At 38.2% G+C, this 60,948-nt stretch overlaps 1 protein-coding gene across 2 annotated transcripts; it reads right to left on the reverse strand.

Moving 5' to 3' along the window:
- Positions 1 to 12,848: 12,848 nt before the first annotated feature.
- Positions 12,849 to 60,341, reverse strand: GUCY1B1 (guanylate cyclase 1 soluble subunit beta 1). Of its 2 annotated transcripts, none has more exons than XM_045464766.1 (14): positions 60,194 to 60,339; positions 59,439 to 59,512; positions 42,409 to 42,509; positions 40,807 to 40,925; positions 28,328 to 28,525; positions 24,904 to 25,134; positions 24,377 to 24,493; positions 23,252 to 23,385; positions 19,790 to 19,987; positions 17,790 to 18,027; positions 16,619 to 16,759; positions 15,660 to 15,814; positions 15,191 to 15,317; positions 12,849 to 14,048 (listed from the first exon to the last, which is right to left on the reverse strand). In XM_045464766.1, exons 1-14 carry the CDS (start codon positions 60,194 to 60,196, stop codon positions 14,025 to 14,027), a joined length of 1,860 nt encoding a protein of 619 aa, XP_045320722.1. In that variant the 5' UTR covers positions 60,197 to 60,339; the 3' UTR covers positions 12,849 to 14,024. The 2 variants fall into 2 exon arrangements, with proteins under 2 accessions (XP_045320722.1, XP_045320711.1); XM_045464755.1 differs by lacking the exon at positions 12,849 to 14,048 and adding an exon at positions 14,088 to 14,295 and having other exon boundaries at positions 60,194 to 60,341.
- Between the last annotated feature and the right edge of the window lie 607 nt (positions 60,342 to 60,948).

Genomic DNA, 60,948 nt, shown 5'->3' on the forward strand with positions numbered 1-60,948 from the left:
GGCCACACGGGGAAAAGCGGTTCCACTGCTGTAAGGACATTCGGTAGAGACTGTTGAAGCCACATGGTCCCAGCAGACCCCAGAAAACGGCCACATTCGCTGGTGCCGGAACAAGGTCATTAAGGGTGAAGCCCGGTGCCAGATGTGTGTGGTGATTTTCCATAATCTCTGAAAAGCTGCCGCTATACTATCTCGCAAACTTTTTCTAGGGCGGGCTAGCAACTGGCCGAAGTCTTGGGGCACTGGAAGAAGCAGGGTCTGGCAAGCGGTCCTGGGTGAAGCCGACATTCAGCCATTGCTCATTCGGCCATTGCTCGGTGAGACCCTCCCGCAGAGGGGCGGAGCGGGCCAAAGCCACAGTCCTTCAGAAGTAAGGGGCCGGGGAAAATAGCCACATCTGAGACAAAGCTCGAGAGAGAGGTACTGCCTGGGGCTTGGTCATGGACAGTGAAGAAGCGGGGAGTGAACAAAAGCTGAAGACAGAGGACGGGTGCATGATTGCTGATCATTAAGAGTTCCCATACTAGGGGCGCCTGGGTGGCTCAGTCGGTTAAGCGGCCGACTTCGGCTCAGGTCATGATCTTGCGGTCCGTGAGTTCGAGCCCCGCGTCGGGCTCTGTGCTGACAGCTCGGAGCCTGGAGCCTGCTTCCGATTCTGTGTCTCCCTCTCTCTGACCCTCCCCCGTTCATGCTCTGTCTCTCTCTGTCTCAAAAATAAATAAACGTTAAAAAAAAAAAAAATTAAAAAAAAAAAAAAAAGAGTTCCCATACTAGAGATTGGGTATCTAGGTGACTCCATGGAAACCTCTCCCGCGCATGCGCATACGCACCTACAGGCTCTGCAACAATCCAACCCAGTAGGCTAGCATCGCCATCTAGTGGAGAACGGAGCCATTACACCGAGCCCTGCCCAACTGGGCCAACCTTGCTCTTGAAGAACACAAGTCTCACCACCTGCTTAGTTTATGGACTATAAAGCGTTTCCTACTCGGACTTCTAGGGAAAAATGAAGTAATTTCAGCCATATTTCAATCAGTTAGCGGGTCCATCTATTCAATTTTCTTTTTTTATCTCTTTTTCACTTCTTTTTCTTGAATACAGAAAAGGAAAAATTTCAGTTTTATTTCATTTTTATTAAAAAAATTTCCTTCAATTTTTTTACTATATTTTTTACTTTTATGTATATTTTTTCAAATTCTATTTTACTTCCATCATTTTATTTTACTCTACTACAGTGTATTCACTTTTTCAAAATTTCAAATGATTTTCCCTATTTTGTCTCTTTTTTGTTTCTTTTTTGTTTTTCTTTTTTTGTTTCTTTTCTTTTCCTTAAATACAGAAAGAGAAAAAATTCATTTTTATTTTTAATTTTTATTAAAAATATTTTTCTTTAATTTTTTCACTATATTCTTTACTTTTGTGTAATTTTCTTCAAATTCTATTTTACTTCCATAATTTCATTTTAGTCTACATCAGTGTATTCATTTTTTTCAAATTCTCAAACGATTTCCTTTTCTTTTTTTTCCCCTTTTCCCTCTAATCAATCAAACCACTTTCAACACCCAGAACCAAAACACACCTAGGATCCAGCATCATTTATTCAATTTTTTGTGTGTGTGTTTTTAATTTTTTAATTTTCAAATGTTTTTAATTTTAAGTTTTATAATTTTAATTTTTCTACCCCATTAATTCCTTTTCTCCCTTCAAAATGATGAAACGAAGGAATTCACCCCAAAAGAAAGAGCATGAAGAAACGACAGCCAGGGATTTAACCAACACAGATACAAGCAAGATGTCTGAACCAGAATTTAGAATCATGACAATAAGAATACTAGCTGGAGTCAAAAATAGACCAGAATCCCTTTCTGCAGAGATAAAAGAAGTAAAAACTAGTCAGGATGAAATTAAAAGTGCTATAACTGAGCTGCAATCATGGACGGATGCCGCAGCAACAAGCATAGATGAGGCAGAACAGAAAATCAGCGATACAGAGGACAAACTTATGGAGAATAATGAAGCAGAAAAAAAGAGGGAGATTAAGGCAAAAGAGCATGGTTTAAGAATTAGAGAAATCAGTGACTCATTAAAAAGGAACAACATCAGAATCACAGGGGGTCCCAGAAGAGGAAGAGAGAGAAATAGGGAAGGGTTATGTGAGCAAATCATAGCAGAAAAATTTCCTAACCTGGGGAAAGACAGGGACATCAAAATTCAGGAAGCATAGAGGACTCCCATTAGATTCAACAAAAACCGACCATGAACAAGGCATATCATAGTCAAACTCACAAAATACTCAGGCAAGAAGAGAATCATGAAAGCAGCAAGGGAAAAAAAGTCCTTAACCTACAAAAGAAGACAGATCAGGTATGCAGCAGACCTATTCACAGAAACTTGGCAGGCCAGAAAGGAGTGGCAGGATATATTTAATGTGCCAAATCAGAAAAATATGCAGCCAAGAATTCTTTATCCAGCAAGGCTGTCATTCAAAATAGAAGGAGAGATAAAAAGTTTCCCAGACAAGCAAAAAGGAGTTTGTGACCACTAAACCAGCCCTGCAAGAAATTTTAAGGGGTTCTCTCTTAGGGGAGAAAAGATGAAAATATAAATAAATAAATACATACATACATACATACATACATAACAAAAGCAACAAAGATTAGAAAGGACCAGAGAACACAACCAGAAACTCCAACTCTACAGGCATCATAATGGCAATAAATTCATATCTTTCAGTACTCACTCTAAATGTCAATGGACTCAATGCTCCAATTAAAAGACATGGGGCGGGGCGCCTGGGTGGCTCAGTCAGTTGAGCGGCTGACTTCAGCTCAGGTCATGATCTCGCAGTCCGTGAGTTCGAGCCCCGCATTGGACTCTGTGCTGACAGCTCAGGGCCTGGAGCCTGTTTCAGATTCTGTGTCTCCCTCTCTCTGACCCTCCCCTGTTCATGCTCTGTCTCTCCCTGTCTCAAAAATAAATAAAACGTCAAGAAAAAAAATTTTTTTAAAAAGACATGGGGTAACAGAATGGATAAGAAAACAAGATCCATCTATATGCTGTTTACAAGAGACCCACTTTACACCTAAAGACACCTTCAGATTGAAAGTAAGGGGATGGAGAACCCTCTATCATGCTAATGGTCAACAAAAGAAAGCTGGAGTAGCCATACTTATATCAGACAATCTAGACGTTAAAATAAAGACTGTATCAAGAGATGCAGAAGGGCATTATATCATAATCAAGGGGTCTATCCACCAAGAAGACCTAACAGTTGTAACCATTTATATGCCAAATGTGAAAGCACACAAATATATAAATCAATGAATCACAAACATAAAGAAACTCATCAGTAGTAATACCATAATCGTAGGGGACTTCAACACCCCACTCACAGCAATGGAAAAATCATCTCATCAAAAAATCAACAAGGAAACAATGGCTTTGAATGACACACTGGGCCAGATGGACCTAACAGAGATATATTCAGAACATTTCCTCCTAAAGCAGCAGAATATACATTCTTCTCCAGTGCACATGGAACATTCTCCAAAATAGACCCTATACTGGGACACAAATCAGCCCTAAGTAAGTACAAAAAGATCAAGATCATACCGTGCATATTTTCAGACCACAACGCTATGAAACTCAAAATCAACCACAAGAAAAAAATTGGAAAGGTAATAAATACTTGGAGACTGAAGAACATCCTACTAAAGAATGAATGGGCTAACCAAGAAGTTAAAGAGGAAATTAAAAAGTATATGGAAGCCAATGAAAATGATCACACCACAACCCAAAACCTCTGGGATACAACAAAGGAGGTTATAAGAGGAAAGTATATAGCAATCCAGGCCTTCCTACAGAAGGAAGAAGATCTCAGATACACAACCTAACCTCATGCCTTAAAGAGCTGGAAAAAGAACAGCAAATAAAACCCAAAATGAGCAGAAGACAGGAAATAATAAAGATTAGAGCAGAAATTAATGCTATCGAAACCAAAAAACTATAGAAGAGATCAATGAAACCAAAAGATGGTTCTTTGAAAGAATTAACAAAATTGATAAATCACTAGCCAATTTGATCAAAAAGAAAAAGGAAAGGACCCAGATACATAAAATCAAGAATGAAAGAGGAGAGATCACAACCAACACAGAAGAAATAAAAACAATAATAAGAGAATATTGTGGGCAATTATATGCCAATAAAATGGGCAATCTGGAAGAAATGGACAAATTCCTAGAAACATAAACTATCAAAACTGAACAAGAAGAAATAGAAAATTTGAACAGGCCCATAACCAGTAAAGAAATAGAATTAGTAATCAAAAGTTTCCCAAAAAACAAGAGTCCAGAGCCATATGGCTTTCCAGGGGAAATCTACCAAACATTTAAGGAAGAGTTAACACCCATTCTCTTGAAGCTATTCCAAAAAATAGAAATGGAAGTAAATCTTCCAAAGCCTTTCTATGAAGCCGGCATTATCTTGATTACAAAACCAGACAAAGACCCCACTAAAAAGCAGAACTATAGACCAATTTCCCTGATAAACATGGATGCAAAAATCCTCAACAAGATATTAGCCAACCGGATCCAAAAATACATTAAAAAAATTTATTCACCACAACCAAGCGGGATTTATACCTGGGATGCAGGGCTGTTTCAATATCCGCAAAAACAATTAATGTGATTCATCACATCAATAAAAGAAAGGACAAGAACCATATGATCCTCTCAATAGATGCAGAGAAAGCATGTGACAAAATACAGCATCCTTTCTTGATAAAAACCCTCAAGAAAGTAGGGATAGAAGGAGCATACCTCAAGATCACAAATGCCATATATGAACAACCCAATGCTAATATCACCCTTAATGGGGAAAAACTGACAGCTTTCCCCCTAAGATCAGGGGTATCCATTCTCACCACTGTTATTCAACATAGTATTGGAAGTTTTAGCCTCTACAATAAGACAACACAAAGAAATAAAAGGCATCCAAATCGGCCAGGAGGAGGTCAAACTTTCACTCTTCGCAGTTGACATGATATTCTATATGGAAAAACCAAAAGATTCCACCAAAAAACTGCTAGAATTGATTCATGAATTCAGCGAAGTTGCAGGATATAAAATCAACACACAGAAATCGGTTGCATTCCTATACACCAACAATGAAGCAACAGAAAGAGAAATCAAGGAATTGACCCCATTTACAGTTGCACAAAAAACCATAAAATACCTAGGAATAAATCTAACCAAAGAGGTGAAAAATCTATACACTGAAAACTATAGAAAGCTTATGAAATAAATTGAAGAAGACACAAAAAAATGGAAAAAGATTCCCCGCTCCTGTATATGAAGAACAAATATTGTTAAAATGTCGATACTACCCAAGGCAATCTACATAGTCAATGCAATCCCTATCAAAGCAACACCAGCATTCTTCAAAGAGCTAGAACAAATAATCCTAAAATTTATATGGAAGGAGAAAAGGCCCCAAATAGCCAAAGCAATCTTGAAAAAGAAAACCAAAGCATTAGGCATCACAATCCCAGACTTCAAGCTATCCTACAAGGCTGTAATCATCCAGATAGTATGGTAATGGCACAAGAACAGACACTCAGATCAATGGAACAGAATAGAGAACCCAGAAATGGACCCACAAACGTATGGCCAACTAATCTTTGACAAAGCAGGAAAGAATATCCAATGGAATAAAGACAGTCTCTTCAGCAAGTGTGCTGGAAAAACTGGACAGCCACATGCAGAAGAATGAACCTGGACCACTTTCTTACACCATCCACAAAAATAAACTCAAAATGGATGAAAGACCTCAATGTAAGATAGGAAGCCATCAAAATCCTCGAGGAGAAAGCAGGCAAAAATCTCTTTGATCTTAGCTGCAGCAATTTCTTAACACGTCTCCAGAGGCAAGGGAAACAAAAGCAAAAATAAACTACTGGGACCCCATCAAAATAAAAAGCTTCTGCACAGTGAAGGAAACCATCTGCAAAACTAAAAGGCAACCGACAGAATGGGAGAAGATATTTGCAAATGATATATCAGATAAAGGGATAGTGTCCAAAATCTACAAAGAACTTATCAAACTCAACACCCAAAAAACAAATCATCCAGTGAAGAAATGGGCAAAAGACATGAATAGACACTTCTCCAAAGAAGACATCCAGATGGCCAACTGACACATGAAAAAATGCTCAACATCACTCATCATCAGGGAAATACAAATCAAAACTACAATGAGATACCACCTTACACCTGTCAGAATGGCTAACATGAACAACTCAGGCAACAACAGATGTTGGCGAGGATGTGGAGAAAGAGGATCTCTTTTGCATTGTTGGTGGGAATGGAAGCTGGTGCAGCCACTCTGGAAACCAGTACAGAGTTTCCTCAGAAAACTAAAAATAGAACTACCCTACAACCCAGCAATCGCACTACTAGGTATTTATCCACGGGATACAGGTGTGCTGTTTCGAAGGGACACATGCACCCCAATGTTTATAGCAGGATTATCAACAATAGCCAAAGTATGGAAAGAGCCAAATGTCCATAGATGGATGAATGGATAAAGAAGATGTGGTACATATATACAATGGAGTATTACTCGACAATCAAAAAGAATGAAATCTTACCATTTGCAACTATGCAGATGGAATTGGAGGGTATTATGCTAAGTGAAATTAGTCAGTCCGAGAAAGACAAATATCATATGACTTCACTCATATGAGGACTTTAAGAGAGAAAACAGATGAACATAAGGGAAGGGAAACAAAAATAATATAAAAAAAAGGGAGGGGGACAAAACAGAAGAGACTCATAAATATGGAGAACAAACTGAGGGTTACTGGAGGGGTTGTGGGAGGGGGGATGGGCTAAATGGGTAAGGGGCACTAAGGAATCTACTCCTGAAATCATTGTTGCACTATATGCTAAACTAATTTGGATGTAAATTATATATACAAAAAAAAGTTAAAATAATAGAAAAAATAAAAGAAAAAAAACTTAAAGCCTAAGACAGAAACGGACATATAAACAAACAATATGCTAACTATGGTAAATATTGTGGAACAGGAAGATAAGGAAGGACTAAATTTGCCTAGGAAATAGGAGTTTGCCAGCAGAGTATGAGGACAGAGCATTCCAGAAAGAGTATAGTGGAAAATTACAAAGGTAGGGACTAACATAGAAGGCAGGTAAATTTTGTATGTTTTGCTGGGGGTGTAGAGACAATGAATAGCTATTAAGTGATTGTAGGCAGGAGAGTAATTTGGATTTGAGAGAGACCACTCTGGCAGCAATTTGGGAGTGTGGAATGCAGAGGGAGAATGATGGGAAGTAGAAAAACTTATAAAGAAGATCTTGTAACTGTTCCGATTAGAGATGATGACTGCCTGAAGTAGGATAATGTAGGCAGAATAAAGAAGACTTTAAAAAATATTCAAGATGCAAAAACTGGAATTTAAGTGGTTCAAACACAGAGATGTTTGTTCACTGATGCATTCCAAACATCATACCTAGAAGAGTGCCTGCCACAATTAGATGTTCAATAAATATATGTTGGATTCTGGGAAGATGGCAGTGCCACGGTAGTTTTTGAGTCTTCCTGAATCTTCCTTACAAACAGGCATAGCAATTAAAATTGCACAGCCAAAAACCCACAGGTTCCTAAGCCAAAACAAAAGCACTTACTTGCAACCCAAATGTACCCAAAACCTATGGATTGGGAAACACTGATAACTAAAATCATCAGATGGTGTTATTATCTAGGAAATAGGAGGAAGAACTGGGTGCTAAAAATCAGAGAATCCAGATATCTCAAATACATACTAGAAAGCTCAGTCAACTAATCTGAGACTTTAGCAACCAAAATGGGGAAGATCAATCGACAGAAACCAATCACTGAGTAAGCATAAGGAGCCCAAGGGAAGGTCTGATGAGGATGGGATGGGATGGGATCTATGATATCTGAAAATAATCAACAAACTCTCCTTGCCAGAACAAACACCTGTACAGAGAAGAAGGAGCTAGGAATAAAACGCATACTGAACAGGACAGCAGAGTTGGGACAAAGAAAAGTGGAGATACGGGGGGAAAAAGGGAAAATTAAGAACACATGATTAAACAAGTCCTGGAACAAAAGAATACCACGTAAAACTGGAGAATTCAAAAATAATAATGATAGCAAAACATGATGTATCAGAATACTTGGTTCAAATGTTTTTATCAGAAGAAATCGTACAGCATTCAATTCTTTGTTTTTGTTTCGTTTTTTTTAAGTTTATTTTGAGACAGGGAAGAGGCAGGGAGAGGGAGAGAGAGAATCCTAAGCAGGCTCCACGCTGTCAGTGCAAAGCCTGACACAGGGCTCGACTCCATCAACCAAACAGTGAGATCATGAGCTGAGCCAAAATCAACATGAGTTGCACACTTAACTGACTGAGTCATGCAGGTGCCCCATATAGCGTTCAATTCTTAAGACAAACATATAACTCGAAATCGTGGGACAAAGAAAAACTGAATTAAATAAATAGAAGGAAGAAATTAATGATTAAAGCAGAAATTTAAAAGTTGGAAAACAGAAAAATAGTAAAACTAACCAATCCAAAACCCAGTTCTCTGAAAATGGAAAAAAGTCGCTAATTAACAGGATTAAGAGATAAATGAAGAAAACAAACACTATTTCAGGCAAAATAATCTTCAAAAGTGGGAAAAAAATTAAGTATCAAAAGGTTTATTTTGTGTGCCTATTAAAACACTTTTAAAAATCTGAATGAAATGGATAGTTTTCTTTTAAAAAACTAATATTGTTAAGTCTAATAAATTGAAAAGGTAAAGAGATCAGTTCCCAGAGAAGCAACAAAGAATACAATTAGAGAGCTATTCCACAAACAAAACAAAACAAAGGCACTAAATCCGGACAACTTCACTGGAATTTTTTTCCAAACTGTTAACTATCCCCCCAAAATATTAGGCAAACTTTCACATCTGTTATGAGGAAATGTGTGATTAATTCCCCAAACCTGACAAAACATACACAACTACAAACCATTCCTTTTTTATAAAAATGGACATAACCAACAGAGTGAAATGTTAGCAAACAAAATACAGTAACATATTAAAAGATAACACATACTTATTTAGGTTGTTAGGATGTGGATACAATAAGCCATCTAAAGTGGCAAGGAGAAAACCTTGCACAAAGTAGATGTGCAACTCCTGTTAGTCAAGATTATTGGTAGTCACAGATTTGACAAGTGAGATTATTCAAGGATATGAGGAAGAAATCTTGAGAAACATCAGTGCCTAAAGTTGCTATTGGGGAACAAAGTTAGAGGATTCATATTTCCCAATCTCAAAACTCACCGCAAAGCTACAGTAAACAGGACTGAGTGGTACTGGCACTGGGATAGACATAAATCTAGGGAGAGAACTGAGAGTCCAAAAATACACCCTTACATTTACGGTCAATTTACTTTCAAGAAGAGTGCCCAGATAATTCAATGAGGAAAGAATAGGCTTTTCAACAGAGGCTGCTGGGATAAGTGGACTGCCACAAGCAGAAGAATGAATTTGGACTCCCAGGGTCATCGTATACCAAAGCTAACTCAAGATGCACCAAACACCTAATGTAAGAGCTAAAACTATGAACAAAACTATGAAGCTCTTGGTAGAAAATACATGTGTAAATCTTTGTGACCTTGGATTAGGCAATGGCTTCTTAGGTATGTTATCTAAAGCATAAGCAACCTAAGAAAAATGTGCACAAATTTAACCATATCAAAATTTAAACCTTTTGAGCCTCAAAGTGCACTACAAAGAAAGTGAAAAAACCGACATATTAGGTGAAAAAAAAAAGTATTTCTAAATCATGATCTTATTAAGTCTAGTGTCCAGAATATAAGAACTCCTAAAACTCAACAATTAAAAACCAAATAACTCAGGGCGCCTGGGTGGCTCAGTTGGTTAAGCCTCCAACTCAGCTGAGGTCATGATTTCTTTTTTCTTTTTTTTTTTTTTTTTAATGTTTACTTATTTTTGAGAGAGAGACAGAGTGTGAGTGGGGAAGGATTCAGAGAAAGGGAGACACAGAATTCAAAGGAGGCTCCAGGCTCTGAGCTGTCAGCACAGAGCCTGACACAGGGCTTGAATTCATAAGAGATCATGACCAGAGCCACAGTCCAACGCTTAACTGACTGAGCCACCCAGGCATCCCATAGCTGAGGTCATTATTTCATCAGGTCATGATTTCACAGTTGGTGAGATCCAGCCCCCTTCGGCTCTGCGCTGACATGGCTCCTGCTTGGAATTTTCTCTCTCCTCTCTCTCTGCCCCTCCCCCACTGTGCTCGCTCTCAAAATAAATAAACATTCTAAAAAAAGCGAATAACTCCATTTACAAAGGGGCAAATAATTTGTGTGTTTTTCAACTTTTCAGTACCTAAATGTCTTTTATGGATAATGTTATCAATAACATTTTGCAGAATAAACGCAGGGATAGGAAAAATGTCCACAAAATGGTGAGAGAAAACAAAATACCGGGAGTCTCCCAACGAATCCCTCCCATGAGGAGAAAATGATCATTCCTGTATTACAGATAATGATACCCCGAGGTTCAGAAATGTTAACAGGCCTTCTGACTAGCCCCTGCCAAGTTCCTCCCCCTCTTGATGTAGTAATCATCCACATTTTCCTGCCTCAACAGTCAAAGATAAATTGTCACACCTCACCAAAGCCCAGCGCAGCTCAGCACGGCTTCCCACACCATCACCACGGCCCCTGGGCCTCTGTGGGACCTCATGGGGTCTCCAGTCCCCAGCTCCAGAGAGCTGCCTGGGTTCCTTTCCGGAGCTGTGAGAGGCCGACCCTGGGCGCCAGCGCCCAAAGAAAAGCTCAGGGGGGGAGAGGGCGCTGGGAGTGCAGGGATGGAGGGGGCGGGAGGGAGGGAGGAAGGTTGGGGGGACGTTGCAGATCCCCTGGACCCTCCACAGTGCTGCCGGGTGGCTCCTTCTCCAGCTCCTTCTCCAGCTCCGGTGCAACACCTCCACTCACACCTTCAAGACAGAGCCCAGCCTGAGGGCAGAGGCCAGCCGGCAGGCGGCCAATGGAGACCCCAAGGCCAGGCTGGTGCCGCCCGCCCACCCACCCAAAGAGCAGATAATTTGAATAGGAATTTCTCAAAAGAAGACATACAAATGACTAACCAGCACTTGAAAAGATGTTCAACATAAGCAGTCATGAGGGAAATACAAATCAAAACCGCAGTGCGATGGCACTTCACGCCCACTGGAATGGCTTGGATCAGAGAAATGGACAATAGCAAGTGTTGTCAAGGATGTAGAGAAATTGCAACTTTCATACACTGCCAGTGGGAAAGAAAACTGGTGCAGCCACCTTGGAAAACAGTTTGGCAGCTTGCCACAGTTAAACCTAGAGTTCCATATGACCTAGAAATGAAACTCCTACGTTTAATACCAGAGAACTGGGAATATATACGGACACAAAAGCTTGTAGAGATGATCCTAAGTGTGATTCATATTAACCAAAAGTGGAAACAACTCAAATGTCCATGGTTTATGAAGGAATAAACAAAATGTGGCGAATCCATACAACAGAATATTACTGAACCATGAACAAGTAACGGAATACTGATTTATGTTACCACATGGACAAACCTTGAAAACTGTGTGCTAAGCGCCGGATACAAAATGCCACATACTGTACAATTCTGCTATATGGAATGCTCAGAATGGGTAAATCTTTAGAAACAGGAAATAGATTAGTGTTGCCAGGGGCTGGGGGAAGGGGTTAATTGGGATTTACTGCTAATGATTACAGGATTTGGGGGGGCGGTCATGAAAATATTTTGGAATTAGTTGGTTGTCCAACCTTGTGAATACACTTCTAAAAAGTGAACTGTACACTTCTAAAAAGTGAATTTTATAGTATGTGGGTGAGCGCTCAACAAAAGAAATAAAACCCAGCAGACTACAAAAAGCCAGAATATGAATTAAAAGGGAGTCGCCAAAAATTTAGTAAATTTTTAAGAAGTGTAGAATCCAGGTGCTTGGTGAATGGTTGTGCCTTATAGGAGTCCTTTAACCTTTTCTTCATGTTTTAAAACTCTTACCAAAAAAAATGTTTGTGAAATAACTGAACAGAAACAATAAAAAGAGGATGAAAACAAACAAACGTGAAGGGGTCATCAGGGTCAGTGGAACACAGACACGTCGAGGAATTGTAGAAATTCGGAAGATATGAAGAGCAAAGCGAATGCACAGAACGCGTGCTGTGCAGGAGGGTTAGGCAGGAGAGAATCTGGAGACACTTCCTGAGCATCTGCTGCTGGAAGAGGTCTAGAGTCTCGCTCCCATGGCATTGATCCATCTTTAAGTGAGACCCTCATAAAACCCTGCCTGGTCTCCCTGCTGCCCCCTGTCCCCGTCTTACCTTGGTCCCCTCCTTTCTCATTCTCTACGTATTCTCTCAGTTCCTTAAATTGGATGAACGCTACAAATATCACATATTGTAATTATTTGTACATGTGTCTTTCACTCCTGAAAGACTGAGATCCTCAAGGAATGATGTCATTTCCTATCGATCCATGGATCTGTCCCCCCAGGTCTCGTCTTGCTTCTGCATTTAGTTGGTACTGAAGAAAAGGAGCATCTGAGACTAAGCCTATCTAAGAGGAGCCATTCAACTTCATAACAACACTGAATCAAAATTAAAGTGCAAAATAGGGAAAATTATAAAATGTATGTATAAAAATGGCATTAATAACATGGCCAATAATGACATTAATATCATTTTTGGTGAAATAAAAACTGTCTAGAGACAAGTGGAAAAAATAATTTATTGCAGATTTTCTTACACAGGAACATGGAACATTTATACATGTATCGTTGTGCTGATACGAAATACTAAATTTAAAGACAAACACTCTTACACAAATGCAGTTGCACTATATTTTATAAAGGTAGATATTAATAAATTATTTAAGAACAACAGGCCAATTATTCCAATAGGGATGCATTCTATGTCAAAATTAAAGTTAACTTTTCTGAACCTGATGGCCTGGATATAACCACATTCTTCCAAGCTAAGAAAAAGAAGCTCATTTCTGGAAATAAATGGCCAGAAATGGCTCTTACAGGAGTATCCCAGTAGTACTCCCAATTTTATTCTCAGATGTGGTTAGAGACCTGACATTTATCTCAAGCTAATGTAATAGCTCACTGTGAAACAGTGCAACTTTTTATAACATGTTGTTAAAGGGATTTAATACAAGGGATATAGTACAAACTACAGAATTTTAGAGGAATTATAATGCCACATGATTTGGGTGAGCAACCAAATATTTTAAGAAAAGAAATGCGCATCCTGAAATGCGCATCCTATATTTTTGAAGAAAAATTAGCACAGTTCAAAATACTCATTATTTTCTTAGCATGGTATATTAATTCTTATTTTGGGAATCTGAAAATAAATTGCATTTTTTCCCCTAAAAGTTAGAATTCACTCTTTTAGAAAATGGTTTCTATGATGATGTACACCAACACGATATAAACTTTGTTATATGTTATTATAGTCATTAAAATATACATATACATATACATGGAACACTAAACAGATTTGGCAAACCATGATATGATATGTACACATGACCAAATACTGTTCAGTGTCATTTAATTAAATTCAACAACTACTTATTGGGTGCCTACCACTTGCAAATTACCATGTTAAGTAATGCTTGTAGTAGATCTTAAGACACATGAAATTCACATTATCCACATCTAAAGCCAAACTTTAGGTAATATACTAAACCTTGAAAATTACCAAAAGCAGAGCAAAGGTTGAATAACGAATAATGAAAGCTATGCCTAAGAGAAAGGCTTGGGGTCATTGCAAAGGACAAAGCGAAATCTGTATCCACAGGGAATTAATTGCTTGGTGTGTGACAGGGGACAACTGGAGCCCATTCTGCGGTCCCCGTCATCCCACAGTCTGAAATTCAGTTATCATCCTGTGCTGGTTCCTTTAAAGAGTGGAATAAATAAGGGTTCATTTTCAGTGATAATAAAGCTTGTAGTATCCCCCAAAGATTTTCTTTTCTTTTCTTTTTTTTTTTTTTTAATATATGCATGCACATCTGTTTTTCTAAGTCTTCCCATCATAATTCTGGGTGAAACAAGGACCACCCACCTAAAACGAGCAACACTTGAGGTAGGGCTTAATTTATCAGAAGAGCCTCAGTAAGCATGCCAAAACCACAAGTAAATTATCTAAAGTAAAAACAGCAGAAAGAAGATAAAGATAAATATTTTAAAACTTGGCATTCCATTCCTTTTAGGACTTATGCTCTACCAGCATTTTTAGGGGATATATACGTTCGGAAAAGGAAATATAATCAAGTAGCCTCACCCTCTCTAAAGAACCTCTACATCAACAGGGAACAAAGTATCAACCTTACTTCTGATATAGCGGCCTGTGTGTGGGAACAAGGTGGGCATGGCTTTGGTGTGTAGGAGCCCAGCGTGAATCAGGATTCCAGTTTGGAGGGCTAGTGTCTAAAGTCAACTCTAGCACGTAGTAGTACAGCCAGAATATAACCACAGCACTAGCACGAACCTGAGGTTCCCCTATGCAATCATTTAGATTCTGGAAAAGTATAAATCGCTCTCCTTTCTAGGAAAAACGCACGAGGGCCTAGGATGTCTAAAGATCCCCAAACATTCCACAGGGAGACAGACTGGCCCTTAGAAGGATCTGAAGCTTCGTGATTAAGAAACCTCCCATAACTTGCAGTCCTGACTCTGGCCAGATGGTGATATCAGAACCCCTTATGGAGCTGAGCAAAGAGGCCAGGGAGTCCCTCATTGTCCTCTCACCTCAGCCAGATTATGGAGGAAGAACCAAAAACTGGTCTTCCCCGTCTGGTGCTTTTAAGTTTAATTTCATTAGAGGTAAAAAGCCGGCAACAATAAAGTATCCCCTAAGAAGTTTTTATTGTTCTAACTGGCTCATTAATGTTTCAGTACTGACAGTGCTTTACCTGAGAGTTCATTTCAGCAAGTAAGAATTCTTTTCAAAGGAGACATATTTTCAGTGATTATAATTTAGCTCCTTGTATTTATATTCTGTCTTTAAAAAACGTAACTGCATGCTGATTAGTCATACCTCTGTTCCTGTATTTTTTCTGGATAGAAACCAAACTTGCATTGGCTCTTTTTTACCCTTCATGGACACTGGGCCTCTGTGCTCCAAATGGAATTGTGGATCTGAGTTTTCTGGTGTCATAAGACATCTAAAAGATAGGGGACAGGGAATAGGAAAAGATGTCTTGACTATGGTTGTATGGAGAAAGGGACATGAAGCAAAGTTCGAAATCGAGACAGTAATGACACATGTTAAAATTGTATTTAAAAGTAACACAGGATTTTAGTAATGGCGGTCATGCGAGGAATTCCTAAGGTGGTGTAGATTCACTGAGAGTGGGAGTGATGATCCGTTCTCAAATAAAAAATAAACAATCCTAAGAGCATAAGTGATGACTGTTTAAAAGTAACAAAATCATGCAGAGAGTTAAACCACATGCGAAGAGACATTTTTCTTGCAAATCAGTAAATACTAAGACCTGTTCTCTTACCTGTATGTGTATTCAGACACATTTATTTTTCCCTTTTCTCCAGTGGTTTCTGTTCTGCTTGTGAGGTTAACAGTATTTCCAAAAAGACAATATCGAGGCATCCTCTGCCCTATGACACCAGTAACTACTTCTCCAGTGTGTATCCCTATGGTTATCTGCAGAAATCAAAGCTTTGTTTCAATAAGCTCGATCACCAAAACACTAATTTTTGGTTACTTTACGTCACAGAATAACGTAAAGTCATCATAAAGAAATCATAAGAATGCTCTGGCAGAACCCCAAGTGTATTACAGACAAAATAAAAAACTCTCGGGGCGCCTGGGTGGCTCAGTCCGTTGAGCGACCGACTTCGGCTCAGGTCATGATCTCACAGTTTGTGAGTTCAAGCCCCACGTCGGGCTCTTTGCTGACAGCTCAGAGCCTGGAGTCTGCTTCAGATTCTATGTCTCATTCTCTCTCTGCCCCTCCCCCACCTGTGCTGTGTCTCTCTCTCTCTGTCTCTCAAAAATAAATAAATGAAAAAAAATCTTTAAAAAAAGAGATTAAAGGAAAGGTAAAAAAAAAAAATCAAGCATTAATATTAAAAAAAAAAAAAACTCTCACAAAATCTGTCTTCCAAGAGAAATATTCTTTTTCTAAAGTCAGAAGATTCCAAAGATATGAATCTGGCAACTTATATGAGATGCAGGAAAGAGATTTTTAAAAAATAAACCAGAAAGGATAGGAAGTTTGGTCTCATCCTCTTGATTTCAGTACATGGAACAGACTAGGTAGTTTCAAAAAGGTGGACAGATTTCCCATCTCTGTGAAAAAATGTAATACAATGGGTTCAAAAATATTATAGTCTGTTGTCATGATGATATCTTCCTTTATACGTAATGACTGCCTGCCAAAGAATGTGAGTCAGTTGACCACAAAGGTCTGCTACTGCTATTATAGTATCTATTTTATTTACTAACCTGAACAGATTCTCCATCTACTTGAACCTGGCCAGCAATTTCCATCATATCCAAGGCCAGGTGGCAAATGGATCGTGCATGGTGGATGCATGGCTCTGGTAAACCACTCACTGTCATATACTTATCACCAACTGTCTCCACCTAACACAGCACATATATTTACATGGTCATTGGTTAGAATAAACATTACTGTTTCATTTGCTACCCTTCTATATAAACAACATTTCCCCAAGGCTACCAGTAACTTTAAACTTTCCTCCCATGAATTCGTTTAAAATTATAATACATCCAATTCCAACAAGATGAAACCTTGTAATTATTTGAAACTTGCACACAGCACTTGAGGGCTTTGATTACAGCCAGGCATGGACACAGCATTATTTCCCCCCTAGTAATTCCTGGTTTCTCATCTCAGATACGCTTATAATTCACTAGAACAACTTATTACCAGTATCTCCCTAAAATAATGATGGTTTATGACCCAAGAGCCACTGCCCAACGTCCAATGGTTTATCATGTTCAATAACCATTTACATTTATGATGTGCTCACAAAATGTCACACTGTACCTCAGAAAACCACTATAAAATAAATAGTCCTTGTGGCACTCCTATTACTCCAGATGCCTGGAGATGGTCTGGTTAACATTCTTGCTTTTATGAAGCAATAATCCCCTGAGTTCATTTTTTCCAATATTATATTTGTTTTTAATTGAAACAAAGCGCATAAATGCCTTATAAATGTTTATCTTCAGGTCGGTGTAATCTAAAAGCAAACCCGAGTCCTCAGTCCCCTTCTCATGCTCTAAGACTTCTTTACTATGCAAAGCATTTATGTATTTCAGTAAAAATGTCTCCGACAGAGCACTAAAACAAATGCTATGTTTACATGATGGGTGAGAAACAACCTGTGCAGATTCATTAATGTAAGTGCAAAAGCTGCTGAACATTTCATTTGAACCAGGGAACCATCAGCTCTATTCATTTTGGTTACAGGGAGGAGAAAGGTTTACAACAAGAGGTAAATTATTTAAGAAAATGGTAAACAGTGGATACATGGAGGCCTACCGCACCAAGGCTGTAGGGCTATAGTCAGAGAATGGTGCTTCGGAACGTAGGGTCTCAAAATTCAGACTCTGAAGGGCACTGCATTAGGATGTGGTCTGGACTTGCCTTATAAACAAATGGATTTTTCCGGGAGTCAGTCAGTGTGTCAAATCTGGTGTAGAGGTCATTGAGCAGGTTTACAATCTTCATGGCCCCTTCTCCAGATGCATGCTTGCTACAGAAGGCATTGAAGCCCACAATGCCACTGAAGAGAATGGTCACGTTGTCATATCTCTTGGCAGGCACTGGACGCTTGTGTCTCAGTTCATTGGCAACGGATGGAGGGAGGACAGAATACAACAGCCTATTCAGCGGGATGGGGAAAAAGCCGCAGGAAGAAATGCTGGGAATCACAGAGTTTTGATGTCGTTTGTACTGTAAAAACCTGGAGTCTTATAAGACACCCATTATTAGCCATCTATGTAAGTTTTCAAAAATACCATAATTCATTTGTTTTAATCACATGCAACACCTCCAAATCCAAACCAATTCAAACTAAATGGAAATAAGGCAACCAAATAGGCGAAGCAGGACCCTGGCAATAGGAAGTCAGAGTTTTCATCCGTGGTACTGAATTCTGACCTGTTATTACAGCATTCACAGTAGGAAAGTTGTCATTACCAGCACTTAGAACACTGTCTGAGTAGTATAATACCAGGACCGTGTTTATCTCTCAGGAATAAGAAGTTTACCTGAATTTGTGTAAATACCATTAAACCAAGTAGATCTCCTCCCAGTCTCATCCATGCCTCCTTCTTCCGTGGAAGAAACGGAAAAAACAGGTGGAGCCTGGGCTCGGCAAGAAAAGACTGTACTTCTATAGGCAATCCTGCGATTTTTCGATGGCATCAGGTACCACGCAGAGGGACAAGTGTGGTAAGCACAACGGGAGGAGGGTGAGAGCTGAGGGACTGATAGGACAGAAGCACAAACTGGGGTAACCGATGGCTCTTGGCATGAGGACCCAGAGGAAGAAATGATGCCTCTCTACCTTTTTCTCCCCTAAAGCCAGAGGACGTACTGTGCTAAGTTGAATCTTACAAGCCTCATACAATGTGTTATTTTCAAGGATGAAGTTGTACCACATACCAATAAAACCTACAGTTTGAATTTTTTTTTTTTTTTTTTTTTTTTAAGCAGTGGGAGGAATTTGAGCCGCCTGTCCCATATCCTTTTTGAAATCTGCAAAATATCTGGAGGGATTCAGGGATCTGTTGAGGGCCACAAGGAAAGTAAAGAGACATCAAAGAAACCAGATATAGCTTTCAGCTTCTCTATACAAAGGTCAAGACAAGTGAATTAAGAAGCTATGTATAGACAGACATTAAATGTCGTTCTCTATTTCATCCATTTATTAATAAATAGTTAACTGGCGTGTTTATGTGTGGGCACAGCATTCATTTCAGGGCAACCACACACATATCAACGCAAAGAAAAGTACAGAAAGTGATGCTGTTATCAATATTCTGGGTGTTCAAGTAGAATGAAATAGTTCTTAGGAGAAGTCAGACAGATCACTTCAATTCTCCAACAAGCCATCAAAAATGAATACCCAAAACCCTGGGTAAAATCTCTCATCAATGTCCAGTGATTTAGTGCCTTTAACGAATACATACAAGCAAGGCCAAGTAGTATGCACAGTGCATATCTGAATGAATTTTTTGAAAATGAAGGCCAATTCTAAGTACAGTGTTCACTGCAACCCCAAGAACCCAGCCAGCCCTTGGCACACAGAGGATGCTTCGAACATATCTCTCATATGAAGGAAGGAATGAATGAATACTTCACCTTTAAATACACACTTGGATTATTGTATTGATTTTCAGGGAGGTATTATGGCATTTATTCTTTCAACTTAGTTTCTAAAACTAGAAGACACATTTCCACTACCATTAAGACTGATGTATTTCTGTATGCATAATTTCTTTCTAAGTGATATGGAAGATTCTTACCTACTACTCCAGAGTACAACAGGTTCCATGCCTTTCTAGTTTGGTTACCAAACTTAACCAAAGTAGGGTCACAATACACAACGCCCTTCCTTACCCACAAGGTTACATTCTTACGTGTCTGTCTTTTTCTTTTCATCTTCCAAGGCTCTTAACGTGAGCTGCAGCCTATCTGTGAGGATTTCCAGTTCTTGGGTCAGTTTGTATTCCTCTCTGAATTGTTCTCCCAAAAGAACGAGATCGCGCGTGGCATCATGCAGAGGGATGTCACTTAGGTACAGACCTCTCCTTGTCAGATCATCTAGGTTCATCACACTGGTAGATAGGGAAATGAGGAGAAGTCAGTGCCAACTTGTGTACATGCTAACATCAAGCCTGACTACTGTCAAGGAGTAAAATCTGGTCATCTCCTACCATTCAATAGGTCAGGCTAAAGACAGAAAAAAAAAAAAAAATGGAAAGTTGTATGAAGACTATAACTTCATTCTTTCATATATTTAAAAATCTATCAAGGAGCAGGGGCGCCTGGGTGGCTCAGTCGGTTGGGCGTCCGACATCGGCTCAGGTCATGGTCTTGGGGTCGCGAGTTCGAGCCCCGCGTCAGGCTCTGTGCTGACTGCTCAGAGCCTGGAGCTTGTTTCGGATTCTGTGTCTCCCTCTCTCTGACCCTCCCCCCGTTCATGCTCTGTTTCTCTCTGTCTGAAAAATAAATAAACATTAAAAAAAAATCTATCAAGGAGCAGTGAACTTGACATACATTTTTGCCAAATCTCACTTTTTGATTCCATCAGCCTAAACTGAAAGATAAAGGAGAAAACTATCCTGTGAAAATTAATCTGGTATTTAACACGTGGCCGTTATGGACTGCAATCACATTTTCCCCTCATTATAAAGAGATGAAGAAAACTTTCTTTTTGCCCTCTGTAACAGGGATGATAATGCTTCTTTTGAGAAACCAGTTCATTGTTGCCTTATGCAACCATTGACTGTTGTAACTGGCTGCTTTTCTCTTTTAGATGCAGTCATAAAAAGTTTACAATCAGATTTATGACCTATCTTCCACATGTATTTTATGTGCTTATAACTTTATGACATGTATTTTATGTGCTACTCTTACTTCTGATTCTAATTTCTTCTACTGCTTTTGTTTGCTTTGAAAATTTTTCTCATTTTTGAAACATTATATAATCTTACTAAAGTGTATGCATATTTGTAACCTGTTTTTTTTTTTTTACCGAAGTTATTTTTAGATTAGCATAATAGCGGCACCTGGGTGGCTCAGTTGGTTGATCATCCAACTTCAGCTCAGGTCATGATCTCATGGTTCATGGGTTAGAGCACTGTGTCGGCCTCTGTGCTGACAGCTCAGAGCCTGAAGCCTGCTTCAAATTCTGTGTCTCCCTCTCTCTCTGCCCCTCCTCTGTCTCTCTCTCTCAAAAATAAACAAACATTAAAAAAAAGAATAGCATAATTGTATTGATTCAGTGATGATCTGATAAGTGACTGCTTTTTAAAAATTTATTTTTTGGTTAAAATATCTTAAGGTTATATTATTGGTTTGAATTCTTTAAATATAAAGTAATAACTTCTGGGCATTCACAATAAGAATTTCTCTAAAATGACATAAGGAGTTGTGGCTTTACTGAAGAATTTTGGATTAATAAAATGTCTCCTTGTTATACATTCTCAGCAAAAATGTCCACAAATCAAAGCCAACATAAGCATGCCAATATAGAAAAATAAAATGATCAAAGACTTTAGTAATGAATCATATGGTTTCTTTAGATTTTGTTAAAATGCATATGTATGTTAACCTTGAACAACTCGGCTCAATGGCAGAATAGACTCATCTGAAAAGAGGACAGATCACCTGCTAGCTGATATACAAGAACTGCCCGTGAACAGAGAAAAAAAAAAAAAAAAGATTATAAGCTTAAAATAAAAATGGCTAAAAATTCTTGTATGGAGTTTAAAAACAATAAAATTATATCTCACTTTGTGTGTGTGTGTGTGTGTGTGTGTGTGTGTGTGTGTGTGTGTGAAAGAGTACCTGTGTGCACAAGAGGGAGTGGGGGAGGGGCAGAGGGAGACAATCTTAAGCAGGTTCCATACTCAGCAGAGCCCCACACAGGGCTCAATCCCATGACCCTGGGATCATGACCTGAGCCGAAAAGAGAGTCAGATGCTTAACTGACTGAGTCACCAAAGTGCCTCTATGTCTCATTTTTCAAAAAATTCACTCATTATCTTAATGAACTAGTAACATTTTTCCCCTAAATTTAAACTAATCATCTTAGAATTATTTATAAGTAAAACTGCTTTTAGTGGATCTCATTTAACACAAGTACAAATCTTTCTAAATACACGGACAGGTACCATATGACAAATTGTGAATGTGTCAATATGTGACCAATTTCTTCATATGGTAATTAACAAAGAGCCTCCAAATCTTCTGCTTCTGTTTCCAAAGAGACCTTTATCTCCATGAATAGAAATTGTCCCTATTGAACAGCTGTCATTCTACTAAAGCTCAACGTGAAAAGGGCAAAAGAAAAAAAAACCCACATTGATAGCAGATAAAAATATAGTTAGAACAATGAAAGTGACTAATAAAAAGATATAAAGGGTTGATATTCTCTAAGTTTGTCTCTTTTATTTTCATGATGCATATTCTCAGGAAAAAATAATCATTAGTCTTATGTAGTCGTTAATAGTGTATTAATAATATTAAAGGAAGTTATAAAGTTCATTAGATGTTTCAGAAATTTTCAGGCAGTATCTTTAAATGAAGAGTGATCATGGTGGACTTTAAATTAAATTTTTAGCCAGTAGCTCAGCAAAACATGCTGTAGTGAATGTGTTACTAAATAATGTGCATAGGTTTCTGTCATACAAAGTTATAAATACACAAAATACCACCTAAAAAGTTCCAGTTAGCTTTTTCTATTTTTCTAAGTAAATTTAGGTATGTTTTTCTTATTCTGAGTTGCCAAGCATCTTTTGGTAAAATGTTTTTTCAAATTGGAAAAATATCATCCTACAGTTTTACTTCCTTCTGATGTTCATTACAAAAAACATAACTTACATAAATTTCAACGTAATAATATATTTTGAATAGTATATCCTGATTAGAGTAGCTAAATATTTTCAATATAGGGTAGTTATATTTTAAATCTAGAAATAATTGTACAAAGTAATTTTTCGGTGCCAAATATCCCCATGTATTTATGTCATCATATTAAATGCTTTATGAAATTTCTTTTCTACGTGGTGCCTCTTTGGAAGGTACAAAGCTAAGCATTAGCTACCAGCAGATTAGATTTTTCCATGATCTGATGGCACATACACTTGGCACATTGATTAAGACAGGACAAATTAAAAAAAAAAAAAAAGAATACAGGATTTCTTCTGAGCTTGTTAAATGAAATTATCCTTGTACTAGAGTGCTGTATGAACAGGGGTTGTAATACCTAATTATACGTGAAACATGTAGACATCATTAAATAAGATGCTTTTGAATTTCTCTGTTAGCTAAAAACGGGTATTTCTATCCATTATAATTGATCTAAAAATGATTACCTTGGTGAACACAGAAAAAGGATGCTATCGGCTTCAGGTAAGTAGATCATCTGCCCCTTGAGACGTAAGCAGCTGCTCTCAGTCCCAGTCAGCTCATCCTCACATTCTAATTTCTCTACATCCAACAGTCCTTCCTTGAAAAAGCAAGACACAGCTATTAAACTAGTACCTTTCTCCCTACACAACAAGTCAGCAAAAAGAAGGACATGTATACCTCATTTCCCACCAAAGTGTCCAGGGGGAATAAGGACACCAAGTAGATCAGGAAGGGCATTTCACAGAAATACTGCCAGGTAATAAGCAAAGTGATTACCTTGCGAACACTGCAGAAAAACGAATTGACTATCTCCTTTGGACCCAAAAAGATAATAGTCTTACTATGCTTGCATATTGTTTTAAAGCTACTGTGAATCTTATTTCTGATTTTCCAGTATGGCTCCAACATATAATACTAACTTCTATGAAAAAAAAAAAAAAAAAGAAACCAAGTGTCTCTATTCCCCATACCTGCATCACAGAGAGGCTGGGAGTAGTTCCAAATACATAAAGTATGTGTGGGTAAGACCTTTCCAAGGGCTTCAGGAAGGACAAAATATATATTCTAGGACACGTTTGCTGTATCACTCCCAAGAACAGAAACTATGAGATCTGGGTATTCCTTAAACATTCAACCAAAAGAATATTTTAACACTTTTAAATTCCCACAAAAATGGCACCAAGAATAATAGACAATTTAAGGAAGAATAAAATCAGTGGCTTTGGGTGAAGTTAAAAAAGTGTATTTTTTTTTTTTTATCAGTTCTTCTGATGTCTAAAATAGTACATGGTAGCTGTACAGGGAGTAAAAGATATTTGTTTTATTATGTGAAATTGCATTGTCCCAACAATACAGTCTCAAAGTTTACTTTTGTTAATTTTGATCAGTTAGTAAGAGTTCCAGTGCTGCTCAGGCAAACCAAAAATCAATAATACTGCCTTTGAAACAGGACTCCCTTTGAGGTTTGGTTTGAATTTTTCTATACCTTCTCCATATGATAGAATAGTATAGTAGGTAACTTTCCTTCAGGGACACTTCTAAGATATAACATCCCTTACTCACATTGAAAGAAATAATATTTTGATTACCTTGCTTCTCAATACAAAAACTGTATTGATGTGCGAAAGGATCCCATGGAAACTAATGTCAATATGAGGACGAACCAGAGAGAAGACAGACAACAGACTGCAGTTCCCAGGTTGGAGCTACAATGTGGATGAAAAGAAAGGATCATGTGATCAGTAGAAATAATTCTTATGATTTGAGATTAGATTAAGCCAGCTCAGTAAGACTTTAAAGTAGAAAATCATAATCATTTGGTAGGGGAGTTGCTTATGACTAGAAAGTTACCCATTTTCTCATTAAAACAATAGTATCCCCATGTAATTTTCCCATTGTCCCTGTGAGTGATTAAAACAGAAAAAGAATAAATAGCTGTCCTAGGGAAAGTTGCAGTATGCTCAAATACACTTAGCTCAGTTTAAAAAACTTACGTAATATACAACGTACTGCACATTACATGATATATAATCAATGCATTAAGTGAATAAATGGCCATATATAACAACTCTAGAGCCTTTGCCTCAGACCTCAAGGAAGTGTGATGTCATTTTACCTGGGGAAGCACTCTGTATATGGCATTGCCACACTGAGTAACCACCAGGTCCCGGTCAAATATTATGTGGAAAGGAAAAGCTTTGCAGAAGGTATACGGGCTGATGCGTGATTCCTGGGTACCGTTTTCTTCAAATCTATCAAGATCTTCATAAAAATCTTCTTCTTTTGACTCTTTTTCCTCAATTAAAAATTGAGTATGATCACATTCTTCATTTCTTTGCTGAATAACCTGGATTTTTCAGAGGGGGAGATGAGTTAATTGCCTGCATTTCAGTTTACTTAAAATCCTAAATGCCTAAGAAACTGGTTATGAGAATTGCATTTAGAGAGTTAATTTTAAAATATGCATAAATGCAAATACTATGCATGTCTTAAATAGGAAACTATTTCTGGACATTGACTTATGCAATTTGAAGACTGAAAAATTACTTACAATAAAATTGCAAATCTGGTATGAATCCTTCAGCAGCCCAGATGGCTTCTTTGGTAGAATTGGGAGAAAATCACCCCCTTGTCCTGGTAGGCTCAGCCCGCTCAGCCAGGTACAATTGTACAGTGAATACCCCACAAACCATACAAAGTGGTTTTATTTAATATGATGAAAAATGATATGTGCAAAAAGAAGGAAATGAAATAATAGAGCTACATATTTAAAAATACATGCAATGTCACTTTTTATCAGTCAAATAGCAATTATACAACATACCAAATTGGGTAAGATACAGAAAAAGAGTTATCTCGAATACCACAAGTGGGAGGGGATCTTGATTAAATTTTCTGAAGGGTAGATTGATAATATACAAGTAATCCCTAAAAAGTTGTGCATTCTTCAATCTAATTACAAGTCTAGGAACTCATTCTAGGGAAGCAATCATAATAGTGAGTAAAGCTCTATAATTTACAGAAATAGTGACATTTCTGAAATATTATGCATAGGCAAAGACATTATTAAGGTATAGAAAAGATGTTTATTCTTTTGAGTTTAAGAAACCAGAAACAACACATCCTCTTCCAAAAGGAAAAACTGTATCTCAACTGTGGCCAGATCCAAATGGGAAGTAGTGGGCACAATAGTTCTTCAGTTATAAGCTCAATGAAGGCAGAATGTTGCTCTTTTTGGCTTTTTTTGCTCATGCATTCCCAGCAGCACACTCTCAGACTTAAGAACAAATCACAATTAACGTGACGCCCTTGTACATATTCTTTCAAATCGTTTCATGATGAAATTAGGATATTACTCCCGGGAGTCACACTCACCTACTACACTGGCTAAATATTAGTATTTTTATCGATGATTTAAACAGTCTGCTTCACTAAGGTTGTTTTCTCTAAAGTTTCATGAACAAAATAAGAGTCAGTCTTCAAATTCAAGCCCAATTTTGATGGTCTGCTCTGGTTCCAATTTAGCTAAAGGAACTGAATTATGTGCAACCTAAATTCACTAATTAATTCCTCAATCTTGTTCCTTTGCTTTGATTAAATTGTCAAAATGAACTGCTTTCTTCAAAAAAAAATGTTTTAATGTTTATTTATTTTTGAGAGAGAGAGAGAGAGAGCAGGGGACGGGCAGAGAGAGACAGAGACACAGAATCCGAAGCAGGCTCCAGGCTCTGAGCTGTCAGCATGGAGTCCTATGTGGGGCTCGAACTCATGAACCACTAGATCGTGACCTGCGCCAAAGTCAGACACTTAACCAACTGAGGCACCCAGGTGCCCCTAAATGAACTGCTTTCTGATCATATTTTTAAGCTCTCGTTGGCATATCACTTCTTGACACGGTATAATATTCCTTAAGTAGTTAAATTATCTGGTAACCCTGGACTTGTTAAGCTTACGGATTCAACATAAGAATACTTCAGGAAATTAAAGGTATTTCTGACAAAAATTAAATATACCAAATATAACTAAAACTGAAAATATTCCGGAAGGTCTGTGTGGGAGCACTTAAATACATGAAGGTCACAAGGCAACAAAATATTGTATAAAGGAAACCGTGCAATTAAGTAAAATCTTGAATTTTATATAGAATGTGCTCACGGCTGCCAATCTCCCATGCCAAATACACTGATAACCATAGCAACTGCAATCTCCAAGTGCGCCCTGATTTGTGTTTTTTTCTTGAAGTTTCTACGTACTTGTCTTTTGCTCAACCTGCCTAAATAAAAACCAAACACAAGAGTAGACACAGTATGCTAAAAGCCCCTGACAAAGGCTCACTAGGCATTAAGTGTAGCGTTAGTTTGGGGTCAGGATCGAAAATAAGAAATGAAAGGCATAGAATATTTTGGCTAAATTCCAGTGAGATTCCTAGCCATGGATACATGTTGATTCTCTACCCACAGTTTTAATTTTTCAAATGTCTCTGGATTTGATAATGTCAAGTTACACAGAGTCCTACTTTCTAGTTGTAGAAAAACTAAGGATGCACCTGGGACTCACCCACAAGTGTCACACCAAGAATTGACATCAACTCTTGAAAGAAAGAAAACCACCGAATCTAACATGGCATTACTAGATTAAATATATGGGACACTTTTTCAATATAAACAATTTAAAGATGACAATTTTTATTTTGTATAATACTGTACTTAAAGTTTGGGCTTCCTGTATGTGCTAGAACATAACTCTGACATCTAAGAAATAGCCATAAAGAAAAAAAGTTGAAATAGGATATCTCTCTCCCTAATTCTCTTGAACTTCGAGCAACTAAAAAATGGCTCGTAAGGCTAAACATTCTGGGCACACACCGAGCAGGTGACTGGGAGAAGACTGCAGGGTCAAAAAGAGAGAAAAACAATGGTTTTCTTTATTACACAGCTGATGTAGCACTACCCTGATATTTTCACTCAAAAATTAGAGCACGTATTATCAATAGCAACAAATTTTTTAAATATTAAGACCTGACTTCTTTCACCAAGTAATCCAATTTTTTCTAAAAGAACAAAATTTTTAGATCACAAAATGAAAGATTCCAACTATTATTTCAGGAACAGATAAGAAAAAATCTACAAAGAGACAATGATCAGTAAAACAATATCTAATATTATATATGTATATCTTATAGATCTTAGAACTTGACTATCCACATTTTGGGTTTTCTGTATTCTGAAGGCTACAGCTTAACCAGTCACTTTTCCTTCTGCTACCCAGCTGATGCATACAGGAAATGCAAGCTAGGTTTCACATTGCCTTAAGCAATGTATAATTGGAGAGAGATTTCTGCTGCCATAGGGAAAAAATATCCTGTATAATGATTTCCAAGGTCAAATATAGAATATTGCTGGTGTAGCACTGTTATGGCTCATAAATATGCCTCTGGTGAGGTCCACTAGAAGTGACAGCTACAGGTAAATTCACAGTGTCATGTTTAATATTCTGTATGTCAGATGTGCTCAAGAAGAGCCTCCATTACTGACCATTACCTTCATGTCTATTTCAGTGCCATGTATTTGTTGAGCTACTGTTTTGATGATTCCGATGACAATATCCTGAAGTCCTTCTCTCTCTGAGTAGTAGTGCAGAATGAGTCCTTTGCCCTTTTCTGCATCAGTGCACCTAAAGGAAGGCGCACGCATACCTGGGTAGATAGTAGCGAGGTGGTCATGCAGAGCATCAAGATTCTGTAATAAAGAGGAAATGAGGTGAATAAGTGATGCTTCCACAATGGCAGCTGACTTTGAGAAAGCAAGATAAGGAAACAGGCTCAAATCTGACGTTAGTTGGTGGATTGACTGAATAAACATTCACATAACACAGCCTTCCCTTGTGCATGGAGACAACTACAAGGCAAGAACCACACGTGGAGAGAACTTAAGGCTAAAGTAGTAGAATTAATAAAAACATCTGAGCCTATTATCGGTTAATACATTTTAAAAAAGGATAAATAAACAAGTGGGATGCAAAAAGAATGGGCTAAAGCAAAGATATACGTATTTATAGGAGTTTGGGGAAGTCATGTTATGATAAACAATACGGATGCCAAAAGTGACCCCATGTTACCCTCTGTTTACATTACAAACCTAAAAATCATTCATTCAAAAAACTATATCAGAGTGATAAGCATATGAAAATATAAGCATACTACTTTGTGAATATTTTAGAATTAACATTTTCTAAATTAAAGTGGCAGAATTTCTTCATATTCATTAGTAGCCTCCAATCAAGATACAGCTTCATAGCTGACCTGTGAAATGATTATCTTTTGGACCTGAATCTTGGAAAACTAAAACAAATAAATTTACCAGTAAGTGTTTTCTGTTCTTGCAGCTTTGCCATTAATAGACCATGCCAAACTAGCATGCATGCGTTACTCACTAATACACAAAACTTGTTTGCATAAACATCACCAGGAGAAATGGCGCAAACAATATGTTTTCTTTAGTCCAACATGGTTTTTCAAATAACAGTTGATAATGTGTTAGTGTGTGTGTATGTGTGTGTGTGAGTGTGTGTGTGGGTGTGTATTACACATATATGGTAGGATACCCACAACATAGCATGGTATAAGAATTAGGAACAAGGTAGCTTTAGAATTTAGACTTTGATTTAAAACATAACATTGCCCTCAGCCCCATAACAGCATGGAACTGAATTGTCAACACCTAAATGAGAAAGGAAACAATTATCCCCTAGAGACTACATAAAGGGACATAGCCTTGCTGGCACCTTCATTAGAGTCTAGTGAAACCTTAATGGACTTTGACCTCTAAAAATATAGTATAATAAATTTGTGTTGTTTTAGACCTTTATATCTGTGGTTATTTTTATGATAGCAATAAAAACTAATACACCAAGCAAATACTAATCCATCAATAACTGATGATTATCACTAAAAACAAATGGGTAAAGTAAAATAGTTTCAGAATGCCATGAGCATAAAAGAATGCATCAAAAAGGTGCTGGAGATAGGCCAAAATTGAACTATAGTTCCAGTTCCAAATGTCTCAAAGAAGTCAATTAGGGAAACAAAAGTATCTAGTAAGATATTAAGAGGTGAATACAAGGTAGCTCAATGGGTACCCAAATTTGAGAAATATTCCACCAAGGCACCAATGGCACTGTGTTTTAATTTTCTCTCCTCTCCTTTCAATGATTCATCCATTCTATAAAGTTATTTCATATGCATTATATATTATGAACCGTATGTGGTACAGGCTGGTGGCAGGGTAGAGGTTAAGATACAAATCTTCGTGACATAAATCTTGACTTTAAGCAGTTCATGGCTCATATCATAAAAGAAATGTACACAGTGGCTTTTGACGCATAAATATGAGAGCCAATAACTCAGACTTAAAGAGTGGGGTCCAAAGACTTCAAAGTGAAGAAAAGCCCTCAACTAGGTCGTGAAAGATTGACATTCTGATTCAGATAAATGTTTCAACAGTCTTCTTGATTGGGTGAATCTGCTTTATTTTTTAATTGTCTTCATACCAAGTGATTTTTGTTTTCTTTCTAAAAATTACACCGGTTATAATCAACTCAGGCCAGCTCTTGACAAAAATTTCAGTTTGTCCTGTTTGCCTCTAGAGGTTGCTATTGCCATATAAAAGGAATCGAATATGGCAAACTCTGAGTATTGAACAGTTCATGTAAATGACAAGCCGCTGAAGGCCTAAAACTGTTTTATTTGGTTGAGTAGTACGAGGTTCTTCCTATAGTTTTCCTCATGAAAATTCTTCCCGAAAAGGGAAGGCACAAAGACTGTCTGACATAAAGATCCCTTCTACTACTACTGGTGTTGCAAAAAATGTGACAGAAAATCTGGTGAGAAGAAAAATCACCAGAAAAAGCTTGATACTTATTTCCATTTCTCTCGAAGTAAAAATTGAGCTATTTGCTGTGTTTATAGGAAACATCCTAACGTAATCAGCCCTAACGTATGATGCTATGGCTGATTTCAAAGAAAAAAAGTGGAGTCCAACAAGAACTTGAAAATATGTATCTTAATTTTTTTCAAACTGTCCTCTACAAAATGTTTAAATATATCATAAAGCAAGGCCAATATCATTTCTATACTCACCTATTTTCATCTTGTGTCATATTGTGCCATTAGCACATTTCTATATGCAGCTAAACAGATGACATGAGGCAGTAACAACTGGCACCATTACTGTTAAGCAGCACCATTGATGCTAACGAAGGTCAGAGATTGGCCAGGATAGCCCAAGCCCACTTTCCCATGAGTCACACAAAGACAGGCATTGCACCTTAAATGCGGGCCCATTTTCAGGTGCCTGGGTGGGTAGCGCAGTCATTTAAGCTTCTGACTTTGTCTCAGGTCATGATCTCGCGGTTCATGAATTCGAGCCCCCCACTGGGCTCTGTGCTGACAGCCCGGAGCCTAGAGCCTGCTTCAGATTCTGTGTCTCCCTCTCTCTCTGCCCCTCCCCTGCTCACACCCTGTCTCTCTCTATTTTTCTCTCTCAAAAATAAATAAATGTTAATTTTTTTTAATGTGGACCCATTCTAATTTAAATAAAAATACTTATAATACTAAGGTATTAGAATTGGTAATAAAATCGTGTTTAAATTTGTCACTCCAAAGCAGGAGGGACACTAAAACACAAGTCAGAATGTTCATCTTTGAAGTTTTTGTGGTAACCAGCTCTCCAGAGATTTGCTGTTTTATTGAATTTGTTATTAATTAAATGGACAAGTAAAGTACTTTCCCGGAGCATAAAAAATTTAACACCACTTAATGTAATATTGATTTTCTTTAGATTGTATCTAACATAAAAAATACTCTTGAGATTTCTTTAGTTACAGCTTTCCTTACTTGGTTTTATTCTCTCAAAATTAAAGTGACGACCGCAGCCTGTTATATTAGAAATAGAATTCATGTTTAAAAATTAAATTGATTTCAGGGGCGCCTGGGTGGCGCAGTCGGTTAAGCGTCCGACTTCAGCCAGGTCACGATCTCGCGGTCCGTGAGTTCGAGCCCCGCGTCAGGCTCTGGGCTGATGGCTCAGAGCCTGGAGCCTGTTTCCGATTCTGTGTCTCCCTCTCTCTCTGCCCCTACCCCGTTCATGCTCTGTCTCTCTCTGTCCCAAAAATAAATAAACGTTGAAAAAAAATTTAAAAAAAAAAAAAAAAATTAAATTGATTTCATTTGAGTATATTTATATTGCTAAAAATGTGCCTTATTTGTAGTTAGATTGTACTTATTTGCAGCAACCTCAAAGGCCACAAAAAACATTCTCAAAAAAGCCAAGGGAAAACCATGTCCACTTTGTCTAATATTATCTATATAAAGCTAATTATTCATCCACATGGCTGTAGCAATGTATTCTAGAGAACAAGAGTTTCATATTAAAACTGGTATCCTATTTTATTTCTAAATGTACCCGTGGGAGTAGGATTACAAAAAAAGACCTGAATGACCAATTACAAAGAAGTATATACATAAAAGAGACATAAAAATATATATAGATACACATATTTCAGCACAGTGGATTCCCAGCAAACAATAAAGCAAACCTCAAATATGCTTTGACTTCATTCTTCTTAGCTTTACAATGTTAGAAAACAAAAAAGGGATAGGGAGCAGGTCCATTCATCTACTTTCCCTCAAGAGGCCAAAAAGGTTGGTCAGGTTTTCTGAATTCACTTCCTAATGTTCTGTTATCATTTTACTGCTTTTTCTACAAGCAAAATGAATATACTTTTTCTACTCAGGAATTCTGCTATCCATAAGTCCAATCCATCATGTCACCTAGCATTTATTATTTACAGAAGAAAAATTAGTGCTCTCATCCTGGAAAACTGTGCTGGAGTTCTGGATTCAGTACAATCCACAGATTTAGGAAACAAATGAGTATTTATTATTCCTTTGAGAAATACTTTGAAGTTCCATATTTTCAAAGATCTTGGAATGGGTCAAAATAAATGCAAGTTGTCTCTATAATATGCACAATAAAAATAACTTCATACATAATCACAGAGACAAAGTTTCCAGGAATTAACTACCTCATTTCCCTCCTTCCTTGGCATCTAATGAAAAGTCTCTAAATGATCCACATAAGTGGGTGGAGTAAGTCCTTTCCTTGAAAGTTTTAAGAGAGATTTTTCAGTCTCCAAGTAGCCTCTTCCTAGAGAAGGGGGAAAAGGGAGTTGCCTGTGTTATTTGAGAACATTACTGAAGTGTAGAATGAGAAGAAATCTTAAAAAGCAGTCATTTCAAACCTCTCTTTTTTTAAGGAAGGAAAATGAGATAAAGTATCTCCATTGATTTTGCTCCTTACACTTCTGAGAAACACGACCAACACCATTTGTTACAAACAGCCTGCAATTTGCAACATATTTTGTCGAGTTTGATAAGGAATAAGTCATTTTAGAATTTGAACATAAAAAATTTCAAACAAGCAGGCTCTAAATAAAGTGGAAAACTCAACCCTGTCTAATGGGAAGAACCAAGGTTGGGGTGTGAACAGCATGAGATCAGAACAAGTAAAAAGTTAACACTTTTAATGATATTCTTCCTGCCTCTTGGTGCTACTTCCTGCGATGTAGCCTTCCAACTGAAAAGACACAGAGAATCTTTTTAAAAAGAAATAATGTAAGGGTCTATTTAAAAAGAAATTAGGGGTGCCTGGGTGGCTCAGTCGGTTAAACGCCCGACTTCGGTTCAGGTCATGATCTCACAGTTTGTGGGTTCGAGCCCCGTGTCAGGCTCTCTGCTGTCAATGCAAAGCCTGCTTCGGGTCCTCGGTCTCCCTCACTCTATTCCTCCTCCAACCTCTCTCTGTCTCTCAAAAATAAACATTAAAAAAATTTTTTAATTGTTATCAGAGTCACTAAAATTATTTCACTGGTAATATTTTTAAAACTACATATAATTATCACTACCATCCTCTCAAGAGAAATATTTCAATTAAAGAAAAAAAGACAAATAGTCATAAAATTACTGCCTAAATTTTTCACTTATTCCACTGTTTTTAAATTCATGTTTTTAAAAAAAATCCTGGTTATTTTGTGAAGAAATATACCAATTACTCAAAGAGAAAAAATATCTTACAATTCTAAAATACTCATCTTCCCTTACTTGTCAATTTTAAAATTATAGTTTAAAGAAATTGGCATTTTAGATGTTGAGAAAAAGTTCCTTTTGAAATTCAAAAGTTAAAAATAAAATGAATGGTGCATTTTTGTCTAAGAAATATTGTAAATAATTTAGGGAAGTATTAGAATTTCACAGCTGTTCAGGAAAATCCTCAGATTTCCCAAAATAGCATTTTGCACAAACATTGAAGAATTTTAGATCTGTCATCAATCCCAGATTGCTCCTGGTGGGCTGGCCAAAGCACAACGTTGTGCTTTAAAAGCCAAAACCTTGAGCCAACATGAATTTGAGGAAAATCCCATCGCAGCCTGAACAGAGGTGCTTGTAGAGGAACATTCACATATATGAACCGAATGAATGAGTGAAACTGCCACCATACCAAAATTAGGGAAGGAACCGGTGTTTCCAGAAGACAATAACAGAAAACGTGTTTGATATTCAACTGAGATTCCGATGCCTATTTAAGCAAGCTCATTATTTCAATCGTGGCTAACCTCTAAGACGGCAAATTGCTCACTTATTAATTTATTAATTTTTCAATAATCAACCCTGGCAGCTTTCCATGCTCATTGCAATTTCATTTTACCTCTGTAAAATTATTAGGGAGGTAAAGAATATATAATGTACGTAATCATAATGTAACACCACTGAGAATGAATTGGTAGCCGTGCTAAAGATTGACTTGGGTTTCATTCCCCAAGGCTATATATTACCCTTATCAAACATGGCCTATTCAAAGCTCTTGACTCATCCACTAATATGTATATAAGTGTACATATATGTAGTAATGAAAATAAAAAGTAATTTTTTTATGTAGACATAAAAAATAAAGAGGCAAACAATACGCAGAGTGCTGTCCCTATTATGCATTCCTGCATGTCAAAGCACCCCAAACTGATTGGCTTGAAACAATAATATATCTCTCACGGTTCTGCCAATTTTCTGGACTCAGGAAGTCCTTGGGTTGGAGTCAGATGAAGCTGGCGATGGTGTCATCATAATACTCTACCAGGCTGTTTTCCCAGGATAGATCACTCAAAAGGCTGACAGTGGTTGTTGGCCCTTTGCTGGGAGTTCAGCTCGCGCTGCTGACAGCCTACACATGACCTCTCCATGTAGCTTGGGCTTCTCATTTCATGCTGCTGGGGTCCTGGAGGGAGCATCCTAAGAGCAACTATTCCAAGAAACTCAGGTGCAAACTTAAAGACTTCTTATGAACAAGCTTAGGAAGTATCAAAATACTGCCACGTTCTATTGGTCAAATAATCACTAAAGCCAACCCAGATTCAAGGTAAGGCAAATTCCACCTCTTGATGGGAATGACAAAATCATATTGCACAGGAGCATGTGACATAAGAGATAGTAATGCAGTGATTTTTGGAAAAATACGATCTACAATAATGCAAACAGGACACTGGAAGTAAGATGAGCATAAATTAAGTGGAAACGCTGTCAAATTGGACGTTCCTTACTAGCTATTTTTTTCTTTTTTCTTTTTTTTTAATGAAGCTTTCAAATCCTACATATTTCCTGTTGTATTTTAATCAATACAGTAGAGGCTTCAAATAGAAATGTACTACAGTAGCAGCATGAAACTACATGTTTTATTCTTAATTTAAGAATAAGAAAATGGCAGAATAGAAGAAAAACTTGCTGATATAAGGTCTTATTTTTAGGACAACATATTCAAATAACATGTATACAATTCAAAATTAAAAATGTCTTCCTGTTTTTGTTCATCTCTTTTTGATAAATCATGTTTCTTTCCATTTACTAAATCACCTAAAGGATAATAATAAATCCCAAAGTTTATCTACTTTTATCACTAGTCCACAAATCGATGGTTTCACAAGAGATTTAAAGAAAAACAATACCAAACTATGTAATGTTTAGAAGTGTAATGTTTCTAAAAAGTTTCTTCTGAAAATGTTTCCTCAGTTGGGGCATCTGGGTGGCTCAGTTGGTTAAGCTTCTAACTCTTGATTTTGGTTCAGGTCATGGTCTCACAGTTGTAGGATTGAACCCCGCTTCAAGCCTCCTGTGGGGTTCTGCACTGACAGCATAGTGCCTACTTGGGATTCTCTCACTCCCTCTCTCCTCTGCTTCCCCCCCCCCCCCCCCCCACCTTACATACTGGTGTTCTCTCTCCTCTCTCTCTCTCACAAAAAAGAAATAATCATTTAAAAATAAATGAAAAACATAAATAAATAAATATTCCCTATACTTAGCCATTTAGTAGTTTTAGATGTTTTTTGTTAAGTCTTGAGGTAGATTAAAAATAAGCATGGTATAAAAGTTTTCAAATTTAATTTGGAGGCACAAAAGATAAGCAGGGTCACAAATTTGATATTAGTAGCAAAGCCTTTTAAATAAGATCTGTTCGTTATTTAAACTGTTTAAATTGTTAAATTTAAATCATTAAATTGTTTCAATTGACTAATCAAAGGAAATGATAAAATTTACATGAGAAACATTTTTCTGGAACTAAAAGACAGATAATATCTATTCAGTGTGTTCTTAAATATAATATTTCTATAAAGGAGAAGATTATCTGAATAAAATAGCTTGAGCCAAATACACACACACACACACACACACACACACACACACACACACACACAATTCAGAATTAACTAATTCTAACATTCAAAGACTATTACTCTTAAATACAGAGAACAAACTGAGGGTTGATGGGGGGTGGGGGAGAGGGGAAAATGGGTGATGGACATTGAGGAGGGCACTTGTTGGGATGAGCACTAAGTGTTGTATGTAAGCGATGAATCATGGGAATCTAATCCCGAAGCCAAGAGCACACTGTATACGCTGTATGTTAGCCAGCTTGACAATAACCAAACAAAAACAAAAACAAAGACTACTGATTGCTTATTATATGCTGTTCCTGGTACTAAAAACTTCTGAAAATTATTTCAGGAAAAACAAAAATAGAATATATGTTAAATTCTTAATAATGTGTACAATTGAGAGGCTGAGGACAGACAACTTCCAAGGACATCCTCTTTAGAACCATGATGAATGGTCAGAGCTGCCCAGCCTAAAGCATGGCCAAATGATTTCCCATGTTGTAATTCCAGTAGCTATTATACTGTTGCCTGGGAATTCCAAATGGAGATATTAGGACGATCATTTTATAAGTTTCCATAGATATAAATAACGTAACTTGTACGTTAATTAGTAAACACTAATTTGCCCTGTCCACATGTGATGGACATTTCAAACTATAATTCATCTCTAAATAAAATTATAGAGTCTCCTCAAAACGAGTTTTTTTTATCTTTAATAAAAGAATTAATCTTGAGCTCTTACTGTATTTGCTTCCAATTTTTGTGGAAACAAGCAAACCTTCATTCTTCAATCTTCAAAAATGGTATTTATTCTTTCCCAGATACAAACTGTATCTGTGGAGATACCATCATTAAGAGATTATACATGGTCTCTGGCCCCATGAAGTTTACATTCCAGCCCAACAAACAGGAAATGATAATACAGTCTGAGAAACATGAAAACATGGGAAACAGCAATTGCCCTGAGGCCAGAGATTGGAGAGAGGAGTGGTGTCTTCCTGGACAAGTAGTTTGACCAGCAAGGTAAACAGGATTTATTTAGATGAAAAGTATCAGTAACAGTGCTCCAGACAAAGGGAAGAGCAGGTGCAAAAGCTCAGAGGATAGAGACAGAAAGATAAAAACAAAGATTCTAAAAGAAATTCTGTTTGGCTAGGCTGGGGGAGAGGAAGAGGAAGGATGGATAGGGGATGTAAGTAGTTTGAATTGCTTTAAGTACTTTCTACATTTTCCAGTGAGTAACTGAAAAGCATTGAAGGGTTTAAGCAAGAAAATAATATAATGAGATATATTTGCATTTCAGAAAAACCAGTAGAGTGGAAAAGAGATTGGAAGAGTCTTGAAGGGAGGCCGGGTAACCATCCAATCTCTAGAGAATGATAGCTCCCACAGAAGGGTAGAGGAAATGAAAAAAAGTGGTAGAATTCTCAAAATACAGTATTTAAGAAACAGACTCTAAGGATTTGATTACTGATTAAAATCAGGGGGTGAAAAAGACAGAAGAGTTTTTAAACTCCATTTATTTTTTAATGTTTATTTATTATTTTGAGAGACAGAAAACATGCAAGCAAGAGAGAGAATCCCAAGCAGGCCCCTTGCTATCAGCCTGATACGGAGCTCGATCCCATGAACTGTGAAATCATGACCTAAGCCAAAAGCAAGATTCGGACACTCAACCAAATGAGCCACCCAGGTGTCCCTAAACTCTCTTTAAAATGAGACCCAGTTTATCTTTCTCTTTGGTGAAGGATTAAAGTCTACAAAAACTAATGTTTTGTTGATTTATGTAACAAAAAATGTAAATTTTTTATATGTGAATGAAGATCTGAAGACAATTTATGAAAATCAGTGGCTTTATTTCATAGCATCTTAAAAAAGTTTATTGAAATCAGTTGCTTTATTTTATAATCACTTACACAGAATAAAAATATTCATTTAATTTCTATAGAAATAGGCTAATCATAAGATAAATACCTACTTTTAGGAAAAGGAGTATTTTAGTATATTCAATTTGCTGTTAAGATAATGCAATTTGAAAAAGAGGAAAAAAAAAGAATTAGATAAAAAATATGTAATATTGGTGAAAACTTCACAGTATTCTAACTTTCTAGTTTCTTCATTTTCACACACTGGGAGACAAAATCATGTGCAACTTAAAGACATGTAAACTAAAGCGCCTACTGACTTTGAGGAAAAGGGACCTAGGCCTCTTTGAAATAATACTGTCCAGTGGAAACAAAAGGCAATTATAGCCACTAAAGCAAGCCACAAATACTAGTCACATGTGTAATGTTCAATATTCTAGCCTTCATGTTTAAAAAAGAAAAAAGAAACAGGCAAAATTAATGTTCGTGATATATTTTATATAACTTTATATACCCAAAATATTATCATTCTAACATGTAATTTATATGAAATATTTATCAGCTATTTTGTGTTCTTTTAGTAATTCTTTTTGCTTTTGAAATCTCCTGTGTATTTTGCACATAGCACATCACATTTCAAATATAGTAGTAGGGGCGCCTGGAAGGCCCAGTGGGTTAAGCGTCTGACTTTGACTCAGGTCATGACCTCATGGTTCATGGGTTGAGGTCATGGTATCACTGTTCATGGGTTTGAGCCCTGCCTTGGGCTCTGCGCTGACAGCTCATAGCCTGGAGCCTGCTTCTGATTCTGTGTCTCCTTCTCTGCCTGCCTCTCCCCAGCTCACACCTGTGTGTGTGTCTCTCTCAAAAATGAATAAACATTAAAAAAAAGATCTTCAAATGCATATTAGGCACACGTGGCTAGCGGCTATCCTATTGGATGGTGCAGTTCTAGAACCTGGAGAAACACACCAATAGGCTGCTTGCTCCCTTCCTGGGCCATTACAAATTTAGCAAAAGGTCAATGAATAAAGGTTAAAAAAAAAATTGTTAAGATCCTTTGGATAGTTGTTTCCTTATGCAGATGTGGCCACTGAGAACAAAAGTTAAAATTAAGACAGAGGAATCACAAATTGAAACTTTGCTAGTAAGGTGCCAAAAGGCAACAAAAGTATTAAAAAATGGAATTATGTATTCAAAAATCCAAAATCCCAATAAACTTTAAATATCAAACTTTAATCCATTTAAAATAACTCATTTACATACAGCCTTTTAAAGTTTAATTTAAAAATCTCCTGGCAGCGACTTCATTTGGAAGTGGCAGGTTTTTTTTTTGTTTTTTTTTTTTGACACCAGTAGTTCTGTAAATCCATGGCAGGGGATTGCAAACCAGTTTCCATCTTGATTTAATGCTGTTTTAAGTTTGTAAGAAAAATGTCACTATGTAAACAGCAGACATTTTGATTAAACACGAAAGTTCTTATTTTGGCTGTTAAATCAATAATGCAGCTGGATTGAAAGTAGTTTACATTCCCTCAAAACTGGGCTTTGGTTCAGCTAGTATTGCACTGACATCATTTTCCAGCAAGATCTGGCTGCCTTCAGCAGCTGGTGTAGAAATATCCTTTACAAACAGCCACATAATTTTCAACCTTAACACATTTCAAGAAGGGGGTCTTACAAATTCCTGTGCTTAAAATAGGGCGGTCAATCCAAAAATAGTCTCTCATCTAATGTGTAATTTACTGGTAAAAAATTTTAAAGTAATTTAAACAAGAATAGAAGACAAAGGCCTCTGGGGACATTAGTTCTTTCATTTCACCTGAAACCAACTTTGGAAGAGCTTTCCTACTTTCCTTTCTACAGTAGGCTAATTAATATGTAACTGGGAGCAATGCTTCTCACACTTGTTTTGAAAGCTCCTGAAAGTCACGGTGCTTTCTCCTCAACGTTAGGCCCAGGTCGAACTTCACAGATACTGATGTACTATTTAATTATGCTATACAAACTAGGAATGCCTTAAAAGAGAAAATAAGACCACATTATATACATTTAAAACATAAAACCACAATTACCAGTACATACAAACCATTAAAAAGGAGGCAGTGAAACAGATCACAACAGACCATGTTGAGATTTTCAGAGATCATTAATTTACAACTTGAATATTCAAGATCAGCAATCAAAAGTTAAAGAAAAAATATGAAACAAAAATGCTAAAATGTATTCAAGACTACCCAATAACCATAATTTTATATGAATTAGAAAAAGTCACTATGATTCCATTTTGGTAGGAAGACAACTCTCATCTAGTTGGCTGAGCAAAAGTATTCTAAAGCCTCTGCTTAAGAATCCCTAACTCAGAACTTTTAACTACAGGACCTCAAATTGCTTACCTGTAGAAATTCTCTGACATTAGATCCCAGGACACGCAAGATTGTGTCATAACCAGATTCTTGACAAAAGACAAAAAACATCTTCCCAAACATTTGGAGGATTTCTCCAGCATTGAGATCTATTTTATAGGTTTGAGAGAACAACAATAAAATATATTATAGCTAGAATATTGTTAGTGGGAAGAATGAAAATAGGCGCGTAATGTAAAGTCAAAACATCCTCAATGTTTGTGCAAGTAGACATAGATTACAAGAGAAAATAATGGCCTGAACAATACAATGAAATCTTTGAAGACAACACATTGACAGGTAAGCAGTGTCAATTTGTACTTGTATGTAAAATAATCAGTTTCTCAGCTTTCACGAGAAACTACTAAATTAATTTCTAGCTTTTTAAAACAGATATTTAATGTATTAACTTATTTTTTCTGCAAAGTACAGAAGGAAGATCATCAAGAATGCACATGACTTAATACTATGGTGAAAAATGGTTTTCTTCAGGTAAATACACATATTTAATAAGTTGGTTGCATATAGTGTGCCCCCCAATATTCTCTTCTTTCTTTAATGTTCAATTATTAATATTTCCTAAAATCTTCAATTTTTTTTCTATAACATCAATTTTAATTGCTATCTCATTAACACAGGAACACAACAATTTATTTAATCAATCCACTCTTATGGAAAACGCAGACTTTTCCAATTTTGTTAATACAAGTAATCCTGAAGTGAAAACATACATAAATCTTAATGCAAATAAACATAATAATTATGAAAAATTCCCAAAGGGTTTGTAGATTTATTTAAGAGACTTTGACTAATGATGCAAAATTATTCTCTACAATGTGTTAATTTACCATCAGATGAAAAATGTGTGCAATTTCCCCTTTATCTCTACTTTTGACTACAGTAAACATTTAATTTTTTAAAACTTGCCAAATTTGTATGAAAAACTTATTTCAGAGTTTTTTCAGTTTTGATTACTAATGAGGCTGAATATTTTTATTATTAACAATTTACTGTACTTTCTTTGTAATTCTTGTATTCTGCAATAGACATTTGCTCTTCTACTCACAGTTGGCAAAGCTAAAAAGCATCTTTTTATTCTACCCAAACTGTAGCCTGGTTGTAAATTAAGCACTGTGTCAACAACTTTGAGAACAACTTTTTTTCTTCCGTGAAGCTCTTTTTAAATTTTGTCTACTTTGTATGAGCTTTCCCTGACATAGACCTCAGTTTCTTGTTTCCTTTACCAATAGTTAACAGAATCCATGATCGCAAGAGAGATTTGAGGACAGTTTCCGCATACTACCCTTTTGTAATTACTATGTTGTTGACACCAAAACTAAAGTTATTATTACATTAAGTGTAAAAATTTTTTTTCCTCCCCCAACAGATGGCTTTCTGTGAGGGGGTGCAGAGAGCTTCTCCATTCTCCAAAGAGCTTGTAAAGGAAAACTAGGACTCAGTGTAGCCTGGGCCTTCCCTCCACCATTGTGCAGTGTACAACCTGCATAACTATACAATGGGATGTTGGTTCGTGTATTCCTTTGGGCTTCTACATGTAACTTAGACAAAGAAGGAACGTCACATTCAACTTACTGAGGACTTTGCTTGCAGCAGCAACCAAATCGTAAGTTTTAGAATCATCATATATTATTCTGACAAGAAACTGTCCTTCTTCATCTAACTGTGCCTCTTTTCTGGAAAACAAAAACAAGAGACGGGAAAAATGTTGAAATAAAAGAGTAGCTACCACAGTTACAACGATTGCATAAACCATGCTTTTATACCTGAACTAGGATATTTTTGGCAAGTTTGTTGAAATCAATGTCATTTGCCTAAAAGTCTAGTGCTCAAGAAGGGATTATTTCACATTCCCCTCCTCAAATTAAAATGACATATTTAAGCATATTTTAGCAAGACTTACATGTATATAGTAATGCCCAATGCAATACCTGATAGTAAACAGAATCAAGAAATAAGTTTTGGTTCAACAAATGGTTGGCAAATATTTGTTGAGTCCCTATACGTACCAGGCATTGTTCCAGGGATTAGGGATAGAACCTTTAGCAAGTCAAACAAAAATACATGACCTCTTGCAACATATGCATTCTAGGAGGGGAGACAGACAGGAATAAAACTAATACGTAACATATAATGGTAAGTAGTGTAAAGAAAAATAAAGACAGGTAGAGGGGGAGGGAGCTTGAGTACAAAAGCCAGGAAGCCTCACTGAGATACTGGCAATTGAGAAGAGTCTGAAGAAGTTTTGGGACTGAGCTACGAGCAAGGTGGGGCAGGCTAGGCAGGAGCAGTCTGGGTGTCTGAGGACCAGCAGACTGGAACAGAGCCCAGCGTGCCTGGAACAGAGGTGGGGGGCAGAGTAGCTATGAGAGAATGAGTCAGAGTGGTAACAAGGAGGCCGGGTGGACATTTACTTGAAAGAGACGGATAATTCTGGCCCTTGTGATACGAGCAGTGAGACAAACTGACATAGGTTAAAGGACTTAATCGTGCTGCTGCATTGAGACCAGACCAGAAGGGTCTAGGACAAAGTGAGGAGACCAGCTAGGAGGCAACTGTCAAAACCCAGGCGAGAAAGGCTGGTAACTTGATTCAGAGTGGAAGCAGTGAATAGAGGAAGTGGTCGAGATGAAATATATTCTGCAGGCAAATCCAACATGATCTACGGATGGATTGGATCCAGGGTGTGAGAGAAGGGCAGGGCACACAGATGACACCGAGGTTGTAGCCTGAGAAACTGGAAGGGTGTTGTCACCAACAGGAAACTGGGAAAGGCCAGGCCGTTGGAGGTGGACTGAAGGGGTGTGGGTGAGGGGAGGTAAGATCAAGAGTTACGTTTTAAACACGTTTGAGGTGCCAAGTGGACTGATAAAATCTGCTACCAGATCCTTAGCTTATTACATGCGGTAGCTCAAAATATATAGAGTATTCATTCATTTTTAATAGTTGTCATATATAAATACATTTATTTTGATAGGATTTGGATTATTTTCTCAAACACATGTCCAAAGGAGAAATCTATTATTCACAACATTGCCAGCTGTAGAAGAGAGCTGACAAGTTTGCAGATATCTTTTCCAATGCTAAATTCACAAAAATACGTGGAGCTTGGGTATCAATCTGACTCCCGATCCAATTTCCTCTAAATCCCTGTGTGCTGCCAGAAGAATGCAAGACCAACTAGCCACTATCATCGGGGGAACGTGAAACACTGTAGCTCAAATAGCTCCTTTTGAAAAGCTGCCAAGGCAGGCCACAGTGCCTTCTCTCTCTCTCTCTCTGGAAGCTGCTGTAATCTGTATCACAGCTGCTATTCATGGTTGGAATACCAGTGTCTGCTCAGGGAAAAAGCTCCAAATGGTGGCATGTCTTAGGTCCAGGTGGGATGTAGCTATTCTTAAAAAGTACCCTGTGTTCTTCATAGTATACTACATGTTTCCTTACAGTTATGCATAACAGTCCATGTAAAAGACAAAACGAAACAAGAGAGCCTGATTTCGGTAGGTATGAAAATCTGACTTTCAGAGCCTGGAATTCACCAGCTGAATAAACGTGGACCAATCACACAAAGCACATGAGTATTAAACCCTCACTTTTTAAAAACAAGAGCAATAATATAACCCAACACCTACACTGTAAGAGAGACAGTATGCAGAAGTATGTTCTAAGTTGTTGAGGAGTCTGTGTTTATATATATACACACACATTATAATATTATATATATATATATACACATACACACATATATATACACATTATTATATATATATATATACACACATACATATATACACACATTATTATACATATTATATATATATATAATTAATGACAATAGGGCTTCTTGTATCTACATATTCAAAAAATGACACAGCTGTACATAAGATGTGGAAATCTTCCTTTTATTGAACATGCACAGCTATTAAATAAAAGAAACACATGTTCCAAACCGTAAGTGTTTTTAATACCAGAAGTCAGTGAAATATCCCCAAATTATGAAGATATAATGTACAAACACTGACTTACCATTTGATAAATGCCATTATGTGTCTTGCACATTATAATTTTTAATTGTGTAAAAATATAAAATAAGGAAAGGAAAAACTTTTTAAAAATCCTTCATTATTCCGAGAGAACTACTGCTAATATTATATTAGAGTTGTTCATGTTTCAATACACTTGTATGTATAACACGGACCAGATTAAACTGCTTTAAAATCTCCTTTTTAGACTTAGTATTTGATGGATATCTCTTCATGTCAAAAAATATATTTCTATACTTTGCATAAAATTGCATGTGTAGGCACACTGAAGTTTTAGTACGTATTTAGATTGCTTCTATTTTTTGCAAGTATAAACAATGTTTTGATGCATACCTTTGTAGCTAATTGATTATATTTCTATGTAAAAATAGAATACATTCCTAGAAACGGAATTGCTGATTTGAAGGATACGGATAGCCTAATTTTTCTCATTTTGCCACTGACGTTTTATTACAAAATAGCATTGCTCAACAGATTAGAATTCTGAAGCCTCTGAGGTGACTGGGTGGCTCATTTGATTGAGCATCCTACCGGCTCAGGTCATGATCTTACGGTTCATGGGTTCCGGCCCCACGCTGGGCTCTGTGCTAACAGCTCGGAGCCTGGAGCCTGGAGCCTGCTTCCGATTCTGTGTGTGTGTCTCTCTCTGCCCCTTCCCCACTCCTGCTCTGTCTCTCTCTGTCTCTCAAAAAAAAAATAAAAATGTAGAGGAGCCTGGGTGGCTCAGTCGGTTAAGCGTCCCACTTCGGCTCAGGTCATGATCTTGCAGTCCCGTGAGTTCGAGCCCCGCTTTGGTCTCTGTGCTGACAGCTCAGAGTCTGGAGCCTACTTCTGCTTTGGTTTCTGTGTCTCCCTCTCTCTCTCTGCCCCTCCCCAGTTTGCACTCTGTCTCTCTCTCAAAAATAAACATTAAAAAATCTAAAAAAAAAAATATTTAAAAAAAGAATTTTGAAGCCTCTAACTTAGGGCATTCTAATAAAATATAGATATGTTTTAATTAAATATAATATAATAAAATATAAATTAATTTATGTTTTCACTGTGCCCTCTTCCAATGGGGTAAATCAAGTGACATAAATTTCTGTAATAAACTCACTTTCTCGGAAACACTCACCAATCTATAACAAGAGTTAAATGAATGAAGTATAAGCAGTATACTCAATCCCTCTTCATAAAATAGAAGAATGGCCATTTCCCTAGAAATCCCCTAACCATGAGTCAATGCATTCCTTCTTTCCTTTCTCTTGTTTTAATAAAACAAGCTCCCTAATCTTTTAAGTTTTACTTCCTGAAGTGATCAGACCCACATGCTCCCTGGAGGGAGGCTGAACTATAAATTAAACAGTAGTACCTGGAAGGAAATCATCATCTTCTTTGAAAAATGTTACACTAAATTCTAATTAATTATTTAAAATACTTAGAATTCCTTATTTACATTTATTTTAGAAATCTTTTGGAATTTTGGGTGGCCCTTTAATTACTCTCCCCACCCCCAGCCCCAGGAGGTGCCACAAATATTTGAGCACCTATTACTCCCCAGGCATTTTCTTAGGTACTTTTGATACATCAGTGAAGGAAATAAAGATCCCTGCCCTCACAGAGCTTACATTTTAACTGGCAGAAACAAAGAGCAATAAACATATCCTCAAATTTTATAATCTATCATGCGGTGATAAATGCTACAAAAGAAAGTAGATTAGGATAAAAGGTTTAAGAGTAAGGATGTAGGAAGAAGAGGAAGGATGCACTGTTAAATATAGTGATTATGAGGAGTTTCCTTGGAGAAGTTAATTTCCAAGCAAAATTTTAGCAGGTAAAATTGATCTCCATGACCTAATCTTTCCGGACCCATTTTCCTTCCTTCTGGAGCTCATTCTTCATTTTTTTCCTTCTTTGGGGGAAAAGTGAATTGGGGATATCACAGACACTTTAGTGCAAAATGGTTTAATACATTAGACTGAGCAGGAGAATTTACAGTGCAAAAGGAATAATATGCAAAGGAATTAATTTCAGGCAATAGGGTCACTGAAGCTACTAGAAATGCTTGCTCAGTGTGTCTCCATTCTCAATACTATTTTTCTTCTAACCTCTGGACAAATTTATATTTGTTCAGACTTTATACTGTCAAATGATTTAGCCTCCAGAGGATGCAGAGATGTGACAATAATATATCTCAGAAACATCTTCAAGATATGTCTGCCACTATTTTTTTGAAGGAAGCTTCAATGGGCTTCCTTCTGACCTTATCTCCTTGGTTTTGGAGATGTTTTTTCACTAGCTACCTACAACCACAGAGGGTAACCAGCAAACATGATAAAAGCTGGGAAGTAAGAGGATATTCAGATTACATAAACGATTTATACAACTCAAGTAATATGACCTCACCTCATAAATCTCCATAAGTTTCTAGCTTTTTTCATAAAAGCAAAAGTAAAGGATGCATCAAGTATATAGATATGACATTTAACAATATTTAAGGCTTATTTTCTGGATAGAGTTTCTTTTGTGCCTACATTATCCAAATTCAGCCATGTACACTAACCAAATTTTCTAGACTCACTTATCTTTCAGAATATATTTTCTGAGCCTTAGTTTTGTTTAAACTGCTGCATACACAAAGCAATTATGTAATTCTCTGTTATTTAAATTATATTTAGTTGAAAAATTGTATTTAGTTTACATGTGAAAAAAACACAGGCTTTTCCGGGAAACATAATTTAAAATTTTCTCAAAAACAAAGTATTTTTTTCCCAATAACTTTTAGATCACAGCAACTATCATATAAAACCAGAAGTAAATTGAATTAAAATTTATTCGGTAGTGCTCATCTATCAAATGGCAACCAACAGAACTATTATCATCATATATCCTAGTTTGTATTATTACATCCTCCTGCTTCCTATTATTTTAAATATTGCTTGGATGACCCCAAAAGAATATAGTCTTCCCCTATTTCCAAATAGTATACCTTGCAGGCATTCGTGTTATCTTTACCTGTATACGCAAGAACTGTGTTTGGATTAAGCATTAAATTTTTCTACTTAGTACTGTATTACTCAATAAAAGAAGTCAGCTGATAGTAAGACATAGTTAGAGGCTCATTTTTTAAATGGCTTAAATGAGGTTTGATGAAGTTAAAAAAAAAAAAAAAAAGGTATTTTCTTTGGTTAACAAGTAAACCTAGGTAGAGAGAAGCCCATTTGGCTCCATCTGTATGGTAAGTCATGGTGTTTTCTCACATGGTGTGCAAAAGCACCAGCTAAGCTACTCCCACATGCAATTGCGCTAACCTGGGCCAAGTTCACCTCTGGGGTTTTGGTTTCCTCATCTGTGAAATAGAAGAACAGCAGTACTTACATGGAGTTGTGTTGTTGGCAAACATAACCTATGTACTGAGCTTAGAATAGTGTTTCCCACCAACTTAATGCCCAATACACCCAGCTAACAGAGGTCTAGTTGTTGAAGATGATGAGGGAGGAGGACTGAAGGAGGGAGACAAAATGGCAGGTGGAAGAAGAGAAGGAAAGAAATGACAACCAAATGTTGGGAATTTTGTTTTGTTTTTTTTTTTTTAATTTTTTTTTTTCAACGTTTTTTATTTATTTTTGGGACAGAGAGAGACAGAGCATGAACGGGGGAGGGGCAGAGAGAGAGGGAGACACAGAATTGGAAACAGGCTCCAGGCTCTGAGCCATCAGCCCAGAGCCTGACGCGGGACTCGAACTCAGGGACTGCGAGATCGTGACCTGGCTGAAGTCGGATGCTTAACTGACTGCGCCACCCAGGCGCCCCTGGGAATTTTGATTTAGCATCAAAAGAGTCAAACCAAAGGTATACTTAATTTGTTGTTGATTCGATGGTAAGTTTTCTTTCTTTTTTTATTTTTTGTAAAATTTTTAAATGTTTATTTATTTTTGAGAGAGAGGCAGACTTCAAGCAGGGCAGGAGCAGAGAGAGAGGTAGAGAAGGAATCTGAAGCAGGCTCCAGGCTCTGATCTGTCAGCACAGAGCCTGACGCGGGTCTTGAACCCACAAACCGTGAGATCATGACCTGAGCCGAAGTTGTGGGCTTAACCGACTGAGCCACCCAGGCACCCCTAGATGGTAAGTTTTCTTAATTCAAATAGCTGAAAACAAAGAAGTCCTATCTCTTCTCACCTGGAGATGAAATGAGAAATCATCATATTCTATGTATCTGTAGCCACAATAATTATTTAAAAATTAAGTAGGTGTACATGAAAAATTTTCCCAGTAGTAATTTCCCACTTAATTTTAAAAATGGCTATTTGTTGGAATTTAAATTGATCATTTATTTACACTAATTGCCTTTCCCCAAAAGAATAGTAGGTATTTTTATTATGGTGTTTTGTGGTTTTGTGGTTTTGGTTTTCACCTTTTGCTTTTTTAATCACTGGGGCTTAACCCAGTGGAATTCCCAGTGGAATTCCACAATGCCTGGAATAGAGCATTGTGCTCAATAAATTTGTACATGTTTTAAAAGAGGTGAGGGGCGCCTAGGTGGCTTGGTCGGTTGAGCATCCGACTTCAGCTCAGGTCACGATCTCGCGGTCCCTGAGTTTGAGCCCCGCGTCGGGCTCTGTGCTGACAGCTCAGAGCCTGGAGCCTGTTTCAGATTCTGTGTCTCCCTCTCTCTCTGCCCCTCCCCTGTTCATGCTCTGTCTCTCTCTGTCTCAAAAATAAATAAATGTTAAAAAAATTTTTTTAAATAAATAAAATAAAAGAGGTGAATGGAGTAATTAAACACATTTCCCTCACATGTTTCTAAACTGCGTACTAAAACTCAAACAATCAAACATTACTGGCAAAAGTAACCAGTTTGTTTTCAAACTACTATTTAATTTTTAAAGAGTAGGCACACAATTTGTCAGAAATATCCAGGCAGCATTTTTCATAGCTCCATACTTAAAGAGATATTCCTTTAAAAAAAAAAAAATGTTGATTTATTTTTGAGAGAGAGAGAGAGAGCATGTGCGAGCAGGGGAGGGGCAGAGAGAGAGGGAGACAGAGGATCCGAGCGGGCTCTGCTCTGACAGCAGAGTTGAGGAGATATTCCTTAACTGTAAAATGGGAACATACAAAACCTGAATCCATATTTGGTCACTGAATTCCTGCTGTTAGACACTTTTCAGATAAGTTTAGTATGCCAGAGGGACCTGGCTTTCAGGTAAAGAAGTTTCCCAGAGAGGTATGGAAACGGGTATTCTGTGATGGTAGACCCTGAATACAGGCATTTTGAAAATAAAGCCTCAAAATCGGGTCTGGTCTCAGAAGGAAAAGGCCAGCATACATGATACAAGCAAACTGACCAGTGGCAGTTTAAAGGGGGTACTGAACCTTTAAAAACCATCATGACAGAACATGCTTAATTAAAAGACAGACCGTAGATGTTGTCTTGACAATGAACCTAAAGGTGGTCTATTTTAGTGCACTGTAAGGACATCATAAATGCTGAATGGTGTCCAACCATTACTAAAATTGAAATGTCCCACTATAACACACAGATAACTATATATAATATCTAAACAGTTAAAAATTCACATTGTTTTTTTCTTTTTTCTGAGTGGCTGTGAAGTATTAATGACCTCTCAATTTTCAATAGTTGATTCTCACTAAGTCTGAATCTCCAAAGAAACTGGTTTGAGGCAGCTACCGCAGGGAGAGACAGACCCTTTAAATGCAGTGACAGCTCTCTGCTTGGAGTCTCTTGCAGTTAGTAAAGGTTCCTCCTGAAGTCAAGGTGTTTGCTCATCCGAGTACTGTAAACAGTAACAGTAAATGCAGTCAAGAGTGACACAGATGGCGGCAAAGTGACATCATTCTTAATATATAATTGCAATTTCTTTCCTTTGTACAAGTTGCCATGAGAGTCTAATGAGAGTCTCATTAGTAACTGCCTGAATTCTGAAGACACATCCACGAACGTCTCACACGAACCCTTTTCAGTAGCTTCATCAGACCCAGGAATTCACTTAGATCCCTCTGTGTGCCCTTCAACATTAACTCACCTAGTAAGCAGAGTCACAGCTCTTTTAAGATAAATAGGTTGCTCAAAATTTCTGAGGCTCTGACTTTCTGATGTGCGAGTTGGTGAATAAAACCACCTTTAAGAAAGTCATAGCTTAAATCACCTGTGAAAGTGCTTGAAAAGTCCAGGAAAACAAAACAAAAAATGAGTAGTACTAATACACATGCATCTTGCCAATGACGATGCTAAACTGGCTTCCTTTGGAAAGAAGGTCATAGGTCCTTCTCTTTAGGGAAAAGCACGTAATGTGATTCTTGCAAGCCTACCTGCATTCACGTCCCTGCTCTGATGATTAACAGCTGAGGGATTTGAGACAGCGTTTTAAAGTCTTGAAGACTCATTTCCCTTGTTTATAAAATCGGGACAATGAACAAATCTATTGTCTACAATGGCTGTAAGGATTAGGGGAAACAATGAGTATAAAGCACTTAGGACTGTGACTGAGGAACCAATGGTAAGTGTGCAATATATATGAGCTGTTACATTCACAACTGAACGACCTGATGAGCATTCTCATCTGGTTTTTACATTTAATTTTGGCATTACAAACATTTATCTACAGATTATAGCACTGACTTTAAACAGCGCCACATCTACCCGACTTTTAGACACTTGCGAAAGGATTCAATCTTGTCCTGAATCCAATCCAGTAACTGGTTTTTGGTATGTGAAACTGGTAATCCAACAGCAGTGTTTTTAATTGTTTCATTATATCCATGTACACAGAGAAATGACATAAAAGAACTCTGACTCTTCCAAAAGGAGATGCTATAATATATTGCTCTATCTTCTGCCTTTGCTGATATGTAAAAAAAAAGTCCATTTCAACAGAGCTTATATTGTATTAAATGGTGACATTAAAAAATAGTGACATAATAAATTCTGGTTACATAAATTCTGACATAATAAATACTGGTTACAGAAAAAAGTCTGTGAATATGTATGTATTCTACTCTTTAGAAATTAAAAATGTGAAGGATTATAAATATACATATATATACATACACGTACACACATACACAGAGGGAAAGAGAGAGAAGAAAAGGACAACAATCTACCAGGCTCTTCCCTAGGAAATTTTTACAAAGGCTAGAATCTACTAAGACAAAACGAACATTAACCAATAGTAGAAATACATGATCATAAACCCTGGTATGTACTATGAAGAAAAATCAGCTTTGGAGGTGAGAGAAGCTTTCCTTTAAGAAGTAACTCTTGGGGGCGCCTGGGTGGCGCAGTCGGTTAGGCGTCCGACTTCAGCCAGGTCACGATCTCGCGGTCCGTGAGTTCGAGCCCGACGCGGGGCTCTGGGCTGATGGCTCAGAGCCTGGAGCCTGCTTACGATTCTGTGTTTCCCTCTCTCTCTGACCCTCCCCCGTTCATGCTCTGTCTCTCTCTGTCTCAAAAATAAAAATAAAAACGTTAAAAAAAAAAATTAAAAAAAAAAAAAAAAAAAGAAGTAACTCTTGTTCTGGGGTGCCTGGGTGGCTCAGTTGGTTGGGCGTCTGAGTTCAGCTCAGGTCATGATCTCGCAGTTCATGAGTTTGAGCCCCGTATCGGGCTCTGTGCTGACGGCTCAGAGCGTGGAGCCCGCTGTGGGTTCTGTGTCTCCCTCTCTCTCCGCCCCTCCCCGACTCATCCTCTTGTCTCTCTCTCAAAAATAAACATTAAAAAATTTTTAAAAAGAAATAAAAAAGAGGTAACATTTGTTTTGCCATCTCAAGGCTGAAAGATGTTTCCTTTTATGGGTAGGGGATAGGGAGAGGGAAGATGAGAACTGCTAAGCACAGGTGTTATTCTCACACATAAAATTCAAGGTTTTCAGGAACTGAAAACTGGCCCATTGAGGCTGAGTGCTGAAAGCGGGAGCTGTGGACCGAAAGGTCCCTATGTTTGAGTGATTTGAAAATTGACCACAAAGAATTCCAGGAAGGCAACAATTTAATATTTCAGGATTCAACAATGAATGGCAAGCAGATCAGGACAGGCAATGGACCCATAGCCACAGTGACAAAGAGATACAAAAAATACTGCAGAATATTTGCCTGTGCCTGGAATAGAAAGATCTTGCAGGCGGACATAGATGTCGGTGTGTAAATCCCTTCACATACCTACCAGTGAGCTCTTTTCGTAGGGCTCTCCCAAAACCTGGATCGTGTCTGCTGAGCAGACCTCAGTATCTTTTGACATAAAAAAGGTGCTCCGTTTTACTAGACACGAAAACACCATTTTCCCACCATTTCCTCTTTAATGAACAGGGAGGAAAAGAAGCAGATGGAGAAGCTGCAAGTACTCATGTCTTCTAAGTTGTCACCCTCTGAACTGGGCCAGTTGTACAGATTTCCTAAAGTGTGTTTTCCTGTTGATGTGCACACACTATCAGTTCATACCTACTGCTTTCCAACACACTGAAGAGAAGCATGTGTTCAAGTCCCTTATCCTGTGGACAGGAGAGAGAGCCAAAAGGACATCACTCCTTGCGAACAGCAGCAATGTCTAGCTAACATCTGCCACAACTAGGTCTGGGTGTGCTAAAAGGGAGAATACAGATTTTCTAATGTCGCCTCTGGCTCTGATTTTACCGTGCGAAGCTCCTTCTCTGAGACACCCCGTTAAATAATATGTTTCTATGCTTCGTTTTCATTCTCGAAAATTACAGAAAGTATTTGCAAGTATCTCAAGTAAAACAAAAACCTGGCTTGATTTCAGGGGGAGACTTCAAATCATCAAAGAAAAACCCCAAGATAAGGCTAGGACCTGGCCTATCACCTGGCTGCTCAGCAGACATGGTCCAGGTTCTGGGAGAGCCCTATGGAAAGAGCTCATTGGCAGGTATGCGAAGGGTTCACACACGGACATCTACTGCCATCTGCAAGAATAACTTCAAATGCTAGTGAGCTTATCAGCTCATGCACTATGCCTACCTCTATCTTTCGGGGTGACTGGCAGGTCTTTCTACAGAAGAAGGTCTCAATCCTAACAATGATCAAATTTACCCATTTTTGTCTGCATATTAATTTGTTTATTTGTACTGAAGAAGTTTCTAGGTATGACAATATGGTTTCCTTTTTATACGTATATTATATTTGCCCCATTTCTGTCTTAAGAGAAACAGTAAACTGACACCAGAAGAGCAGGATTGGAGTCCTGACCTTTCAGCTTCCTACATATAATCCCCCAGGACAGTCATTTCACCTCTGGAAACTCAGCTCGATCATTAAAAACAAGCCTCAAACAACATTGAGCTCACTTATATGTGGGGTCTACAAAGGGCAAACTCAGAGAAACAGAGCAGAGTGGTGGTTCCCAGGATGTGAGGGTGGGGGAAATGGGAAGCTATTGTGCAAAGGGGAAGACAGTCAGTTGTAAGATTAACAAGTTGATTATAACTAATAACACTGGGTCATATACTTGAATGTTGCTAAGAGAGTAGATCTTAAATGTTCTTACCAGAACAAAGAAAGGGTAACTGTGTGATAGGACAGAAGTGGTAGCTAATGCTATGGTGGCAATCATTTCACACTTGATCAATGTGTCTAATCAACACACTGGCACACCTTAAACTTACACAGTGTTATGTATCAATTATATCTCAATAAAGCAGGAAAAAAATGAGCTGGAAAGGGCTTTTCCTATCTCAGCACTCAACTGAAAGTGCATAGAGGAAAGGACTTTGGAAGTTTTAAACAATTTTTATAATATAGAGTACCATTAATAGATAAAAACCTACTTGAACAAGGGTCAGAATGATATAGAAATTTAGTTATATGGCCTCCATGAATATGAAAATCTATTAAAACATGGCAAAACATGGTGCATTCTTTTGTTTGTTCTCATTTATTTTCATAAAATAGATAAGGAGAAACTGCTGCTACTCTTTCAAACAATGCATAGGGATGAGAGGAGAGGGAACCAGAAAAGTATAATGTAAGTTTGATTCCAAAGTGGGATGTGAGCAGAAAACCAGCATAATGAAAGTAACAGTCTTCCCTTGATCTGCAAAATAGAGAGACTGAGACAAGACTGACACACAGAACCCAACCAGGGTGCCGTTCGAGCGGCACAAAAGAAAGTTCTAAGAACCAGAATGCAAGAAGAAGAGAGTCTAAGAGGCACTTCAAATTTAAAGAACTGGTCTCAGTTGCACAGAATGGACAAAAGAGAAAAACAAGTGACAGTGACAGTGAAGTAACTCATCTACACCAATGAGGGAACATTTAGTCTATGTAGACTTCAATGACCTACTATTACTCAAAAGAGAACTTCATTATCTTTCAGATGAGTTGGGGAAGAGAAGAGTCAAAAAACTCTGGCTCTAGAGTAAAATTAATAATAGGTACCATTTATTATTAAGCAGTTACTTTTCAAAATCTGTGTTAAACATTTTCAGACAGTTTTCAGCATATTATAACAACAACTGTATACAGTAGGTATAATGTTTTCTTACGCAGGGAGGCTTGGATAGTTGAGACAACGTGGGAAAAGCCACATAAGTAGCTTATAGCAAAGAACTTGCTAATATGAACAATAATGACTGATTTGTGACTAGCAAATTCAACTAGTTACATTAATTTCAAAACTGGAAGGTCCAAATGTTTCCATGTTTGAGTTACAGGCAGAAAATATCCTGATAACGCTGATAAGAGTTAGTAGTATGATAAGACTTTATTTGAAGCAAAGGAGCACATCTTACTTTTCTACCCTCAGTGCCTGACGGACTACACTATGTTCATTAAAAATAAGCTTAACTAGAGAATGAAAAAAGGAATAAATCAATGAATGAAAAAGTATGCTGCCCTGCTGTAGGTACATCAAATAAAACCATACTAAACCTACACAAATTCTTTACTCAAGATGATCAACAGCCTTCTAGAGGAATTTGCTCCAACATGTTATCAACTACCAACGCGATTACATTATTTTCAAATCTCATACCAAAATTTTGATCCAAGTATTTATCTCATACCTTTTAGTGAAACAGAGAAGGGATAAGACATGTACCATATAGCACTTGCGAATTTCAAATCTATTTTTAATTCGCTCCTTGGACCACTCAACTCTAGGCAAAATAATTAGTTGTTAGGTATTTTTTTGGTTTGTTTTTTTTATAAACTTTCAACCATCTTAGATTTTTCAGTGTTTTGAATCCATCCTTATGCTTCAGTGAAGTTAGGCCAATCTAAATTTGCACCCATTAATTTGATGCAATTATCTGTTTTGCCAGGGATGATGGAAGGATAACAGAGATAATTAAATCCAGTGCTTAGGTGCTCTTCTATTATGTATATCCTGACTTTGTTTTCTCTGAAATCAAGATTATTTTTTTTTTCATCACTTTGGAACCATGGCTTCTAGAAAAGACCATCTGAAGATTGAAAAGAAACCAACAAAACAAGATTTGAGGTAGATTCAGAGGTCTCTTTTGCTTTTTCATATATATTTATGGTCTAGATCAGAGGTTAGTAATGGGTTAAATCCAGCCCACTGCCCCTTGGATTGTCTGGTCTGAGAGCAAGGAATAATTTTTACATTTTAGATGGTTACATTTTAACAGTTATATAGGTACTTACATAATATCCTCATTATTGACTCTTGGCCTACAGCACCTGAATTATTTACTATCTGGCCCTTTAAGAGAACATTTGCTGATCCTTAGTCTAGATGATTTTTTTTTTCTTAAAAAGAGGAACTTAGAGCTTGTGTGAAATGGTTATATGATTGGTAAGAGTGTAAGTGTATATGGAGTTTACAGTGAAGCATTTTTGGCTCCTACCGCTTAAAATTTTCTGTCTGGCATCTGTTACTTAGAGTTTTATTTGTCATTAAATGTTTGGTATTCCTTCTCATGGAGGATATATGGCCATTTCCTACTAAACAAACAAACAAAAAGTGTTATATATAACTTCTATAAACATCAATTTATGTAGTTTCTCAAAAAGACCAAAGAGGAAGATAGAGATGTTTGGTACTTACTGAGACACACACACACAACAAATCACAGATTTCATTTTTCATAAAAAGTTAAAACAGAAAGTGTCTTGTACCATTGGTTGCAGTGATCCTCCCTGGACTAGAGGATGAAGTTGAGAGGAGGCATCAGAATCTCCCAAGGAGCATTTTAAAGTTAAACTGCTCCAAATTTTCCTCTCCAGCCCCCAGGAAGTGAGATCTCTTTGCTGTGCTAAGCAAATACTCTTCCAGGGAGAGCATAGTAACCCCTCAGAGGTGCTGACTGGGTTGGAAACCAATGAGCTGCTTTAATCCCTCTCAACACAGAAAACTGAACAATGTTCTCTATTCCAGATACTAAATGGTACCCAAGACAATATGGTCTCCAACAAAAGGGATGCTCAGACAAAAAAAAGAATCAAAGTTAACACCTGCACTACAACACTAGTTTAATAGTATTCCTCTTGCAGAGGTACATAATTCTTGATGTAAACATATATATGTATATATATACACACACACCCATTTGGTTTGTTTCATGTTACCAGGAAAAAAACATTTTGAATGATTTGTTATTAACACTTGAATGGGTTAAGAATACTGTTCAGAAATAAAGATAAATTAGTGAGTCAAAGGATACTGATGTGTAATTAAAAATGCATTGTTTTGTAAAGTAGAATGTAACAATATTCTTAGCCTACTTTGACAAAGTTCTCACACCAGTGGAGTTTGAATATTTTTAGATAGTTTGACCTTCTCTGGGGAAAATATGGCCAATCCAAACAAATCACTTGATAATTTAATTTTTGAAAACTGCTGATACATTCCTCTTAAAGTGTAATTTTTCATCTTTGTATTTAGCAGTGATTTAAATTGATAATGGCTAGGACATACACTCTAAATCTGGTTAAAACACATAATGACTATTTAGCCATGATAGATTTTACTGTGCTCTCAAAATTTTAAACATATTGTCATAGGATTTTCATCCAGAAATTTGGGGATTTCTATATTATGGATGGGAAAACCTGTGGGGACATGCATGATGCTTTCATAAATTCACAAAGAAAGGGGCTTAAAAATAACCCTATACTAAGTTACACCGTTTAAAATCTTGCTTTTGATGTCTGCCTTCTCTGTAACTCTACCAGGCAAAATAAAAATTACGAAGGTATTAATAAGGCAGACAGATTCAAATCCCAAAGTAAGCTTTAGTGCCTAAATACTCATTTGATTTAAGCCATAATTTCCAAATCTCCACTTCTCTTCTTAATATGTAAATGAGCCCTGTGAGTAACAGAAATGGCTCATGGAACATGAAACCATGCTCAACCATACAAACCCAGGGAAGGGAAAAGTTGCATTCTAGTGCTTAATATTTAACCCCGACCATTTCCATGGAAAGAGGTATTTAAAAGAAATCATTATCATGTGACTGCATAATAAGACCTGTTAGCATTGATTGCTAATGATTGGAATATATTTGGGGGGGGGGGGGGAAGCATGAAAGCATCACCCACTTGATATAACAAAATGAAATCAGTGAAGTTAGGAAATGAAAGTAAAGAATAACAATGTGTTTGTTCTTTTCTGCCCACCCAGGTAATCACTCCCTGTATCTCCATTTCGATGTGACAGATCGGTGTTCCAGTATGAAAACCCATATACAGTATATGGCTTTGCTTTATCTAGTTGGTTGTGCCCATCCATACAAGTTAAATGCAAATTTCACCAGAATAAGAAGAAAAAGGGAGAGAATTTTGTTAGATCAAAATGCTCAACATGCCTGCAGAGATGACCCATCGTTCCAACAGGTTTAAAGTCTCAGGTGGCAGTGGTATTTCGGTCCACAGCCAAAGTACTGGGCTCCCCGCGCTAGGATGCTCTCCTGCGAGGCAGCCTTCGCCATAGTAGACACCAAAATTTTGAGAAAATGAAAGAAAAAAAAAAAATTCCAATTTTACTTCATTTCAAATGAATAAATGCACTTGATTCAATTGCTCAAGAAATTGTCTCAAGAGAAGTTGAGTTTTTGCACACTAAAAAGGCTCAGCTGTTTTATGGGTCTGCAAGGTGTGTCAATCATAAACGAGTCCAGGTTTGCCGTCAGTTCCTAAGGCCTCCGGCTCTTTGAACGTCGCGGAAGCCTTAGTGGTCCCCCGGGCCCCACTCCGCGTGGGAGTCGCCCAGCCTGCAGAGCTCCGGAACCGCCCCGGCGCTGGCAGAGCATTCCCACGCTCAGGCCGGGTCGGGAGGCCGCGGTGACCCCAGGGGCTCCTCCGCCTGGCTTTCGCCCTCGCAGCCCCGCCCCTGCCGCCCCTCCTCTCCGGGTCCCAGCTCCGGAGCGTGGGAGCGCAGCTGCAGCCGGGAGCGGCGGCCGGAGGCATCTCCGAGGATGCGCGCCCACGACCCAGGCAGGAAGCGGAGGACGCAGCGAGGCGCGCGGTGCAGCGCGGGGGCCGCCCCGGGACCCCCGCCGACCCTGCTCCCACCCCCCCGCCCCCGCCGCCCCACACACGCGAGCGAGCGCGAGCGCAGAGCCCGTGCTAGGGGAGCCAGTCACTTACTTGATGTCTTCCCACACCTCCGGGCCGTAATTGCGGATCACCAGCAGCTCCAGCGCGTGATTCACAAATCCGTACTGCAGGGACAGGGGAAACCTGAGCGTCAGGGACCCGCAGTAGGTGGGCAGGGGCTTGCGGGCAAGACTGCAGCCTCAGCTGCCACGGCTCTGGTTTAACCTTGTGCCCTACCCCGTGGCTCCGCTCGGTTCGGAGTACTCGGTGTTAAAGAGGGGCATCCGAGGCGCGCCACCTCCGCCCCAATAAAGGGCAGATCCTCTCCGTCCCCGGCCGCCCCACCGCCTGGACACCTTCTTACCCCTCCACTCACCTGTCACCAGTCCGAGGCAAGTCGGGCATCCGGGAAAATGTGGCGAGGGGGACGCGAACCCGGCACCTCCCCGCTACTGGCCCTCAGCCACTCACACTGATGGGGTCAGCCTGAGCCGAGAAGCCCTCGCGCCTCAGCCGCACGTCCCCTTCCCGAGTCTGGGGAGTCGCTGCGCGATGCAGAGTGGCGGACCCTCCCCTAAGAAGCAAAGGCACTCACCGCCCCTGTCGCGACCCCCAGCGTTCCCACTACCCCCCACCTCCCACCCCCCGCCCTGGACAGAGGCAAAAAAGCGAGACCGCTCCTGCGACCCACGGTGCGCTTCCCCGGCCCCCGCCCGAGCTCCGGTGGCGCGGCCGGCTCCCTCGGGCAACCAGGCCCGGCGCAGCGCGGTGTGATGTTCCAGCCCGACCCGGCTGGAAGCACTCACCATGGTGTCTGCGACCGGAGCCGAAGAGGCAGCCCCCACGCAGAGGCACGGCCGAAGGGACCCGGGTGGCGGCTGCAGCAGCGACAGCGCAACAGGACCACGGCGGCAGCATAGAGCTGGAAGCGGCGCAGCCGCCTGGGCCGGCCCTGATTGCCACCTCCTCGCAGCCAATGAGGAGTCGAGCCGCTGGAGGCTGGTCATTGCCTCCCAGTTTTCAACCAATCAGCGACAGAGGAGGGAATTCGGTTGCTCGCAGGGCTGCTGCGCTCCAGTGCCTTCCAACCCCCGCCCTGGTGACAAGGTTTTTTTATTTGAGGCCATTACAATGACGACGGAGAAGCTCCAGTCTTGCTTCTTGCATGAATTCTGGGTGAGGAAGATTGCAGCTGTTGTGGTCACACCAAATGTATTCTTACGCAAAGACTTGCCTTCAGGGGTAACAAAAACTAAGGGTGTGTGTGTGTGTGTGTGTGTGTGTGTGTGTGTTGCAATGGCCAAGCCCTAAAAAGGAATACGCGCCCATAGTCAGCATCCTCGTGTTCATCCTTGTTTTGCAGATAAGAATTTCCTTTGTGGCTTGATCCCTCAACAGCTTTTGGCAAACTGAAAGCTAATAGTACTGAGCTTAACACATATTATTTGTAGTTAATGAGACTAGTTGAGTGAGCCAGCTAAAATAATGAGTTTGGTGAGCATAATAATACAGTTTGGCGAACATTGTGTCAAACCCAACTCTGCACATTACTAAACATCCC

This window comes from Leopardus geoffroyi, chromosome B1 (genome assembly GCF_018350155.1).
Source record: "Leopardus geoffroyi isolate Oge1 chromosome B1, O.geoffroyi_Oge1_pat1.0, whole genome shotgun sequence".
In the NCBI taxonomy this organism is placed as follows: Eukaryota; Metazoa; Chordata; class Mammalia; order Carnivora; family Felidae; genus Leopardus; species Leopardus geoffroyi.

What these genes read in the sequence shown, in the direction of transcription:
- GUCY1B1 (XM_045464755.1), bottom strand. An exon ending in TGCTGCAAGCAAAGTCCTCA is followed by an intron (nt 40,926 to 42,408) that starts GTAAGTTGAATG and finishes CCTATAAAATAG; the next exon opens with ATCTCAATGCTGGAGAAATC. An exon ending in GCACTGAAATAGACATGAAG is followed by an intron (nt 25,135 to 28,327) that starts GTAATGGTCAGT and finishes TGAAAAATCCAG; the next exon opens with GTTATTCAGCAAAGAAATGA.